The following is a 72,089-nucleotide window of genomic DNA, read 5'->3' as shown; positions in this document are numbered from 1 at the left end:
TTTTGTTTCACTTGAAATCCACCCTCTGCTCTGAGACTCTAGGGTTCTCAGTGATTCAGGGGTGGGAGGTGGCCTAGGTCCTCTTCCAGCTCCAAGGGAAAGTGATTCCAGGATAACGGGGTTTCTTGCATTATTCCTTGACTTCTGGTTGGGCTGCAAGACAGCAAGGCTTTGGGGGCCACCAGAACCATGAGGTGAGAAGAGGATGAATCATTACGAGCTCTTGAGCCCACCTTAAGCATCTGCAGGGAGAAGGAGGCCAATATTTTACCTTCTGAGGATAAAGCAGCTCTTTAGAGCTGCTGAACTACTGCTGATGCATCTGTGGTCCAGGGCAGAGCTGGGAGGCAGCCCTGAAGCCACTGGGTCACTCTCACTACTTTCACATAAGACTGCCCCAAATCCTTGACCACAGAGGGGACTTTCAATCCCTAAACATAAGAAGGGATTTACATCTCCAGCCCCCCATGTATCATGCTGCTGAGTAACCCCTGTGGATACACCCAGTGATTGCATGGTCTTTCTAGCACTAATGCCATAGTGAATATGCTTGTTCACTGGAGAGCTGGTCTTCTCAGACCATTTGCACCCACTATTCCCCAGCTCTCCTTGTGCCCACATGCCACGGCTGATGCCAGGAGACTGATCCTGTGGGCATCTTTTTGATCACTGCTGGTGGTGATGTGGTTATCTAAGTCAGGACCACTCCCTACCAGCCAGACAGGGCCAGTTCCGGACCAGGTAGAATGGGTTACTTGAGTAGCCTTGGCTACGGCTGAGGCCTCAACTGGAACCCTGAATCACCACTGAGCATGTTGAGAACTCTGCCCCACAACCCTCTGCAGGCCTGACTCACAGGGCAGTCTCCCCAAAGAACTCCCACAACCCCAGGTACTGCTCACAGGATGGTGGCCGCCTCCGCATAGATGAGCAAGCAAAGCCAGCCTCTAAGCCTGCCGAGCTCTGCTTAAAGATACAGGACGTCATGCTCAGGGCCACATACACGCTGCTACATGTCTACCTCTCTGCCCTGGGTTTCTGGTTTCTACCCTGACAACATAGTGTGGTGAGCCTACCTGGGGTCCCCTTCATGCTGATAACAGCCAGTCTTAGAAAAGCAGTACCTGATGGAAGAAAAAAAGAGAGGGGGAGGGAGAGAGAATTACACAAAATAGCATCCTTCAGGAAAGACCTTGAGTTCCTGAGCCCAGTCTCAGAGATTCTGTTTCAGGGTGTCTGAAAGGAGCCTATATTACTGTGCTTTTAAAAAGGCATCCCAGATGATTCTGACAGGTTTGGGAAACATTCTTCAGGTGTATACACACACACACACACATAAATAGTTTATTTGTAGGTAGGACTATACAGGAGTAACCATGTTGTCAATAAATACTCTGGGATGAAAAGGGTCATATCTAGGGAGACAGGTAACTGACGTTAGCTAGCAAAATGATCCTGAAAAAATCAGATCTCTCCTCCAAGCCTCATCTAGAAAATAAAGAGTTTAGATTAAATTCTCTCCAGATCCTTCTAGCTCCAAAGACCATCAATATTGTCAATATTACAAATGCCCACTGTCCTCAGATTTTCACTTTCCTTTCAGATATGTAGTTGTAATCTGAAGAGAATCGCACAATCAGGTCAACCCAGAAGGGTATTTTCAATATCTTCCTTCCACATAGGTGACTAATAGTTAGAAGTATAGGAAGTATAAGTGAAGAGACCAGGTAGTGGGAGTATAAGTTAAAGTGAATGAACCAGCTGGGGTGTAATTGAAACCTTCCCCATCAAATAACAATAATGAGACTTGCAGCAAACTGTAAACAGAGAGACACCCAGTCCTGCACTGTGAGAGTTGCCATAGGGAAGGGAGTCAGAGCTGGAGGAGGAGCTGACCAGCAAGAAAAGGCTGGGAAAACATGAGAGCTCAGAGTAGAACCAAGATGGCAGCCACCAGTGAAAGAAGTCATCTGAACCCAGAAGGGAATTCAGGTAGAGATCAAGCCAGAGAAGCAAAAAATCACCTGAAAACTTATGGATTTCAAGAAAGCAGGAAGCAGGAAGCCAGAGGCCATATGAGAAAAAAGAGGAGATATTTTATGTGAGTGAATCTAAGGAAATTTTCTTAGCCTCCATCAGGAGCAGGGCAGGGCTGTATGAGAAGGACTAGCCTTGGGTGAATAATTAAGCATTTGCTCAAGAGCAGATATTTCTAATCTGGAAGCTTAAGGAAGACAGAAATGGTGCATTACCAAGACTCCTAGCAAGGTAAGGCAGAACACAAACCAAGTCCATTTTGAGATCTTAAATAACCTCAGCTGTTGCAGGTTGAGGCACATGGATTTGCAAACAGAAGTCATAATTCTCAGTGACTATACACAGACAAACCAAGTAATATTTAATGACTATGACACTATTTTTTGTAAATCAAATTTCCTCATTTAAATCTAAGCATTTATTTCACATGAGATATTCCAAAGAGCACTGAGAAAAATGAAACAGGCCAAAGGATAATATTCCATCAAAAACATTACCACAGGGACATTTTTTAAAAGAAAGTGCTGCCAGCGAAAGTTCGTGGTCTCGATGCACAGTGAGGCCAAACAAACTGAAACGTCAGAGTTTGGAGGTGAGAAAGGTTTATTGCAAGGCCATGCAAGGAGACAAGCAGCTAATGCCCTAAAGAAACTCTGTGCTCCCTGAAGTGGTTTCAGCAAAGCATTTTTAAAGGGCAAGTGAGGAAGGGTTGCAGGGTATATGGTCAGCTTGTGCACCATTCACTGATGAGCTGATAGTGAAGTCACAGGGGTTAATATCAATCCTTAGGCAGAGGATGAGATGATCAGATAGCATCACCGACTCAATGGACATGGTCTGAGCAAACTCCAGGGGAGAGGGAAGGAGAGGGAAGCCTAGCACGCTGCAGTCCATGGGCTTGCAGAGAGTTAGACATGACTTAGTGACTGAACAGCAATAGGCTCCAGGAGGCCTGGGGCTATGTGCTCATGGTCATCAAGCAGTTAATAGTTTCCATTTCAGGAGGTGGTTCACATCTGCAAAACAACTCAGGAAGTGTGCATCAAATACTGTTATCTGGGTACTTCAGAGAAGAGCTGAAGCAGGGGATATAGGCGAGGGCCTATCCTAGGAAGTCTCCAGAGGCTCCTGCTCAGTTACAGAACTGTTACCAGTTGTGAATTTCAGAGTCCCTCCATCTTGGCAGAAAAACTGAAACATGGACAAAATGCCACAGGAACTTAAAAATCTCAGAGGAGACAGACGATCTCCCTCTAGCTCTGGAAGATGAAAATTCCCCATGACGTCATCAGAATTCTCCATCCCACCTTATTATATCCCATAGATAAATCATCTCCTCTGGGGAAAATATCTTTTTTTTTTCTTTAAGTCACAGGCTTACCTTTCTTTGTTTGAAATTTCCCTAAGTCTCTGAAATTCTGAAGATATTAGCAACAATCACTATTTAACATTTTTTGAAATGGTCACATCTGTCTTCTGCGTTTCATGACTCAGTTCTTTGAATTTCCACTATCCAAACTGACCACCATCAGCTTCCTTGTCCTCTTGCCATCTGGCTTCTGGACTCATGGAGAACTTCAGCGATCCCCTCCTAATCAAATTCAATGGTACTGCTGGGTCCCCGTCCTTAGCGTCACTCCCTAGCATCCTCTCTCTCCACTGTAACCCTTCCTTAATTCTTTCTTGCCTTGGCTTAAGAGATAACCTCTTTTCCTCATCTGTTTGCTCCTTCTTTTTCTGTCTGTGAGTGCGAAGTCCAGTGACAACAAGGATCAGAGAGGCACATAAGTGATGGAGGCAGGCCAGGGGTGGTCGTTACTCAGCATTGATGAATAACCACACTCAGGGAAAGAGGCTCAGTGCTGTCGGGGTTTTGTTCACATTGTTTCAGGAAATCTAGGAATCTAGATTTTTATGGGGAATCTCCTTCTTCAATGTGAGAAATTAATTTTTAAAAATTACAAATCTGTGTGAGCCAAACCAGGCACATGGACATGGACCATCTGGGATCAGCCTGCAAGCTGTGTGACTCACCTTGGCCCCACACTCCTTGCTGTATTCCACCACATTGAGAACATGGGCTCCTGTGGTCAACGAGGTCATGTGTGAGGTTGGGAGTAAATCGAGACCACAGATAGTGTTGTTTGTTGGGAAAAAGAGACATGCTCTTGTTTTGTACTAAGGGATACCCTCTAAAAGTTTCCTCAACAGTGCTGGAGAAACAGGGAATTCAGGAGGGACAAGTGGAAGCATTCTGAATCATGAGCCTTCACTGAGCTTTGTTGGCTGCAAGGCACAAAGATGCACCTGGTCCTCCAATAGAATTGGGAGCAGAGCATGGGCACACTTGGGGTCCAAGGCAGTTCTAGCAATCTGGTGTCCATTTGGCAATCTGGTTATCCATCTAGCAACCAGGTTGTCCATCTAGCAACCAGGTTATCCATCTAGCAACCAGGTTATCCATCTAGCAACCAGGTTATCCATCTAGCAGCCTGGTTATACACCTAGCAAATTAGTTGCCTACCTAGAAATCTGGTTGTCTACCTATCAGCCTGGATGTTCACCTAGCAACCTAATTATCTACCTAGCAACCTGGTTGTCCACCCAGCAACCTGGTTGTCTACCTGGCAATCTGATTGTCCACCTATCAGCTTGGTTGTCTACCTAGCAACCGGGTTGTCCACCTAGCAGCCAGGTTATCCATCTAACAACCTGGTTGTCCATCTGACAGCCTGGTTATCCATCAGGCAACCAGCAACAGGATCTTGGCGATCTCTCTCTGGAGTTCCTTCTTTACCAAGTCTCCATGATGATCAGATTCCAGCTTCCTTGTGCAGTTCCCTTCTTGGGTTCTCCTTCCCAACTAGTGGATACTCGCCCACATCTCCAGTTCAATTCTCCCCGAGAATTCTGTTTGACCTAGTTAATCATTTTCTGACCTTGTTTGAACATTGATTTTTGTGCCAGGCTACTTCAGAGGCTGCAAGCCAGGTAGAATTTGATTCCTTTGAGTCTCCATTCTCAGGTCAAGTGCCCCTAACCTGCAGGTCAGCTCAGCTTCATGAGCAGGGGAAAATGTTGGTCAATTCAGAGTGTGATCTGCCAGACACGGCTCTCCTACTAGAAGTCAGGGTGAGACAGGCAGCTGATATGTGAGATACTCATCTCATCAGTGACTTTGAGATGGCATTACAGATGAACCTAGTTCCAGGGCAGGAATAGAGATGTAGACATAATGGATGCATGGACACAGAGTGGGAAGGGGAGGGTGGGATGAATCAGGAGCTTAGGCTCCACATAAATACACTACCATGTATACCATATACTACCGTAACCGGAGGGAAACTGCAGTATCACACAAGAAGCCCAGCTGAGTGCTCTGTGATGACCCACATGGGTGGGTGGGGGAGTGATTCAAGAGGGAGGGGATATATGTATACATATAGCTGGTTCACTTCCTTGTACAGCAGAAACTAACACAGCATTGCAAGGTAATTAGACTTCAATAAGAAAAATAACAAAGTTAAAAAAAAGTTATTGAAACTTTCAGTACAACTAGTACTTGAATAGGAAAGGAGTTTCTGAGGAAACAGGAAACTTACTAAGACTTATGCCATGATTTGAAGAAAAGAGAAAAAGAGTTCAGACCTAGTCAGCTCAGAGAACAAGAGTATCCGTTATAACAGGGAAAGGGAAAATCTGAGAAGGCTGCCATTTTTGTTAGCGGACAAAATTAACACTCAACTTCATCCAACCTACTGACTCATTAAGAAAATTAAAAGGTCAGAGAGATGGAAGTCAAAAATGTCAGACTGATAAAACTCCCCTGGAGAAGTGGCTCAGACAGTTGACAAATGGGCTTCACCCTGGAAATAGGCAGATCTACCCACCTCGTCATAAGCTAATTGGAATCACCCATGACCACTTGCTCCAACAAACTTGCTGACTGGCAGGCTGTGAGCAGGGCAAGGACCTGGACTAGGTAGGCTGTGTAACAGAGTTGATTTTCTCAAACTTGCCAGACAAATTCAGGCACTCCTCCCTTTGGGGAAGAATGAAACAAAAAGACAGATGTTGAATGCAGAAGAAGGAGGGGGCATGGAGCCCCCTAGGAATTGTCAGGTCAAGGCTCTATGCATTGTTTTACAAATTCAATGAGATAATAAAGTGCTTTATTTAGCCAAAAGTTTTTTGAGAAGACCAGGTCCCTGCCCTTCTGGAGCTTACCGTCTCTGGGAAGGTAAGTATTCATCTGATCACCAGAAATAGATATACATTTAAAAACTTGAATAAGTGCTTTGAAGGAAAAGCACTTGGTCCTGGGAGAATAATAATAAAACCAACTCACCCAGCATGGAGGTGATCAGTGATCAGATGGTCAGAAAAGGCTCCCAGGAAGAGAGGTATTTATGCTGAAATCTGAAGGCAAAGATGGAAAGAGAGCCCTGTAGGTAGAAGAGTGGACTGTGTAAAGACGCCAAGGTGGACAGGAGAAGGGTACCTGGAAGAACTGCAAGGAACCAGTTTGGGTGGAGTTGAGAACAATGGGATGTGCCAGTCATGCAGGTACAGAATAATGCCCCCTTTCTCCTCCACAACCATTTGGAAAATTCACACGAAGGAAACATGGTGACTAACAAGGACTTTAAGACAGGCAGGCTAGCATCCAAGAAACAGCACCATGTTTTTAAATAGTTGCAAAAAAGAGGTGCTTTGATAAAAGAAAGGAAGAGCTTAAAAAGGTGGGGAGTGATCCACAGCTCTACCTACCGTGGAGAAGTAAGTTAAGTCAGCTACTGCTGAGAGAATCACAGACTCCTAGAGAGACAGGGCCACCACAGGTCATCGTGGCTAAAGCCATTTCAATGGACTGATGGGGCTGAAGAAGTAGAAACAGCTGTTCAGCAGAGAAGAGAGATGGGGTGGCAGCTATAGGGAGAAGCAGAGTCACGGGACTTGTATTAATATCTTCAGATTCCTGAAAATAGCGCCTAGCAGTGTGGGGGCCCATGCAAATATTCAGTTAAATAACCTCTTTTTTGTTTAGCTTTGTTTTCCTTTCTTTTTCAGGGAGTAAGCTGTCCTGCAATGTAGGGAGGCAGTGGACTCTCTGTGGAAAAGGATCTTGGTTTCCTGTTCACGAGTGGGGCTAAGAGAAGTCACTCTAGCCTTCAACTGCATCTGGTAAGTTGCCCAGTGGGTTGTCCTGGTGGTTCAGTGGTAAAGAACCCACCTGCCAATGCAGGAGACATGGGTTTGATCCCTGGGTCAGGAAAGACCCCCTGGAGGAGGAAATGTACTCCAGTATTCTTGCCTGGGAAATCCCATGGACAGAGGAGCCTGGGGGCCTGCAATCTACTGGGTCACAAAGAGTCAGCTATGACTAAGCATACACAATGACTGGGTTACCTTGATGAAAGGTAAAATTTTCTGCATGGAAAAACTTAGAGACTGACTCCAAAAGCTGACTTTTGAAAATCCAAGCACCAAACTGTATTCTCCCTAATCACACTTGGGGTTTCCCTGGTGGCTCAGTGGTAAAGAACCCGCCTGTCAATGCAGGTGTCTCGGCAGGATCAGCGATGGTGTTGCCAGCCCCTTGCTTACTGCCAGGAAGCAAATGCATCCTTGAGCTGAAACACGAAGCAGCTGTTAGCACCCAGGGAAGGTAACTGGATCAGAGCTTGCAAGGATCCATTACCCTTTCTGCTCTCGGAGAGCTGATATTTATTGCAGGATGTGAATGGCGTCCTGCCAGGGCAAGGTTCTTAACTCCTCATGCTGCGGTTCTCAAACATTTGGTCATCAGAATCATCTGGAAAGCTTATTAATACCCAGATCATTGGTCCCTCAGCCCCAGAGTTTCTGATCAGTAGGGCCGAAGGATTTTCCTTTTCAACAAGCTCTCAACAATGCTGATGCTGCTGGCCTGGGGACCCCACTTAGGAAGGTCATAGGGGATCCTTGATTCTCCTAAAATTTCATGCACAATCTATGCATAGGTGCCTGTGTGTTTTTGTTCTTGAATGTGCTTCATAGCTTTCCTCAGAATCTGCAAGTGAATCAAACCATAAACCAACAAAACCCAGTAACTTTAAGAACATTTACTGGGACTTCCTTGGCAGTCCAGTGGTTAGAACTTCATCTTCCAATGCAGGGGGTGTGGGTTCAATCCCTGGTCAGGGAACTGAGATCCCGTATACCTCGTGGTCAAAAAACCAAAAACCGTGAAACAGAAGCAATATGGCAACACATTCAATAAAGACTTTAAGAACGGTTTCCTTTTTTTAAAAGAACATTTACTAACCCAAAATTTGAGCAAACTCCAGGAGATAGTGAAGGACAGAGGAGCATGGCTTGCTGCAGTACATGGGGTCGCAAAGAGTCAGACACAAATTAGTGACTGAACAACAACTAACACAAAATACCAGGGGAAATGCTGACCCCAAAGAGAGATGAATATACTGTAGTATAGGAAATATAAACTCACTGGACAGAGCAAAGTCTGTTCCACAAAAAAGTGTTCAGAGTCGTTGAGTAAGAGCTGGGTAATGGTTGATAGGTACAACGGAAATAAAGAGATTTGGGTAGGAATTAATATTCTCACCCTACAGAAATTTATTTTTAATTATAGATAATTATGCTGAAGTACAACAAGATGATTTGAAGCACTGCACTAATTCAGGAGTAATGATGCATGAATTAGTGGTGCAATCTATAAAAATGTAACCTGTCATTCAACACCGGATCAGCCACCGACAGAAGGCTCTGATCTGACATCAGTATGGTACAGTAGTATAGTTAACACTGGCCTTCAACCCAGCCTTTAAGAGCCCCCAGAAAGCCGTTAGGTGCTGAACTTGTGTCTCTCTGTGGAGCCAAGTGAAGTCTTGCATCCCTACTGGCTGTGCTCCCCATCGGCTGACTCTCAGAATCCCTTGTTTTTAGAGATTCAGTAAGTTCTCCACATACAAACAAGCTCTGAGAGCTTATCTGTAAGTCCAATTTGTTTGTAAGTCCAACTAAGTGAGCCTAGGTACCGAATTAACACAATTGGCTATATAGTACTGTAGTGCTGCTGCCGCTGCTGCTGTGTTTCTTTAATCGTGTCTGACTCTGTGCGACCCCAGAGACGGCAGCCCATCAGGCTCCTCTGTCCCTGGGATTCTCCAGGCAAGAACACTGGAGTGGGTTGCCATTTCCTTCTCCAATGCATGAAAGTGAAAAGTGAAAGTGAAGTCGCTCAGAGTACAATAGGTTTATAATACTTTTCACACAACTAATATATAAAAACAAACACAAAAATAAATATGCTTACTCTTATAGTACAGTACCTTGAAAAGTACAGTAGTACAGTACAATAGGGCTTCCCTGGTGGTTCAGTGGTAAAGAACCTGCCTGCCAAAGCTGGTGATGTGACTTCAATCCCTGGGTCAGGAAAGATCCCCTGGAGAAGGAAATGGCAACCCACTCCAGTACTCTTGCCTGGAAAATCCCATGGACAGAGGAGCCTGATGGGCTACAATCCACGGGGTTGCAAAAGAGTTGGACACAGCTGAGCAACAGCAATAGTACGATAGCTGGCACACAGGGGCACACTCACATCTTTGAAAGTTCACACCCTGAAGGTTCATATATAGGGGACTTCCTGTAATGGAACACAGCATCTTGTGTCCAATCAGATTTTGGTTCAAATGCCAGCTTTGGCCTTTACTAGTTATATGATCTTAAGAAAGTTACTTCCACTTCTCGGAGCCTCAGTTGCCTTATCTATAAAATGGGGATGAGAGTCAAACACACAAGGCTCTTCTGATGAGTCAAAGATATAATATGTAAAATGTCTGACAGTGAAAATTTAACATGTGGTCACAGAGAGGTGGTCTTGCCCTGGACTGGTTTTGCTGGCTGTACCACATTTGCCTGTTATGCTTAGAAACTTAACACCTACTCTTCCAATGAAGCCTTCCAGATCCAGTTTTGTTTTAACAGGACAGAGCAGTCTGCCTAATTTTCATATGACTAACATTTTGTGGGGTTTCTCTGGTGGCTCAGCTATAAAGAATTCACCTGTCAGTTCAGGAGACACAGGTCAGGAAGATTCCCCTGGAGAAGGAAATGGCAACCCACTCCAGTATACTTGCCTGGGAAATCCCATGAACAGAGGAGCCTGCCAGGCTATAGTCCATGGGGTCACAAAAGAGTCAGACATGACTTAGCGACTAAACAACATTTCATAGGATTGTTGCTCACAGTCAAAGGATGGTTCCTGGGTATGCAAGTCAAGTAAGATCCTTCAGTCAGTGGGAGAAAGTGCCAGGCTTGCTGACTAAACGTCTGCCCGACACGTATTCTCTCTCCTGAATCTGAGAGACCACAGACAGAAGACAACAAAGGAGAGGGAGGGGAGGGGAAAAGTAGATGATAAATGTCTCCCACACGGTGATGGCTAATTTCTATAGCAAGAAAGCTGACGGCCGACTGCCTTACTCAAAGTGAAAATACCTGAAGAAGAAGGGGGAAAAAACCTGAGTATTAAGCACCATCTGTGAGTCAGTTTTGCTTGCATATGATTACATAATGCCCTTTTCAGAAAGGAACAAAACAGAAAAAATATTGCCCAAGTTCATAGAGCCAGTCATTGGTAGAGTCCGGATTAAAATACAAATCTGTCTTACTCCAAATGTCACATGCTTTCAGTTAAACCATCCTGTCTTTACTCAGATAACTGACTTCTGTGCCAGAGCCCACCAGGCTCCTCTGTCCATGGGATTCTCCAGGTAAGATTACTGGAGTAAGTGGCCATGCTCTCCTCCAGGGGATCTTCCCAAACCAGGGATTGGACCCACATTTCTTATGTCTCCTGCTTTGGCATGTGGATTCTTCGCCACTAGCACCTGGACTTTTACTTCATAGCACTGTTATTTTAAATGGAAGAAAAACACACAAAAAAGATGTTAAGTATAGAAAGAAAAAAACCACCAGAATGTACCTACAATAACTGCAAGTAAGTTAAGAAAGCACCTACCCATGCACAACCAGAACAATAAGTAATGACCAAACACACAGAAGCACTTGGCATAAAACTCATGACCCATCTCAGACTGTAAGACCTTCTTTATCTTACCTGGAAGGCCAAAGTTAACCACGCTAAATGGCAAAGGCAATGAGGTCAAAGGCCTGTTGGGGGCAGCAGAGAGTCAGAGCTTGATGAGCACTGTTGGCCATCAGACTCCAGGCTGAAGGAGAAGCCAACAAAAAGCCTTGACCAGAGAGACATTATTGATAATTGAGAATCAATGGGGCTCTGCACAAAGAGGTCAACAGAGGTTAGGGTAGAACTAGATATGGGTCTTTGCATTTGGGTCCAGACATTTGCATTTAGTTGAGGGTGGCAAGAGGCACTTAACCAGAGAACAAACTGTCCTAGCAATGAGTTCAAAGACCATGGATTGCTGATGGCCTTAGAGCTCCAGCGGAGCTCCTTGGGGCATGAACATGCTCAGCTCTAACAAACAGACTTAGCTTGTATTCCCTCGTGACAAGAATATAGACCTGGGTGGGCACAGTCTATGAGGTTACTTGACTGGCCCCAGAAAGCATTTGTTTGTTGTTGTTTAGTTGCTAAGTCATGTCTGACTCTTTGTGACTCCATGAATTGTAACACACCAGGCTTCCCTATCCTTCACTATCTCCCGGAGTTTGCTTAAACTCATGTCCATTGAGTCGGTGATGCCATCCAACCATCTCATCCTTTGTCGCCCACTTCTCCTCCTGCCCTCAGTCTTTCCCAGCATCAGGGTCTTTTCCAGTGAGTGGGCTCTTCGTATCAGGTGGCCAAAGTATTGGAGCTTCAGTTTCAGCATCAGTCCTTCCAATGGACATTCAGTTGATGTCCTTTAGGAGTGACTAGTTTGATCTCCTTGCTGTCCAAGGAACTCTTGAGTCCTCTCCAGCACCACAGTTCAAAAGCATCAATTTTTCTGTGCTCAACCTTCTCTATGGTCCATCTCTCATATCCATACATGACTACTGGAAAAAACATAATTTTGACTATATGAACCTCCGTAGCAGAGTGGTATCTCTGCTTTTTAATATCCTGTCTAGGTTTGTCATGGCTTTCCTTCCAAGGAGTAAGAGTCTTTTAATTTTGTGGCTGCAGTCACTGCCCACAGTAAATCTGGAGCCCAACAAAATAAAATCTGTCATAAGTCTGAGACTCCTGATTTTAAATGGACCTTACCCCAAAAGATAGCTTTGAACTTAACAAGACCTGTTACTTTTAAAAGTCATAGAACGTGAGTGGAGTTCAGAGCCTACACAAGAGAATGGGTCAACTACAGAGAATATTTGACACACATATACAAAAAGAATAAAGACAATGTCCACATTCGCATTCATATCTTAACTTAAAGGAGTTCCCACCACTGGTCTGATCCTATAATCATTCTAGTGGATACAAGGACACATAAGGCATGGTCACTGCCCTCCAGTGGGCTGTGCACTAGTGTAATTGGAGAAATGGAATCTGTACGTAAGAAGGTTTGTAATGCTGCCTTGGCATCTGTTAAATGCCAGGTTAGTGGCTAAACAATAAGGGCTAGAGGTGTTCTGAAGTTCACCGTGGTCTGAGATGGTTTAGGCTGACTTCACAAAGAAGTAGAACATTAACTGGATCTTGGATAAAGGTTAGACTTAGGTGGTTAGAACAATAGCAAGGAGGGTATTCCAAGAATGGGAAACTGCATGAGCTAAAAAGAGGCAGCAGGAAGGTGTGGGCAACGTTAGGGACCATGAGCAGATCAGTCTGGATGAAACTGTAAATTCATGTGCAAAGAGGAGCATGCATCCAGGGATTTTGAATAAACTCACTTTCAGATTTGTAAGGCCATATATGATTTTACATGGGAAAATATGATTTTCACATCAGGGTTTGTCACTAAACCTGATAAAACCCTGGAAGCCAGGAAAGTAAGTCCTATAAATCTGTAAATAATGCCATCATTGTGTCTACCATTTGGAACATGGTAGACTCAATGAACCATACAATTTGTTCTCTGTTCTTTGAGCATTGTGTTCCTAATAAATATTTTGTTATCAAAAAACATATTATAGCCTTAGGCTAAGTTTTCAGATGTGCAATTCCGAAGCTATATTTTTTTTCCTTTTGGAATTTTAAATATATGTATAAGAGTGTAGCCTAAAAAATTAAACACGATTGTCTAAATGCATCTATCTATCTTGAGTGAGGCATTTCTTTTCCCCTTATCATGTAAGGGCAGGTTTCTCATACTTTCTTATCATTCATGGAGGTGCAATTACATTACACAGCTTCTCCAAGCAGCTATGTGGGGCAGACTCGAGCATTTTTTTTTTTTTTTGTCCTTAAAGATATATGAATCCTAGATGATTTTAAAGACAGTTGTTTATAACTAATAACATAAAATGTCACCCATTCTTCTCATTTCATTGATCTTATCATATGCAATTCTTGATATAAAATCTCTCCTATAACATAGAGAACAGGGTTGTGGTTGCCAAGGAGGAGAGGTGTGGGGGAAAGACGGGTTGGAAGTTTGGAATAACAGATGCAAAAGACTCCATATAGAAGAAATAAGCCACCAAGTCCTACTGAGAGCAGAGGGCATTCTACGCAATATCCTGTGGTAAACCATAATGGCAAAGAGCATGAAAAAGAATGTATATATAGGGGGCTTTCCTGGCGGCTCAGTGGTAAAGCATGCACCTGCCAGTACAGGAGACATGGGTTCTATCCCTACCCTGGGAAGACCCCACATGCTGCAGAGCAACCAAGCCTGTGCACCACGACCACTGAGCCTGTGCTCTAGAACCTGGGATCCACAACTACTAAGCCCGCACACTTTAGAGCCCGTGCTCTGCAACAAGAGAAGCCACCGCAAGGAGAAGCTGGCTGACTGCAGCTGGAGAGTAGCCCCCGCTTGCTGCAACTAGAGAAAAGCCCAGGCAACAGCAAAGACCCAGCACAGCCAAAAACAATTAAATTGTTTAAAATTGTATAAAAGAATGTATATATATATGTGTGTGTGTGTAACTGAATCACTTTGCTTTACAGTAGAAATTAGCACAACATTGTAAATCAACTATACTTCAAGAAAATAAGTTTTTTTTAAAAAGCTCTGCTGTGGAAGAGATACCTGTGTGTGTGACTGAATACATGAATGGATGAAGATGTGCAGAATTGTTGATGCACACAGTTAAGCTATTTCTCAAAGTGAAGGCAGTGAACCTGCTATATCAAAATAAGTCAGAATGCTGATATAAAAATGCAGAGTTCTCTAAGGGAAGGCTCAGAAACATGCATTTTGACAAGTTCCAGGGTGTTTCTCACATATCTGAATGCCAGAATCTTTGCTGTGGAGTAGGGAGGGGGCAGACTTTCAGAGACATGGATGCTAAGCTAAGCGGTATCCCAGGACAGATCATTTTGGATGAAAATAACACAAGCAAAGGAGCAGAAGCCCCAAAGAGCGCTATCTCCATCACGGAGGTAAATTAGGGGTCAAGTCAGGTGCGGCAGTGACAATAAAGGAAAAGCCTGATGCTGAACACCCCCTGTTAATTTCAAGGAGTTGAAATTAACGGACAGACACTAGGGAACCACTGAAGGCTTTGCAGCAGGTGAGCTCATTGACTAGATCTGGGCTTTAGAAAATAAACTTTCTAACAAAGCACAGCATGAACTGGCAGAGGTAGATTCTTGAGACAAGTATACTTGTATCCGTTGGAGTATTACAGCCATAGACCAGGTGAAAGATGATGAAGACCCAAAACAAGGCGCTGATCTGAAGAGACCAACGGGGCCACAGAAGAGATAAGATCGAGAAGACTAGAGGAGGAGCTGAAAACCGTCCCTGCCCCAGTGACAACAAGGACCATGGAATGCCATACATTAAATCTGCCATGAGGAGGAAGAGTCTGCATGAAGCAGGCTGACATGCGCATGAGTGTGTGCTTAGTCATGCCCGACCCTTTCATGACTCCATACACTGCAGCCCACCAGGCTTCTCTGTCCGTGGGATTCTCCAGGCAAGAACACTGCAGCGGGTTGCCATTTCCTTCTCCAGGGGATCTCCTCAACTAAAGGATCAAACCTGGGTCTCCCGCTTGGGCAGGCAGATTCTTTACCACTGAGCCACTTGGGAAGCCAAAGCAGGTTGGCTCACTTGCTTCTAATTCATCCATTATGTTGCAGGTAGAACATCTCATTGAACTCACCGACTTGGCTGTAGCCCTCCGCTGCATGCATTGAGCTCTCCTGTGGGCCAGTCTTACTCAACCTCATCAAATATGAACTCATTACCTCCTAATCCAGCCAACATTTCTCAGATCTGTACTTTGTGGAAGTCAGGGTCATTTCAGGGAAGGGCGGATAAATGATGAATTAAAATGTAGCTCCTGCCTTTCTGAAGCAACACAAGCTAAGAGTCATTGATGTATTCATATTTCCCATGAGCCAGACCTTGTGTGGAACAGCTGATATACCAGGTGAATTAGTTACAGTGCCAGTAAACCCTCATACAGAAAATTACATTGATGATGCACTAAGTCTAAAACTGATTCTTCTAGCTCACAAGTTCAAATGTTCATTTAATCAGACAATTTTATTTTTCCCACTTATTATTTTTAGAGGGGGAAAATTTATAATTTTAAACATAAAAAGTCATCCTTTTCTATTTTATGTGTAGAGATTACACAAAATTATTTTATTTGCAAAAAAAGCAATTCTGCAGTTCAGAAGTGAAACATAGCCTGACAGTTTAATAACCACTAGACTAAAACCTGGCGCTTCCTTGTTACCCTGGACAACAATCAAGGGCTGATAGGTTACTGGCTGCCATGAAAGAGCTACCACACAATTTCCATACAATTCTAGGACCCAACCCCAGCTTTGGATAACTTGGTCTAGACCCAATAGGAGTGTCCACAGGATGCAAACATAGCTGTTTTTATTTCAGTTTGTAAAACTTAATTACCCAATTTTCTTCCTTTTTTTTTTTTTTCCTCCAAGACACGAGCCAAGTATTTGAACTGATTTTTTTCCAGAAAACTTACTGGTTCACATCACTTAGACAAGAACTCTATGTCCAGAGAACTTGGAGTTTCAAAGTGATGTGATGATGCAATGAGACATTTGACCAAATTCCATCCTGGAGCTAATGATTCCACCCAAATGGAGAGGAGTGGCTGCTTCTGGTTTGAACTAGTTCTTGAGGCAGCAGAGCCTGGTACCAACATCCCTGGACCAGAGATGTGGATATTAGGATTTTTGTCCTTGCTCTATTACTGATGGGGCTTCCTGGCTCATTGTAAATGGAGGTCAGTGGTAAAGAATCTGCCTGCCAATGCAGGAGACTCGGATTTGATTCCTGGGTCAGGATGATGCCCTTAGAGGAGGAAATGGCAGCCCACTCCAGTATTCTTGTCTGGGAAATCTCATGGACAGAGGAGCCTGGTGGGCTACAGTCCATTGTGTCGCAGAATTGGATATGACTAAGTACGTGCGTACCAATGCACCAACTGCTAATGAGCTGGGCTAACTCTCACAGGTTTCCTCATCTATCAGTGAACTGCTTGAACTGGTTGATCTCAGAGACTCTACTCAGCTTTTGAAATTTGTCAGTCCCAAGGAACGCCTCTTAAAGAACCGTTCTCCAACATGGCCATTCCGGGTAAACATGATCTGGTCCCGCTGAAATTTCCTGTTCTTGGTCATTGCAATTAATTAGCAGAAATCTATGGCATAAAATAATTAATCATAGTGCAATAAGGATGATAACATTTAGCCAGATGGTGAGGAGATGAACTAAGAGGGGAAACTTCTTTTTCATTTCCAAAGCCCCGTTTCAAGAGTTTGCAGGCTCCTTGAATTTGGGAAGATTACCAACAAATCATTAGTCGTTTCTGCAAGCAGGGCCCAGACTTAGTGGCGTGGCCTGACTTTGAAAGACTCGAAGCTAGTCTGAAGTTTCATTTGGAGCCTGATCAGAAATAGATTGTGGATGGTAGTGAGATCTACCTCTTTCTGGGTTTGAGGGCAAAGAGCCTTCTGACAAGTGGGTAGGAAGAAGAAGGCTTCCCAATCCAGAAGGTGCAAGTCAGGGCCAGAGGATCTGTCCCGTTTGCTGTCAAGCTAAGGAGGATATTTTAGGAGGAAAGAGAAGAAAGAAGGAAGGAAGGAGAGAAAGAAAGAGGCATGGAGGGAGAGAGGAAAGGAGGGAGGGAGGGAAAGCAGGGGGGAGGAGGAGAAGAAAGGAAGGAAAGAAGGAAAGAAAAACTTGCTAAAAAGCCTCCTGCTGTTTGTGGTTCCCTCCCCCTGGCTAGGAAGAGGAGAGTTTTATTAAACTCTTCCCTTTGTGTCTCATATCTTAGGGGGTGACTTTTCAACTCAGCAACTTTGGGTTAGACCGTACTTTGTAAGCAGATCTGGGTTTTTTAAATCCTGGTGGAGTCTGGTCTCTGTCCTTTCTGTGTTTATCCTTAAATCCCCATCATCCTTCCTTCTCTGGTTATTTGTAGTGGATTCAGGTCAGTGGCTCAGGATTGAATTATTTTAAGACTTGACAGTAACTTCAGAGGCAAAAAGAGAACCTTCGAGATTCTCTGAAGTTGGCTCATAGCAAGAAAAACGCATTCTGTTCTCCAACCTAAGGATATTTGTGATTTTGGCTTACAAACCGGATTCATTTCTTCTAGCTTCTCATCCCTTAGTGTGCTGGCCCCTTGGGAACAGGAGAGAAGGCCTTAGATCATTAATAGAGACCCGACTCACATGCATAGTTTCACCAAGGGTTTGGCCCAGATGAAACTGTAGGAAAAGGCCGAATAAAGCACGTGAGTGTTTAACCAAACTCAAACAAATGATTAACTACAATGTGAGGGGAAAAACAATAACAGGAACCAACAATGGTACGAGCTCAAATGAATCATATGTCAGCCCTTGCTGATTGACGTCAGACCGGCTGCAAACGGTGTTTGACAAGTTAAGGACAAGGTAACCTCCAGGGTCAGATGCTCCTGCTGCTTAAGATAATTTTCCTTTTCCAAGGGACCTTCTCTAAAGGTGCACAAATGCATTGTAGAGGGCCTTTCAGCAAGTTGCGACTGTTGCCCTAAAGAGATTGAGATTATCTGAAATTATTCTAAAGAAAAAACAAAACACCTAACAATTTCAAGACTTCAAAACAAAACTTTAGATTTATTCCCCATTGGATCACCTTCACAAAACATTCTTTATTCTTTCTGCTTTGCTTCTGTCGCTGTCACTCTTCCCTGCTTTTTATTTTCTTATGACACTTATTACCAACTGACATGCCATCAATTTGTCTATTGCTTGTCCCCTATTCCACTAGAATGTAAACTTTTTAAGAATAGGAAATTCTCCTCTTTTTGCCTACACCAACCAGCTTGTCAGAATCTTAGTTCCCTCACCAGAGATGGAACCCAGGCCCCTCTGCAGTGGAAGCATGGAGTTCTAACCACTGAACCACCAGGGAAGCCCCCAAGAATAGTGGCTTTTTATCGTCACTGTTGTATCCTCGAATATAGATCATGCCCAGCTCACAGATGCATCAGTGAATGAGTGAATCTAATCAAATACCTATCTAAGGGCATTTGGTAAATGTTAGTTAAGGGTATTAGTAAATGAAGAGATAATTAAGTCTAAAAAGAAGGAAGGAAGCAGATTAATTGACTACCTATAACAAGATTTCAATAAATGTTAGCAAACAAAAATTACCATTGCTTTTATTATTACTTGAATTATCTGTCCATGATTTTTGATGACATATAACCAGGACCTGATTGGTCCAGATAGGGGTCACTGTGATGGCTGGGATGACCAGCCCCCATGCCATGTGGTTTCTTAGTCTCTAGTAGGCTAGCTAGAGATTTTTTTCTCATGATGATAGTCTACAGCAGGGTTCCAAGAAGGCAAGCAGAAGTACTGAAGGCCTCTTGAGGCATCGACTTGGAATCAGCACGCTGTCACTTGGTACTGCTGCATTTGGGTGGTCAGAGCAAGTCACAAGGCCAGCCCACATTCCAAGGGTTAGAAAATCAACTGTATCTCCCGATGGGAGAGGCTATAAAGTCACATTGCAAAGGAAACAGAAACAGAGAAGGATGAAGACTTCCCTGGGGGTCCAGTGGTTAAGACTCCTTGCTTCCAAGGCAGGGGGCATAGGTTCAATCCCTGGTCGTGGAACTAAGATTTTACATGCTGTCCAGCATGCGACTCTCTCCCTGTCCCATCCCACCCCCTAAAGAATTAGAGACAGTTTTGCAGTCTGCCACAAAGGCATATATATTCATTTGATGGATTCCTCTCTACTCATTAAAAATGAAGTCTATGTAGCAAATGCATAGAGTTAAAAAGATAAATGAAAAAGTTGTGTATTCACTTTTTTATTGTTGTTTAGTCAGTAAGTCGTGTCTGACTACTTGCAACCCCATGGACGGTAGCCCACCATCTCCTCTGTGCATGGGATTCTCCAGGCAAGAATACTAGAGTAGGTTGTTATTTCACTCTCCAGGAGATCTTCCCGATCTAGGGATCAAACCTACGTCTCTTGCATTGGCAGGCAGATTCTTTACCACGGAGCCACCTGGGAAATACACATACAAAAGGTCAGAGGACAAGATACAGATATGATGGTTGTCGAAGGATGGCAGAATTTGTATTCTTAACTATTTTATAAAAATATTCTGACAGCTTTACTGGAGAATGCAAACCTCACACCATATCTGCACGCTGTGTAAGGCACACTTCATTCCTTCACTAGGATTTGGCTGAAGTACCCAATGAATGAACAAAAGAATTATGGAGAGAAAAAGCAAATGACCTATTTTTTTTTCCTTTTTAGACAAAATGAATCAGCCCCCAAATTCCATGCCAGACAGTTCAGCTGACAGAAGGAACTGAATGTGACATAGTCTGCTTGCTATTTCTAGGGAAATGGAGTTAGAATTTTTAGAGTACAGAGCAGAGAGCCTTCGCCTGTTAAAGTATTTTGCACGGGAGTGAAACCCTTCATTGTGTGACTAAATCAATGGAGATTATCTTCTCAGTTGGAATTTCCTTTTGTCTGCACGTGTATTCTGCCAGCATCTGCTCCTACATTCACTTCAGTTGATGAGTTCTCAAGTGAAGGACTCGATTCAAGGTAATGCTGAACCCTGAACAGAGGTTACTCTGTAGATATTGATTTCATGGCCTTTGACTCAATCTGAGGTCAGTCATTGACCCGCACATCGCACTCAATGCCATGGGTTGACATGAGCTCCTGGTGGTGTGGTTCTCACTAGCTCGAATTTTGTGAAGCTTAGGTTCTAATACAAACCTGCTCTTGGGTCAGATTTTTTCAGGATTGTTTTCAATAGGACTCACCTGTGGTCTGACTGGCAAACACACTGTGCTGTGTCATGGGAAGTCACATGTGGGTTTACACTAAGGATGAGTCCTCACATGTGGCCCAAAGGCACAGCTCTTGTGGAACAGCAAAGGAAAACAGAATCATAGAAATTCAGAGCTAGAAGATGACTTAGCCTCTGAGGAAAATCATGCCCAGGGACAGTGCGCTTTTTTTTTTTTTTTTGTAACTTTTTATTTTGTATTGGGGTATGCTGCTGCTGCTGCTAAGTCACCTCAGTCGTGTCCAACTCTGTGCCACCCTGTAGACGGCAGCCCACCAGGCTCCCCCATCCCTGGGATTCTCCAGGCAAGAACACTGGAGTGGGTTGCCATTTCCTTCTCCAATGCATGAAAGTGAAAAGTCAAAGTGAAGTCACTCAGTTGTGTCCGACTCTTCGCAACCCCATGGACTGCAGCCCACCAGGCTCCTCCGTCCATGGGATTTTCCAGGCAAGAGTACTGGAGTGGGGTGCCATTGCCTTCTCCGTATATTGGGATATAGCCGATAACAATGTTGTGATAGTTTCAGGTGAATAGCAAAGGAACTCGGCCATACACGTACATGTATCCCATGGAATTTTCCAGGCAGGAATACTAGAGTGGGTTGCCATTTCCTTCTCCAGGGGATTGTCCCCACCCAGGGATCGAACCTGTGTATCCTGCATTGGCAGGAGGATTCTTTACCACTAGTCCCAGCTGGGAAGGATTCTTCACCACTGAGCCACCAGGGAAGCCCTGTGAGTATTGAATCTTATGGAACTGGAACTCTGAGAGGTTAGACTTCATGTATGAACCCACAGGAGGGGCACACACACGTGCTTAGGAGGTCTGGTGGGCAGCTTGAAGGAGTGAAGCCAGCCAGCGGGCAGGAGTGAGGTTACCTCCACAGGCTCCTTTGCAACAAGGGCCTTCGGGTGACTGACTGGTCAACATGATGATCTTCTGCCAGTTCAAAGTTCAAGAGGACAGAGTCTGGGTGTTGCCCGTTTCATGTCTTGGCCAGATTCTTCACCCACTGATGTAAGAACCAGGCCATCCTTCTGGGGGACGTTCTGGTGATAGTTTCTTCTTTGTTATTTTTCAAAAGAAGCCAGAAATCTGAGTTTTACATGAAATCTTCCAATTTTTAAATGCTAGTAGTTAACTCCAGTGGTGGAATTTCTTTGGGGAGAGGGGGTGGAATCATGGGCTGAATGTGGCCCTCAGGTTGCTCTTTTGAGACCTCTCTTCATTTGAAGAAGGGTAAGACAGGGAAAGCAGAGCAGGCACCCCCTAAAATCATAAAGTGGATGAGACTTATTGGAATTGAGGAAGTGGAGAATTTTTGTTTTATGTTTCTCAAAAGGAGACGTGAGGTTTAAAGGCTGTGTGACCTTTCCTTAGTGAATGGCCACCCACATGCGGCCACCCATGTGGGACCCTCTGTGCCACGAGCAGGGGCGTCAGGAGGTTGAAAGCATAGTGGTCACTGCATTCTCCAGACTGCACTGTCCATGCCCACCCTCCAGTCATTTTCTGGGTGGGGAGCAGGAAATGGTCTTACAGAAACAACCAGCAGCATAAGACCATGGAATCTCAGTGCACTAAGCAACCTTAACAGACATCTGGTCAACCCTGTCATTTTATACAAATAAATTGAGCTCAAAGAAGGAGGGACCCCAACTCAGCCTCACACAGCTGGTTCACGGCTGAACTGAGATGACAGCTCAGACCCCTGCTCCCAGAACAGATTGTCTTGAAAATCCTTCCTCTCCCCTACCTCTCATCCTCATTCTGGAAAGAGTCATTGTAAAGGATATCTCTGAAATTAAAAATCAAAGACGGCTTCCTTTCGGTAATTTGATGAGACTTTTCACATCAAAAATTTCACCAGCCAGGAAAAACCATCTTTCTCAAATCCTGTATCTCTGATTAGCACTTAGAAAAGAGAGACACCAAAGTCTTTGTATGCTTTGCTTAGTTATGAGGAAGAGTTTGCTAAGTGTACACATGTGACAGTCTACTGGGCATTTTATCCATTCTACTGCCGTTCATCTTGGATGATTATCTCCATTTTACAGTTGGGAAAACCGAGCCTTCAAGAAGCTAAGAAGTCTGCCCAAAGGCTCACAACTATTGAAGGACAGAACTAGGATCTGGCAAAGAGCCCTAATGTAATAAATATGGCCCTTATAGCTGAACTTCACCCCTGCCTCAAATCCTAGGAGGTGTTAGCTTTCAAAGGCCCAGTTCCCAGACAATCTTCCACCATCCTGGCATCTAGGAAGCTGCCTCAGTCTCTTATACAAAACACTACTGTGCCCACCTGATCCCACGTTTTTTTTTCAGTCTCCAAAAACGTGATCTTCTCTCATGATGCCAATTACGCAGAAACAATGGACTTCTGCTCAATAGTTAACTATTCACATGTATGAAAGAAAATCCTGGAATGTTTACTTCAAATATGAAAGTGTCAGCTCAAAGGAAAACTTTTAATAATTCTCTGGAGTAGGGGAAGAGTTCTAGAGGAAGCCTTCTTGCAACTTTAACCAAAATGCTGTGGATTGTGTATATGATAAGAGCAGAAAGTCTTGATCCCAGGAGAATACACATAAACAGAGGAGGTAATTAGATTAATCATTTTGACATCTGAAAGGATGACAAGAAACTTTTAACCTACTGATAATCAGCGGAGGGCGCTGTCATTATAGATGGCTCAGCCAGACTATGGGGTATCACATTAGCTAACTGCCTGGCCAATTAGAGGCATGTAATTCTTTCATATACTTAGCATAGAAGTGAAGATGATTCAAAACAGTTTCATTGTCTCTGACACATATCCAAATTTTTAATAACAGCTAAGCCCTTTACTAAGTAATTGAATAAAATAATGCATTCAAGCCCCAGAACACCTTCTCAGACCTCTTTTTATCTCTATGTTGTATTGATGGAAAAATGGATTGCAATCCACATTTCTAGACTGGGCACATGCCATGTGATAGATTTTTTTTCTTTGTAAAACTTAAGCATTCCAAACTTATTGGAGGAGTTAAACAATTTTGATCATTTTGAAACTAGCTGTCAGATTTAATCTATGCTAAAAAGACAGAGGGCAAATGTATTCTGAAGCTTGTTATATAATTTACAGATTATTCTTGCAATTTATATTCCATCAAATAGGGTATATTAGGCTCTCAGAAAGCACGTAATGATCAATTAATTTCAGCAGAGCCATCGTGGTGGCACTTATGGGACAGACATGATTAGACCCTTTTCAAGAAGAGTCCCAAGGTCAAGTCATCAAATATGACTGATTACGTTTTCTAATGGTTTCTCCATGCCCATTAAGGAGCACTCAGCTATTCAGCTTCTCTTCTGATCGTGACATTCAAAATTTGCTCGGATGGCTCCTGACAAGCAAAAATGTATTCTCTAATCTTTAACCACATAAACAATAGCTAACCACTTGTAATTGAGTTTAAATTGATTTCAGGTGGCTTCAGAGAAAAGCAATTTCTACAACAGATTAACCTCTTAATTAAAGTATATTAAGAGTACTGTCAGGTGGTGAAATTCTGCTACAGCAGAAAATTATACCTCTTGACATTCATTTATGAAAGAATTGTTGCTCCATTCCCAGGTAACAGGTTACTTATTGATGGTTCTTGCTTCACTGGGTCAACGCAAGTCCGCCTCAGTCTGTAGACTCTTGGTCTGCCGTGAGGGATAGGTGTGGAGAGGGAGGAGGGTGATGTCAAGCAGACTTTGTTTACGGCATGATGCTGTCCTTTCACTGTTTGTGATGCTCTCCTCGTACTTACATCAGCAGAAAGTCACTTTCCTCAAGAAAGTGGATCCTGGGAAAACCACAGACTCTCTCGAGAGATCTGAGGAACGGGAAAATCCGATGTCAGCCTCCACAGGCAGGATAACCAAACTGCACACTGCCGAATGTTCTTTAATGCATTTGAGCAGACATCCCTGTCCTCCAGGCTTGTGCTGTCCAAGGGTGGTCTTCAGATCAGCATCACTTGGGAACTGTTAGCAATGTAGAGTCTTAGCCCCCACCCCAACCCCTACCCCAGACCTACTGAATTCAGTCAGTTCAGTCGCTCAGTCGTGTTCAACTCTTTGCGACCCCATGGACTGCAGCATGTCAGGCTACCCTGTCCATCACCAATTCCTGGAGCTTGTTCAAATTCATGTCCATTAAGTCAGTGATGCCATCCAACCATCTCACCGTCTGTCATCCCCTTTTTCTCCTGCCTTCAGTCTTTCTCAGCACCAGGGTCTTTTCCAATGAGTCAGTTCTTTGCATCAGGTGGCCAAAGGATTGGAGCATCTTCAGCATCAGTCCTTCCAATGAATATGCAGGACTTATTTCCTTTAGGATGGACTGGTTTGATCTCCTTATAGTCCAAGGGACTCTCAAGAGTCTTCTCCAACCCCACAGTTCAAAACATCAATTCTTTGGTGCTCAGCTTTCCTTATGGTCCAACTCTCACATCCATACATGACTACTGGAAAAACCATAGCTTTTTCATTTCATAGCTTCAGTAGGCCTACTGAATTAGAGTCACTGTTTTAACAAGATTCCCCAGAGAATTCATTTGTGCTTTTATAATTTAAAAGTTTAGGGAGTACCATTAGCCTTCCATATCTGCAGGTTCTGTACTTATGAATTCTATCAACTGCAGATGGCAGATATTTGGAAAAGGAAATTCCAGAAAGTTCCAAAACACACACACACACACACAAAATTGACATGTTCCAGCAGCTATTTATATAGCATTTACATTGTATTAGGTATCATAAGCAATCTAGAGATGATTTAAAGTATACGGGGGAGGGGGGACATGCATATGTTATTTGCACGAGGGGCTTGAGCCACAGGGAATATAGCCATTATCCTATAATAACTTTAAATTGAGTATAATCTTTAAAGACATTGAAGCACTATGTGGTACACCTGAAACTAATATTGTAGATCAACTATAATTTAAAAACTAAAAGGCAGGAAAAAAAAAAACAGAAAAAGAAAAAAATAAGGAACTTTTGCATCCATGGATTTTGGTATCCCCAGCCATCCTGCGAGGAATCTCCCAAGGATACTAGGGGAGGAATGCAGTGTTCTCAGTGAGTGTTATGATGGATCCCATCATCTAGGCTGTACTTATGCATCAGAAATACCTGGTCAGGCTTCCCTGGTGCTACAGTGGCTAAGACTCTGCCTTGCAATGCGGGAGATACAGGTTCAGTCCCTGGTTGAGGGAAGATCTCACACGCCACGGGGTAACTAAACCCACATACTGCAACTACTGAAGCCCACAAGCACTAGAGCCTGTGCTCGACAAGAGAAGCCCCTGCAATGAGAAGCCCCCACTCTGCAAGTAGAGAAAGCCCGAGTGCAGCAATGGAGACCCAGGGCAACCAAAAAATTTAGTTAACTTAAAAAAAAAAAAAAAACTTGGCCAGAGATTTCCCCGCTGGTCCAATGGTTAAGAATCCACCTTGCAATGCAAGGGATGTGGTCGGAGAACTAAGATTCCAGAGGCTGAGGGGGAACCAAGCCCATGCACCGAAATGAAGATCCTGCATGCTGCAACCAAGACCCAATGCAGTCACATCAATAAATATTTTTTTAAAAAAGAAAAACTCAGTCAGTTTGATGAAAAGAGTAACAGAACTGGCATTGAGCATCATGGAAGCCAGACAATCTCCTCTGGGCACTTTACTTTCCTCTCCCTCCTTTCAAGAGTGTCCTGGCTTCTCGGAGTAACCTGGCCATGAACAGCCCAGGTGAGTTCACACCCACTGACTTGGTTCCAGCCCAGGACATGGGACGTTCAGAGTTTCTGACTTGGGCAGAATCTAGCTTTAACTCTGTGCTGTCTCCCTGGGCTGGGGATAAGCTGACCCTGCCAGTCTCCTCTCTTGGTATTAACGGAACATTTAGCTCACATTCCTGCATTGGGCCCAGCCTCTGCCATCTTTAGCCTGGGGATTTTTGGTTGCTTTCTGAACTTGCCTTTTTGATCTTGCCCACCTGGTCTCAAGATACATACACTTACCTGTCTAAACTTGGGTTGGGGCATTGACTTCTAAGCCATCCCATAGGCGGCAGCCTCCAGGCCACTTCACTGTGGCTTGTGGTTGTTCAAAGGAAGTCCCATGATAATGCAACTGTGCTCAGCACCCCAGATGTTTTTTAGGAAAATTGGTTTAGAGCAGCAAGTCTCTTGCTTGACCACACACTAAAATCACCTGAAGAAACTGAAATTTTCCAACATCAAGGGTCCCATCCCAGGTGAATTTAAATCAGAATCTCACATCCTGAATATAAATGTTTATACAAGCTACAAGGTGATTCTTAGATGGGGCCAGAGTTAGGAAGCACCAGATAAGAGAATATCAAACCAGTCAATCCTAAAGAAAACCAACCCTGAATATTCAATGGAAGGACTGATGCTGATACTCAAATATGTTGGCCACTTGAGGCAAAGAGCCGACTTGTTGGAAAAGACCCTGATCCTGGGAAAGATTGAAGGCAGGAGGAGGAGAGAATGACAGGGGATAAGATGGTTAGATAACATCACTGACTCAGTGGACATGAGTTTGAGCAAGCTCCGGGAGATGGCGAAGGACAGGGAGGTCTGGCGCGCTGCAGTCCAGGGTTGCAAAGAGTTAGACACGAATGAGCAACTGAACAACAAGACAAGAGAAACTTCCCCACCCCAGCCACGCTCACCCCCTCTTCACACTGTATGCTTGAGTAACACTTTACTTCTCATATTCAACTTAATCTCTCTCCCCACCACCAGAGCATTTAGAAAATAATGAATGAACAGTGTAGCTTAATCGGGGGAGGGGAGGAAGGAAGGTGGTGGGGAGGAAGGACCTTCCTGCTTCATCGATCCCATTGCTAAGACTGCAAAGAAGTTTATCCAGGGTGGAAAGTAAACTGACACCACCTCAACTTACCCCAGCTGAAGGTGCATCCCTAGTTCAGAAGGATCCTAGGAAGTAAGAAGATGTCACCCGGTGATCACAACCACTCTCAAGCCTGGAAGAAAGAAGCTGAAGCACCAGGCAAGAGATTTAATATGATCAACACATGTTTTTCCATTGGCACATGTTCCAAAAAAAAGAAAAACTATCCCCACACTGTTGCTGTTTATAAGTGGTCATTCTAACCCGTCCTGTGCATCCTTAATTCTTGGAGGTAAAGTGGAGTGGGGACTGGGTGCTCGTCAAAGGGTCTGTCCACGCCCGAGATTAACAGAGGAGACAGCAGTTGACCCCTCCTCCCCTCCCCATGCCAGGGTTCCAAGCCCTGTGTCCGCCCCTGGGTGGATCCGAGCCCACAGGGGAACCAGGTCAGAACACCTGCTGCGGTGAGGAAGCCAGGGTGCACCTGTCATGCTTCCTCCCCTCACCTTTTCTTTCACGGGTCAAGAATTCATAACAACTGCCACCACGTGGTGATTCTCTAAGAGCCTGCCCCAGCCCCGAGAGGAGCCGCACCTGGGAACCCGAGAGATACGCAAATTCTCCGGGGAGGGCCCACCCAGACCCACTGAATCAGAAACACTAGAAGCAGGGGCAGCAAGTTGTATCTTAAGATGCCCTCCAGCTGACTCGGATTTGAAAAACACAACTTTATTATTTTTTCCGTAGTTAGAGCTTTCTTGATTTTCCTAGTAGCTCAGATAGTAAAGAATCTGCCCTACAGTGCAGGAGACCTGGGCTCAATCCCTGGGGTGGGAAGATCCCCTGGTAAAGGGAATGGCAACCTACTCCAGTATTCTTGCCTGGAGAATCCCATGGACAGGGGAGCCTGGAGGGCTGAAGTCCATGGGGTCGCATAGAGTTGGACAGAACTGAACACACACAAACAGAGCTTTCTTAGGAGTCTCCTCTGTCATCTTTCTGATCTGGTCTGGTAAGGGAAGGGGCTATGAAAACTCTGCCTCTCCAGACTTCCTGAGCCCTGGAGCTTACAGGGTCCCCAGCTGGTTCTCCACAGTCCACCTTCTGCATCTCTGAGCCTCTGTTTGGATCCCATGAGTGGTCTAAGTCCTGTGTTCTTGTGAGAGGACCCCTGCACTTTCCTGAGCAAATGAGAATGAAGAGGATGATGCCAAGAGGATGAGAGAAAGAGAAACACAAGGAAACGAGCAATAGAAAAATTGCTTTTAATAATCACCTACTCTGTGCCAAGCACTGTGCTGGACACTGAGAACGCAGTAACCCTCCAAGTCCTTACTACAATCTCGTATAATAGTAACATCACCCCTTGTGTTCAGGGGATGAAACTGCTGAAGCAAGAATGTGGTTCCAAACTGCACCCTTCACCATCTTCTCCCTCAAACACTGGGTTCTCTGCTCTTAGGCTTAGTTTATCCCTTCTTTTTGGTTTCAAGGAATGGTGGCTTTGTTGGCCAACCCCCACATGTGATGTTTCAAACTCCAATCTTCTTTTGATTAAATTAGAACATCAGTCTAATTCTTTGAAATGTTGAAAAATGAAACTGACCAATGAGGCCAAGAAACTTCAGCTCCAGTGTCTTGAGAAGAAGCCTGAATTAGGATTTCATTCTGTGCCTTGACCGTGTGACCTTGAAAAGCACTGGCCATCTCTGAGTTGTCTCTCTCTCCCATTCTCTGCCTCTGAGGTGCTGCTCAAAAATCAAAAGCGCTATTGATGTAGGAGCACTCTACAAACTGGAAAACACCACCGAAAATAGAAATTATTATTATGTCTAAAAACTAGTTCAGCTCTTTTTATTTTTTCCCCCTCTGGCTGAATTGACTAACTACCTAAGAGTCAGGAAGGGAGACAAGATCTTTTATGGCTGGGTTCATTCCAACAACAATACTTTCCACAAACATCCATTAAGGCCCTAACATGAGCCAGGCACTTTTATAGGTATTTTCTCTTTTCAGAGACAAGACATTTATGACTGAGTTACTTCTGCAACTTCTCATCTGTTGGCGGGTGTTATACCTGCTGCGGACTAAAGTCAGGGAGCTGGACCTAGGCAGCTTGATTAACTGGATTTGGACACCACGGCTTGACTCCACAAGCACCCAACTGTCCCCAACTTGCCTCGGCTCCTCGTCACATGCGCATCTGTGTGGCCCATGGGGCAAGGTCAAGGTCATGCGGCTTTTTCATGGAGGCCATTTGGTCACATGGATTCCCAGCAAGAGAAGGAGGATGAATCACAGCAGCTCCATTGCCCTGTAACAAACAGCTCCGAACCCATGCCCCGCTGAGCATGAGTCAGGTTGAGTGCAGAATCAGAGGCCGTCTCCTTCCCAGCTTTCTACATTTTTCTGTCTTGCTTCTCTTCCTGGGTTTGTTTTGCCTTTAGGTTTTCTTTTCTTCTTTCAACTTTATACCTAGGTTTTGAGACTTTCCTCTCAGTGCCTTGGCTAAGAGGCAGCACATGTTTTTCTTAAGAAATGCATTTGGTATAAATACAGTATGTTATTCCTATGTTTTATATAGCATATTTATATTATATCTTGTATATAAATATATATTAACTATATATAAATGCGCATGCTGTGCTCAGTCACTCAGTTGTGCCTGACTCTTTGTGACCCCATGGACCCTGCCAGGCTCCTCTGTCCATGGGATTCTCCAGGCAAGAATACTGGAGTGGGTTGCCAGGCCCTTCTCCAGGGGAATCTTCCCGACCCAGGGATCGAACCCACGTCTCCTGCTTCTCTTGCCTTGGCAGGTGGATTCTTTACCACTGTGCCACATGGGAAGCCCTATCATGGTGCCTAACACACAGCAAATGCTGGAGAATATTTGCCACTATTGATTATGATCACCACCTTAGACAAAGATGGGATGGCATTTCCTCAGTCATCCAGGAAGCCCACATTCATGGCCTCTGCACACACACACACACACACACACACACACACACAGCAGTATAGTTTGGGAGCTAAGCTCTCCATTGGCCTTCTACTATCATATCTGAAGTACATTTTGTTATAAAGGGAAGGGTTTAGATACAAGAAGCAGCAAAGAAGAGCAAGGTCAACAACACTGGCCAAGAGAACTTCCTAAGGACCTGACCTTGGGATCCCAGAAAAAATAATCTCCAACAGAAGTTCAGGGAAGAGAGGAAGAAAGTCCAGGGGGAGACAGACAGCCATGCTGTCAGGGTTTCCTGAATAAATTACTGATGGAGAGACAGTCTTTATAAAGTTCACCAAATCTTGCAAAAACATGACTACCGTAGTAGGAGAGCTTGCCAAATTATGCAATTTGGAGCAAAATGCTCCTTTCCGCCCCCACTGTGATGTTCAGCTCCTGGCTAAGCCAAAAGCAGTTACTGGCAAGAAAATAATTAAAAAAAAATTTTTTTTTTTTGGCATATGGTGAAAAGCAGGGAAATAGGAAAAGAATCCTAGAGGAGTTTTTCCCCTAACCTTTGATTAAAATGATTTTCTGCATTTGGCAAAACAGCATTAATCAAAACACATAATTCATAATGAAACTCATTTCAAAGCTTTAACCTTCCGTGAAAGTTTTGGATGGAGAATCTATTCTGAAGATACACACTTCTATGCACACAAAGATGTTCAGGCCTGTCTAGGGCAGCACTTTTTAATAATTCTGAGAAACAATTGAAAGGTCTAAAAATAAGAGAATGGCTAATCAGATTCGGTACATGCATCTGACGGGAATCTATAGAACTATCACAACCAATGGACTTGTGTTCATACTGATACTGAATGATGCCAAATACAATAAGCTGAACCCCCAAAAAAAGCAATCCATTAGGTAATATATTGAGTATAGGCATATCTTGGCAATATCGTGGATTTACCATTACAATAAAGTGATTATTGCAATAAAGCAAGTCACACAAATTTTTTGGTTTCCAGAGCACAGGAAATTTATGTCCATTCACTTCCGTATTCCTCCTACCTAAAATAGCATCTGGCACCTTGTAGAGACTCAACTATCTGTCATTTGACTGAATGAGTGAATGTTCATAAAATATTTTGTAATGAACAGTTTTGAGATGGCTGGATGGCATCACCGACTCGATGGACATAAGTTTAGGTAGACTCCGGGAGCTGGTGATGGACAGGGCGGCCTGGTGTGCTGTGATTCATGGGGTCGCAAAGAGTCGGACACGACTGAGTGACTGAACTGAACTGAATGAACAGTTTAATACACATGTATACTTATGTGTTTATGTACACATATATGTGTATATATACCTATACATATATATATGTACAGGTGTATATATATATATATATATGCTGATGGATGTGTATATGTAATAGCTGCTGAAATTGTGACAACTGTCAAGTCAGGCATACAGGTACTGATGCTTTAAGATCAAAGCATGCTGGCATATATGGCACACTCTTCCTGTGACCTCTTTACCCCTGATCTCTCACCTTTCATTGGGGTTACTTTTCCTCCACTTTTTTTTCTATTGATACATTAAGGCAGCACCAGTATATGAAATGTTTAAAGTCAACGAATAAAAGGAATAAGGCTGTTTCTGGTTCCTTGGAAGACCTTCTCCTGCTTTTTATCTATGAAGAAGGAATGGCAACCCACTCCAGTATTCTTGCCTGGAGAATTCCAAAGACAGAAGAGCCTGGCGGGCTACAGTCCATGGGGTCACAAGAGTCGGACACAACAGAAGCATCCTAGCACACACTTTTTATCCGACAAATGCTTGCCACTCTTCAGAACCTCTGCTGTGGGCCCACAGGGCTCTGCTTCCCATGGATACCTAAAATCTAGTCTCTCCACAACATCTCGGTCTGGCCCACAATCCTTGCATGCCCCCTTCTGTCCTGAACAACTGTGGCACCTGCCCCTGAAAGGAGTCCTCACAAGCAAGGGCAGAGGGGAGCATCTGCCCAGGTAGGCAGAGTGAGAAGCCAGAGCCGGCGGCGCCCTGCCATGCAGATGGCACTGGCCTTCGTGGTCACATTGGACGATACTCACTGCCCCCTGTGGGTCTGGGCCAGGCGCCCGACATGTGATGGTCTTATCCATTCTGGGCTCACACCAAGGGCCAGCAGGTCTGTGTCTAGAGTCATCACATATCATTATGCATTGCCCCCTCCCCTGGCTTCAGTAGCACCTTATAACACAGATGTCTCTGTATGTATATGAGTTTCAATATAGTTTCAATATAGGCAGAGCTGCAAGATTTTGTCTCCATCCCAACCAAATGTGTTGGGTTTTGTTTTATTTGTTGGGGTTATAGTTGCTTTACAATGTTGTGTTTGTTTCTGCTGCACACCAAAGTGAATCAACTACATGTATACCTACGCCCCCTCCCTCTTGGGTCTTCCTCCCACCCCTCCATCCCATCCCTCCAAGTCATCAGAGAGTACGGAGCTGAACTCCAGTGTGCAATGTAGCAGGTCCCTACTAGCTATCTATTTTATACACAGTAACATATATATATGTCAGTCCCAGTCTCCCAACTCATCCCCCTGCCTGTGTCCACATGTTCATTCTCTATGTCTGCATCTCTATTCCTGCCCTGAAAATAGGTTCATCTATACCATTTTTCCAGATTCCACATGTATGCGTTACTATATGACATCTGTTTCTTTCTTTCTGACTTACTTCACTCCATATGACAGACACTAGGTCCATCCACATCTCTACGAATGATCCAACTCCGTCCCTTTTTATGGCTAAGCAATATTCACACAATGGGATAATACTCAGTCATAAAAAGAAACAGAACATATTGGTAACTGGAATAGTCTGGGTGCCTTTGCATGACTCTGAAATGCCAACTGTGGTGGTGGTCATCTTTCACCCAGGATGGAAGGCTGCCTCGAGGCAATCCACTTTAGGCGTATTTGGGTGAGTCTAGGTTGCCCTCCGTCCAGACCACGGCCCCCAGGGCCCAGCACAGAGAGGTTTACCAAGGACAGTGGGTGAAAAGGAAAGTGAGGTAAACCATGTGCCCACCAGTCCAGGGAGGAGAGCAGAACTCGTCTTCACATGCAAAGGAAGGAGTTTTCATCCTCTTTTGCTGACTTAAAAAAAAATTATCTTGAGGGTAGGGAGTGGGGAAGAACCCTGAAGGTCTTATGAGATGCGTCCCCACGCCCAGCTCACTGACTGCATCCTGCCTCGCCTCCCCACGGTCAGGACATCCAACCACACTGGCCTTTGCCCTGGACCTCTGACTCCCCAGCTCTCCCCTTGCCTTGGGGCCTTTATGTGCACTTGTCAATTCCTCTTTCTAGAATATTCTTTCCTCACCTCAGCTTAACTGTCACCTCCTCAGAAAGACTTTCCCTGGCCATGTTAAACAAATAACCCTCACTTTCCGGGCTCTCTCTCTCTCTATCCTACCTTGTTTCATCCCTCCAATCTGAAGGTAGCTTGTGTATTTATTTCCTGGTTTATTGTCTGTCCTCCTTGACCACAACATCAGCCCCATGAAAGAAGAAACCTTGTCTGTTTCATAAACCCATGCCTTGCACATAATTCAATAAATATTAAAGGACTGAATGATGTTATCATAGTCTTTTAAGATTCTTAACAGAGAGAGGGGGAAAAAAAAGCCTTCCATGAATTTCAAGCAGAGAGAAGAGCAAATAAAGCAGAAAATGGAAGAACTGTTAACTGCCACATTAGCTCAAGACTGAAGCAACCGGAAAAGCGAAAATCCGAACGCTTAATTATAAAACGTGGGCAAAGGCAGTTTTTAAAGAGGAACAGGATTCTGTCCTCAGGAAGCAGATGGATTATAAAATGCCAAGGATGGCTACTTCACACCCCCTCAAGACCCGTGCCCAGTTCCTTGCTGGAAGGACAGCGTGATTTTTTTCAGCCCCTCCTGAGAACCCTTCAACCAGAAACACTCCAAATGAAAGTACGAAAGAGCCCGAGAAGCTTGCCATGGACAGCATCTGGGCAGAAGTAAGAACATCTGTTCCCAGCATGAACCCTATTAGCTTCATCTTGTGGTTTTCATTTTTAAAAAAAATGTATAATTATGATACATGGATGTAATTGGTGGCAAGGTAGAAAGGGGCACCCTTCAGTGAGCTATGTCTCAGGGAGGACACGGCTGCCTAGAGGGGTGCCCAACCTGTGGCCAGCAATGACAACTGGGTTAGCTGGAATCAACAAGCCGGACTTCTAGAGGCAGGGGACAGAGGGGACTAGAGGGTGGGAGTGAGCAAAGGGGTGGGGGAGGGAGAGGGGAAAGAAGAAGGTGGGTCTGGCAAGTAACAGGACAGGCAGCTAAACCCAGGCAACTAAACCCAGATCACCAGAGTTGGAACCGCAGCATGCCACTTCCTAGACACGTAACCTCAGGCAAGTTGCCAAACCATTTTGTGCCTTGGCTTCCTCCACCCATGAGAGGTGACAATCATGGCCCCTACTGCAGAGGGTCAACATGAGGGTGACAAGAGTCAGTGTTAGCACTTGCCCAGAATAAGCCCTTAGATGCTGTCAGCTGCCCCCAGGGTTATTATGACCACCATCATTAGCCTCAGGATTTCTAAGACTGCATTGACTCCTTCCAGCACAACCAGCTACACACTGGTATTATTCCCAGGGCAGGAAGTCAGTGGGTGGAAATGAAGGGCCTGGCCTCAACCCTCTCTCTCTCTAGAATCCAGGCTCCTTACAATGTTCATGCAGGACTCTGTGCCTCCCCAAAAACAGCCCTTGAACTTAATGCTGCTCCAATGAACACCAGCCAGAAGGCAGAAGCAACGCAGACTGAAGCTCTCTTGATTTGTGAGATGAAAGGCCAGGGGCAGCCTCCTTTCCTAGGCCCAGTTATTACAGATGGTACCACCTGCCTCTAAGCAAACAGGAAATTCGACAGACACAGGTTCAAATCCCAGCTCCACACCTGAGAGCAGCGGGCACGGGCCTGAGGGCTGAGCCCCTGTGCTCCCTGCTGGAAACAGACTAAGATGCCCTCAGGATGTGGCGGAGACAACAGGATCAGGTGAAGACCTCACGGTGTCGGGCACCCAGCACACAGTTGCTCTGCCCATCACTAAATAACTGCAAGCTCCTTGCAATAGCTGGGGAGCAAATGGGAAAATGCGACAGAAAGGTAACAGTGGAGAACCGGGAGGGAAGGTTTTGGCAGATGGCTGACCTGGAAGCAGGGACCAGAGGTCCTGGGGTGAGGACACAGGCTGCCAGCAAGGGCAGAGGGAGGCCGGCTCTGGGGAAGATAACAGCTGGGCTGCCTGGGAGCTAAAGAACTCCATTTCCCTCAGCCCCACAAGAACTTCTCAGAATGACAGTATTGATGTTCCTGATAGCCAGAGCTCCAAGAAAAGTTTCAGAAAAAGGCTGGGCCACAAGGGAAGCCCAAGAATACTGGAGTGGATAGCTTATCCCTTCTCCAGAGGATCTTGCCGACCCGGGAATCAAACCAGAGTTTCCTGCATGGCAGGCAGATTCTTTACCAACTGAGCTATCAGGGAAGCCCAAGAAAAGTTTCAGTGATGTGCAAAAAAAATCTGTATAAGAGATCAGGAATTTGTGGAATATCCTAATTGAACCAGGGTCTCCTGCATTGCAGGTAGATTCTTTACCAACTGAGCTATCAGGGAAGCCCAAGAAAAGGTTCAGTGATGTACAAAAAAATCTGTATAAGAGATCAGGAATTTATGGAATCTCTTGTAAAAGAATTTCTTGCCATACTCCAGTAAAACAAATAAATGAATACTGTGAGAACTCTAGACCACCTCTTGTTGCTGTTTCATTGCTCAGTCATTCCGACTCATTTGTGACCCCAGGGACTGTAGCCCACCAGACTCTTCTCCATGGGATTTCCAGGTAAGAATCCTGGAGTGGGTTGCCATTTCCTCCTCCAGGGCATCTTCCTGACCCAGGGATCAAACTCATGCCTCCTGCATTGCAGGCAGATTCTTCTTCTCAGACCACTGAGCTACCTGGGAAGCCAGACAACTCTTAGCAAACTATAAAATTGTTAGTAAATTGATAAAAGGGGAGAATAACTTAGTTATTACCTGCTATCATTAAGAATACCATATTAGAAATTTCCAGTATAAACTGGAAGTTATACTTATATAACAGCATAAGATATTTTACCAATATATAAAAACTATAAGCTTATATAGGAAAAGATCTGATAAATTTAGTTCTTCCTTCTTTTTTTCCCAAAATAAGGATTATTCTAAATAATAACATGAGATCACACTCTAAAAAAAAAAAAAAGGATTTATTACCAAGTTGCCAAAGTTTTATGAAAGGCATGTGAAAGGAGGTATGTGCCTAATATATATATATATATATATATATATGTTTATATAAAATAACCTATGAAGAAGGGTTCATACTCAATGGACTCTAATAAAACTCAGGTTTTGCTGTTTACATTTATGTAAGCTCCTTCCTCTTAGAAGAAATCCTCTTGATGTTTTAGCCACCTGGGTGTTGGTATATGCAAAGCTCTTATCGTCTTTGTCATCACTGACTCAATGGACATGAGTTTGAGCAAACCCAGGGAGATGGTAAAGGACAGGGAGGCCTGCAGTCCATGGGGTCACAGAGTCAAACTCAACTGAGTGACTGAACAACAAAAATATCATCTTGGGCAGGTGGCCTAAACTCTCTGAGCCTCAGTTTACCCATCTGCATGAGAAGTTTAATAGTTGAACCTACCTTATAGGTGGGTGTAAAAACTAAAAGAGATAAAGCACAGGAGGGGGGTCAGCATGATGTCTGGCACAGAGAGAGAAGCCCATCAGAGTCAGCTAATACTAAATATTAGTGCCATCTGCATTATTATTTGGCCATTGCAGTAGATGGAGCACCACTACACGGCTTAATAGCCATACAAATCTGATTTCTGGAATTGGCCCAAGGAAAGTAATCAAAAATATCAGCCCCTTCCTCTGCATCTCACCCTACAAGTATCAGTTACCAGGAGCTCTCAACTGCACATTAGAAGCACCTCTTGAATTTCCCTGGTGGTCCAGGGGTTGGGACACCACGCTTCTACTGCAGGGGGCACAGGTTTGATCCCCTCATTGGGGAACTAGGATCCCACATGCTGTACAACATGGTCAAAAATTAGAAGAAAAAAAAATGCATCTCTCTCCCTACTGTTTTCTTCATCTCTATGGAATATTTACCAACTAACTGCCAGGGGCTCCTCCGTGTTCCTGCTGCTAATTCATTTCATCCATTCTTCACATAGAAGCTGCATGGCCCATCTTTGAAGTCCTAGCTTGCCTTACAATTTGATTCCTGCATATTTTTTCATTCTCCTACATAGTATAACTACATTTGCTTTCATTTGTGCTGCGCTCAGTCATGTCCGACCCTTTGCGACCCCGTGGACTACAGCCTGCCAGGCTCCTCTGTCCATGGGGATTCTCCAGACAAGAATAATGGAGTGGATTGCCATAACCTCCTCGAGGGGATCTTCCCCACTTAGGGATCGAACTCAGGTCTCATGGAGGATTCTTTACCATCTGAGCCACTAGGAAAGCCCAAGAATACTAGAATGGGTAGCTTATCCTTTCTCCAGGGGATCTTCCAGACCCAGGAATTGAACCAGAGTTTCCTGCACTGCAGGTGGTTTCTTTACCAGCTGAGCTAACAGGGAAGCCCTTTAAATGGCTTACCATTTGGTTAAATTATCCTTCCCAACACTTCCCAGAGCTCCTCCGGCAGCCTCTGTAATTAGAACGTGACAGGGACTCAGCAAATGGCTGTTGACTTGAACCACAGGCGTAAAGAAAGTGCCCAAGTAAGAAGACTAGGGATTAGTATGCACACAGGACAATAAATGGCAAATTAGGAGAGTGGGCTTATAGCTGTATTTTTTCCACAATTTATAAGTATAGGAACAAATATTTTCTCCGATGGTGATTCCTGAAAATGTCTCATTAAGATACACAGGTGCATAGCAGTGCTGTCCAGACTCAACACAGCAGAACATCCCATGAGCACTGTTTGCAAAGCCTGTTGCTGTTTTTGATTAGCATTTCTTCTGGGAAAGAGCAGGTGCCCAAAGTCTGAGAGATCACGTGCTGCCCGAGTAGACAATGTGAAAGAACAATGACCTCTGAAGTCAGAAGGAAACAAACCATGCCTGTCCTGGTCCACAGCTACCCTTCCCTGAGCCAAAGGGAATTCACACCTGAGGCAGGTCCCACTGTGGGCTCTGGCCTCCCCACCCCATCATCTCAGGGTTTACTACCTGCTTATTCAAAGTCGTGGACTGCCTAATCAGGGATCTTCCAGCAGTTTCAAAACTCCCACTGGTCCCAGGACCAAAATGATCTTCCTGGGACCAGGGGCCAAGAAACGGGTTTATCCTGTATCCCATCTCACCCTCAAGTGAGGAGAGAGGCCATCGGGTTTGTGGGGTCCAGGGCTGCAGGCAGTGATTCATTTGCTCTTAGCAACCATCACTTTGGCTTAGCGACATCTGGAAGCTGAACATTCTCATCCGGCCTTTGTTTTATTCAACTGGCTGCCCGTCGGGTGTTGCGGGCTTGGTTGGCCTCCTGCTGGAAGCTGACAGCTCATGCTCAGCCCCCCTCAAGAGGGCCCTCGGTGTCAGCACGAGGCACGCAGGGTACGACCTGTTCTGAGCCCACTTTCATACATAGCTGCTTCTCCCTAAATCTCTTAGTCATCACACCCCTTCCTGCAGACCCGCTGCCTAAAGGAAGATGCTTTCCTTTTTTTGAAAGCATCTTTTCCCTCTCTTTTGCAGTTTGGTTTCCTGTTTGCAGTTTCAGAGCCAACGAGGCAGGCAGAGGCAGCCTGTCACGGGGAGCAAACCGAACTGAGCTTTTTAGAGCCTGTGGTGGGGCCAGGCACAGCGTGGGAGACTGTGGGCACCTGTGACCCCAGCTCAAGAACCTGACACCTCGGCTCCTGCAGGAAAGTCCAGACCTCAGCTACTGGGAGTCATGGCTCTGAACATGAGAGGCATGCAAACCTTCCTGAGTTCTGCTGGACAATCCAGGGCCATAACATGTTTCTGCGAATTTCAACAGTGAACGTGCACATCCAATTTCAAAAATATGATGATGACTGGAGAAGTCACTGGAGTTATAATAAATGGACAGACATGGATTTACAATCCAGTTCTTGCCCTAAATAGCTGAGGGGTCCTGGACAAGTCACTTGATCTCTCTGAGGTTTTGTTTCCTCATCCAAAAAGAGAGTTGGAGAATTGCAGAAATCTCATAGAGTCTATGATAAAGACTAAATGAGATAATGCATGATAATTCATGTAAACTCAATAGCATAACACCTGACACTTAGTCAGTGCTTAGTAAATATTACATGTCTTCAGTGTTTGTTTCAAAATTATCCATCAACAAATGAACTTATCTGTGAAACAGATCTGCAGACATAGAGAACAGACTTGTGATTGTCAAGGGAGAGGGGAGATAGGGGAAGGATGGAGTGGGCGTTTAGGATTAGCAGATGCAAACCATTATATAGAGGATGGATAAACAGCAAGGTCCTATTATACAGCATAGGGAACAATACTCAGTATCCTGTGATAAACCATAATGGAGAAGAATATGAAAAAGAATGTATCTATGTGTATAGCTGAATCACTTTGCTGCACAGCAGAAATGAACACATTATAAATCAACTATACTTCAATAAAAAATAAATTAGAAATAAAATGAAAACAAGAAACCAAAAAACTTTACAGTCAGGAAGTGCACAAGGATGGGACAGATTTCAGACCATTTCGGTGGCCTCCCAACTTTCGGTTTTTGTAAATACCTGCATGAAAACAGCCCCCACCCCTTCCCCAACCTCGCTCCCTGACTCCCAAACCCAGGTGCCTGTTCTCACCCTGCATCCCTGTGGGTCTCTAAACGGATCCTACTGACACATACTCCCTGGCCTTTGACTCTCCCCTGGGCAGCCCCGCAATGGCATGACCCGTGCTTCTCTGAGCTCACGGCCTTTTCAGTGTCTGGGAAGCAGTATCCTTCACACAAGGTCCTTCACACAGTGTGGCTGAGTAGAATTCTTGTCTTAACTCTGGCAACTTGAAAAATGAACTATTGATTTCACAGGCTGAGATCTTTGAAGATTTTCAAAGTCTCAGAACCACTTCCCAGTCCGAGAAGTTCAAAGACTGAATTCATCGACTGGCTTACTCTGCTCTCAAAAGTCATTTACACTTCAGTCAGGAGAGGCTGGGAGAAAGCATGTTCACTGGGGGAGCTTTTGCCTCTTCGCAGACTGTCTGATAGCGGAGGAAAGAAACTTCCTCTGGTCTGCACTTCAAAATGTATGAGCACTAAGCATAAGACTAGCCCTTCCCAGGGACCCAGTCAGTGCGTGCTAAGTTGCTTCAGTCGTGTCAGACTCTTTGCAACCCCATGGACTGTGGCCCACCAGGCTCCTCTGTCCATGGGGATTCTCCAGGCAAGAATACTGGAGTGGGTTGCCATGCGCACCTCCAGGGGATCCTCCCGACCCAGGGATGGAACCTGCATCTCTTATGTCTCTGTACTGGCAGGAAAGTTCTTTTTCACTAGTGCCAAGTGGGAGGCCCTTCCCAGGGGCCCAGAAGGAACTCAATTCTTGCTTGCTACAGCAAGGCATCATGTGGCATCTGAATGGTGAGGATGGCCTGCATCTCTGGGCCATGAGGAGATGCCTGGGGTCGTGTCCTGGTTTGGGATCCTGGTACCAAGAGGCTGAAACGCGCAAAGCTTATGCTAACATCTCCGGGGTGGTCTCATCCTGTGCGCTGATCTGCCTCCTCCCAGACCCTCTCCTTTCCTTCTGAAATGAGTTAGAATTCACCCTCAGGTTTTTCTGGGGGATTTGGTGCAACCTGACTGTCAAGTAACATTATGAGTGCCAATTAATGACTGTGCAAAGTCCTAACACCTGCACACACACACACACAAACCCACTGAACAAATAAAGGTTAAGAAAACTCTATCCACAGCACATTAATTAAGAAAGCCACATTATGTAACGACTTTTTGAAAGAAGCTGTTTTCTACACCGACCTGTGATTGCAGCGCCTGTTATAGGCTTTGTGATAGGATGGTGGTCTGCGGTGATGCCAAGCCAGCCAGCTGGAAGACAGGCATATGAGAGTGCCAGGGGTCAGAACCCACGGAGAGAGAAATGGAAAACTCCTGTGTCGAGACTGTAAAATTCTTAACAAGTTTTCCGGAGATTTACATGAAAAAATGACCAAGTGACACTATAAAAGTAAATGCTTGCAGATCTTACAAATAAACTAGAAGCGGGCCTCAGGACCGCTCAAGAAATGAGGCATTAGTGTGAAGCCAAGAGCTGGGGGCTTGAGCAGGTATGGGTCATGATACTGGAAATAAACAAGTTGCCACAGGAACCCAGCACTAGGAGAGACCCAGATTCCCAGAAAGGGCAGCGTGGCACCCCCACCCCCACCCACTAACAGTCCAAGCAGTTTGCTCTCAATTATCCACCCCATGTGTAATTTCAGGGAAACTCACTCTGTAAATTGCAGATTTTTTGACACTTAACTCAGAAAAAAAGGAGTCGTCCAACAGTGATTTCATGCCCAAGTAAACCTGTCATCTTTACTCTTAGCCTTTTCTTTCCCTTCTTCCAGAGAAAAAAGATTCAGACATTTTTGCAAGAGAAAGTAAACTCCCAACGCTGAAAAGATTGGAGTTTTCAAGTTGGCTTACGATGCTCATCTGAAGAAGGGGGCTTTCGAGTTGGCCAAGCGCCTCCCTCCCACATCCCTGCTAAATCACCACTGGCTCCAAGGGCTCTGACTCAGAGAATGTGTAAGCCCCAGGCTTGTCTCATAAACACCGCCTTCCCATGCCCCATGTTCTAGATTCCTTGCTAGCGCAGTGCAACTCGGGGTCGGGGCAAATAAGGTAAGGAGACCATTCCAGTTCAACATCTGAAGCTGTTTTTTTTTTTTTTTCCCCTCTGCTGAAGTTTAGGTAGAGGCCAAGAGGGCTGTTTTCACTATTGTTTCCAACTAAACTGCTGACAACTAAGAAGTATGAACACTTGGCAGGATCTCAAGCTCCAACAATAAGCCAACTGCGTGAGGAGCTTGTTCTGTGTGGCTTCTCTCTTGCTCCTTTTTCTATGTTATGATATTCCTGCCCACACCCAGGACTTCAGTGGCCACCCTAGTGGGCTCCATCCCTGTTCAGTCAAGGTTATCCCAAGGGGGTACAGTGGTCCTGGCTGTGGGGGAGCCCTGGCAGCCCACGGAGGATGTATACAAACAGTTGCCTCCTGCCTCAAGCATGAGTCCACTGCTAACCCACATACTCTGTGGCTGGGACACATGATCAAGACAGTTCCTTGTCCTGGAAGATCCCACGTTCTTTGGGGCAATGAAGCCCTTGTGCCATAACTGCTGAGTCCACACACGCTAGGGCCCATGTGCCACAAGAGAAGCCATGGCACTGTGAAGCCCATGCACCCCAGCGAAGAGCAGCCCTTCACTCACCACAGCTAGAGAAAGCCCGTGTGCAGCAACAAAGACCCAGCACAGCCAAAATTTATACATATATAAATTTAAATATATGTGTGCTGCTGCTAAGTCGCTTCAGTCCTGTCCGACTCTGTGCAACCCCATAGACGGCAGCCCACCAGGCCCCGCCGTCCCTGGGATTCTCCAGGCAAGAACACTGGAGTGCGTTGCCATTTCCTTCTCCGATGCATGAATGTGAAAAGTGAAAGTGAAGTCGCTTAGTCGTGTCCCACTCTTCGCAACCCCATGGACTGTAGCCTACCAGGCTTTTCCGTCCATGGGATTTTCCAGCCAAGAATACTGGAGTGGGATGCCATCGCCTTCTAGAGAGAGAGACATATTTTTTAAAAATTCCCTAGTTGTATGAACCATTTCCTTTGGGCTCTGTCATTACCCAATGGAAGCTGAGTTATCTGATAAAATAACTTCTGCTAATGTGCCAGGGAATTCCTCCCAGGGAATACATACATTTACCAGTTTCCTTCTGAAGAAACTGGTTGTTTAGTCACCAAATCATGTCTGACTCTTTGCGATCCCATGGACTGTAGCCTGACAGGCTCCTCTGTCTCGTGAAATCTCCCAGGCAAGAATACTGGAGTGGGTTGCCATTTCTGTGAGCCCAAAAAAGTGATCTTGAAGCACGGAAGACCAGGGATGGGTGTTTTGAGGGAGCATGAATTCGTCACAGGTCCTTCAGTGATAAGGAGCAGAAAGCCAGCTGAAATGAATCTGAACAAAAGGAGTTAATTGGATGATGTGACAGGGCAGGGCAGGCATGCAGTTGGCATCAAGCACATCTGGAAAGAAAGCTTGTCAGGACCTGCACTGGCTCACATCACAGCTCTGGCCCATGTGTTGGCCCAGTTCTTGTCAGCTTCTCCAATTGGCAGGGGCCTGGGGCCATACACCCTTATAGGTCCCACCAGGAGAAAAGGCTTCTCTTAGAGTCTCAGGGGAAGAACTCCGATTGGCTCAGCTTGAACCACATGCCTACCTCTGAGCCAATCACTGTTGCTAGAGACTTGGCTATTGTTCTCATTTTTTATTACCCCATTCAGTGGCTTAAAACAGAGCACCGTTTATTATCTGGAGGTCAGAAGTCCAGTGGAGGTCTCCTCTTAAGGGGTAGGATGGGGTAGGAGATGGGAGGGGAGTTCAGGAAGGAGGGGACATATGTACACCTGTGGCTGATTCATGCTGCTATGTGGCAGAGGGCAACACAATGTTGTAGAGCAATTCTCCCAATAAATTGAATTTTGTTCTGAACCTCTCAATAGTGTACAATTATAATCTTTGATACTTAAAAAAAAAAAGCTGCTGTAATGAAAAAAATATGAGTTGGAATGGAAAAAAAAAAAGGATAAGTTCCTTTCTATAGGTTCTGGGGGCGGCGGGGGAGTGGGGTGAGGTGGATAATCCACTTCCTTGTTCACTCAGTTTGCTGGCGAGTTTCATTCTTTGTATTTATAAGATTGAGGGCCTTCTTTTCTATTTCCTTCCCCATCTGTGGGTCATTCCCAGCTTCTAGAGGCCACCCACATACCTTGGCCCATGGCCCCTTTTTCCGTCTCCAAAACCAGCAATGGTGGGTCCAATCTTCCTCAAGTTTCAAATCTCTCCTGCTTTTTTTTTTTTCTTTCTTTCTATTATCACATTCTCAAAGACTTCTGTTTTTCTCTTCCACTTTTAAGAGCCCATGTGATTATATTGGGTCCACCTAGATAATCCAGGATAATCTCCTTATCCTAAAGTTTACAACCCCAATTCCATCTGCAAAGATCCTTTTGCCATGAACAGCAATGTATACTAGATAGCATACTCTCATGTAGATGGCAACAGATTTGTAAAATATATTACAGTTTCTGAGGGTAGAGCATTACTAACTATTGGACTCTCACAGCCAGGTTTTGGCTGTATATCTGCCTACATAGCCAGGGTATGGGCTTGTTGTGTGATTGAGAGCTCTAAGAGAACCATGTGGAACAAGAAGGATGAGAAAGTTCCCTAAAGAAGGACAAGATGCTGTTAGCAGGCAGTGGGTGGAGGTGGGGGGCGGGGAGAGAAAACTGCCCACTGCAAAGCAGGATGGGCCTTATTATGCATTTAAGCCACTGCTCAAAGGTGTTGGTAGGCTTTTCTGGTAGGGATTTTAATAGTCCCAACGTCAAGTGCCAAAAACATTTTTTAATGACTAAATGAATGAATGAGAGGGAAGACAGATCAGAGGCAGAGATTTAATCTGTTACCAAGTTTACCCATCCCACTTTGCTGGACTTAACTATGAGAAACACAGAGGAAACAGAAACTACTCATAGGAATTTGGCCCGCAGACTCAGGCTCACATATGGCAGCAGAAGAGAGCCAAGAAGGAGGGGAGACTGGGATCTGGCTCAAGGCTCATGTGCTTGAGTAGATCAGAAACTGGAACAGTGGGTAGCCAGAGAGGCAAGCTGCAGCATCCATGGGATCGAGGGGTCTGGACTGTTAGTTGGGACATAATTGGCTATGGTTGAAATGGCTGTAACCAGCCACACAAGCTTGGGTAGATTTGATCTTGGACCAGTTTCACCTCCAGCAAAAAAAGAGAGAATAGGATTACCTATGTCCATGAAGTGACAACTCACATCCACTCCCCACACCCATAGCCATCCACCACTCTTTTACGTTGAACCCCAGCTGTCCTCTGAAGCCTTAAGGCAGCCCTCCAACAGCCACTACAAGCTCATCCAAGTTGCAGTATACGTTAAACACGCTTGGTCATTCTAGAGTCAGATGATTTCTTATTTTTTAAAACATTAAAAGAAAAATAGGTTTATTTGGCTGCTTTCGAGTCTTAGTTGTGGCACGCAGGGTCTTCATTACTCTCTAATGGTGGTCGCACACAGGCTCAGTAGTTGTGACGCGTGGGCTTAGTTGGTTGGAGACATGTGAGATCTTAGTTCCCCAACCAGGGGTCGAACTCACATCCCCTGAATTGAAGATTCTTAACTACCAGACCACCAGGGAAGTCCCTAGAGTCAGATCATTTCTAAAGTGCTTTTCTGCTTTAACATTTAACATTCTCATAAAGAACAACTCTTTAGCACCAAAGGAGACCTAGACTCCCTGATTTCAAGCCTCTCCATGCCGGATGAGGACAAAACCACCTGGTGAGAAAGGCAGAGCGAACTGGAGCAACCTTCAAGACTTAACCCCAGGGCCCAAGAGCAGAAATTCCAATCAGAGATAAAGTAAATCTCCCTGCTCGCCAGAAGTCACGAAATGCCACCTGAGTGTTATGCAAAAGGTCAACAACTATAATCCTTGATGTGCAGGTAATTGTCTTGAGATGACATGGATAAGCCATCTGGATTTGGGGCAGGAAGAGATGGAGCAGATAAATTGGGAAATGTCACAGGTCAGTTTCCTAAAAGCTCTGTGCAAACAGGAAATTATTAGGGCATGCTCATACCTCAGTGGGAAGGGAAAGAATCAGAACTGACCGGAGGGTAAAATTGGACTGTGAACTCAGCCAAGGTCTTCGTTGATTGTATGGGGGAACCAGGAGCTGATTGGCTTTTCAGAGATGTCCCTTGTTGGGAGAAGGGGGTCAGACCTTTTTTAGCCTTCCTTGAGCAGTCATTGGAGGGAGGCTGCCCCCAAGAAGGGGCCCATCCTTAGATGAAGAGGCTTCCTTTGTAAGCCTTCATAGAGGACAGAGTACCCAGAGCTCCCAGGGAGGACAGAAAGAGGGGCAGAAGCTGAAGGAAGTAGAAAGAGGGGCAGTCCTGAAGGAAGAGCTGGGTGGAGCCACGTGGGAAGCAAATGGAATTTCCCACCTGGATTGTCTACCTGGATTACTTCTTATAGTAGATAATTCAGGTGGAAAATTCCATTTGCTTCCTGTTTCTGAAAATTAAGAGTCAATCCCCAGTTGTGTGTGGAAATCACTCCACCACCTCCTCCCCGCTTATAGGGGAAGCACTGCAGGGTCCTGTCCTCTGTGTCTTACACAGCCTGTAGCTTCCGCAGGTGTTGATCCAGGGGCAGTGTTCCGGGGTGCCCAGCAAGGTCAATTACCAAGAATGGGTCACATTGATGGTATGGAGGGTTCATTCTGATGGATAAATGTCCTGAATTATTTTAATGTTATAACAAAAATGTTGTCTAGTCACTAACTCATGTCTGACTCTTGCAATCCCATGCACTATAGCCTCACCAGGCTCCTCTGTCCATGGAATTTCCCAGGCAAGAAGACTAAAGTAGGTTGCCATTTCCTACTCCAGGGAATCTTCCTGAACCAGGGATTGAACCTGAGTCTCTTGCATTAGCAGGTGGATTCTTAACCGCTGAGCCCACAGCAAAAAAAAAAAAAAGAGGTGGACAAATTATACTATGCAAGTAATGTGTTATGTGAAGACATTACATTAGTCTGCCAGGGCTGCCAAAACAAAACGCCACAGACAGGGTGGTAAAAGAACAGAAATTTATTCTCGCAGTTCTGCAGGCTGGAGATCCAAGACCAGCTGTTGGCAGTTCTGGTTCCTCTAGAGGCCTCTCTCCTTGGCTTGCAGATGGCCATCTTCTCACTGTGTCCTCACACGGCTCCTCTCTGTGTACACACATCTCTGATGCCTCTTCCTCGTCTGATAAGGGCACCAGTCCTATTGGATTAGGATCCTACCCTTATGACCTCAGTTAACCTTATATTACCTCTTTAAAAGTGTCATCTCCAAATACAGTCATACTGGGGGGTAAGTGCTTCAGCAAATAAATATGGGGTGAAACACAATTCAGCCCATAAATATAATCCTTCTAACACACTCTTCCCAGTGGTCTCTGGATGGATGAATGATAGAGTTTAAAACCTGTATACGTAGGCCGTTAAAAATATACATATTTTTTGGACTTTTCTGTTAGTGTAGTGGATATGAATCTGCCTTGCAATGCAGGGAACACCGGTTTGATCCCTGGTCTAGGATTCCACATGCCTCGGAGTAACAAAAGTTTGTGCACCACAACTACTGAAGTCTGCACACTTGGAACCCATGCTCTGGGGAAGACTCTGCAAGGAGAAACCTACACACCACAAGGAAGGGTAGCCTCCACTAGCTGCAACAGAGGAAGCCCATATACAGCAATGAAGACCCAGAGCAACCAAAAATATATCAATAAATAATAAATAAAAAGATAGTTTCTTAAAAAATATACAAATATTTTGATATGTTTTATCTCCCTTTGTTTTTACTTTATCATAGAGATTTTATTGATTAGATTAGGATTTGGAAAACATAAAGCTCAAAGAAAAAATACAAATCATTCATATTTTTATCTCCCATTTTTTTTAAAAAAAAGTAGTATTACCATTTGATGTATTCCCTTCTAGTCTTTTTTCTCTGCTACATATAAATTTCTTTTACAGATTGGATCACATGTAGCATATCTACATTTTTTTTTTAACTACACATTATCATTCTGTCATTGTTCCATTTTAAAAGGAAGACAATATACCCACTACTGCCTTGTCTGATATTTAATTTTGCAAACTACTGCACTCAATATTTGAAGTAAATGTTATTCTGAGTGTCTGACTTTCCAGTATTTTTCTTTTTTTCATACAGCTTGCTTTCTCCTCTTTCTATCCAAACTTTTCACATCATTTTAGGCCCAGTTCAAGCCCTACCTCCTCAAGTAAAGTCTTCCCCAACATTTCTTGGGCATAGTCACCTAGCCTTCCCTTAGATTCATATAATGTGCTTTCTATATTATTTGCTTGATCTCTTCTTCCTTGTGATAGGTTTTGAACCACTGTCACACTGTATTTTTATTTTAAGCCTTTCGTTCCCAAAGGATCATGAACTCCTTGAGTACAAAGATGGGGCCTTCCACTCTTCACTCTGCTGTGGACAAATGCCCTTCACTTGATTGGTTAATTTTTTTGGTCGATTGATTAGTCTGCTGGTTGGTTTGCTATTTTCTGAAAATTAAAAGTCAATCCCCAGTTGCATGTGGAAATCACTTTTCCCCTTACTTATCCTTTGGAGGGCACTGGTTTGTGACATTCCTGCAGCAGCTCTCAATTGGACACATTGTGTTCTTTGTGTTACTCTGACTTCCCTGCTCTGTGTGTCTTGACAGCAGGGTGGTTCTATTATGTTATATCCTATTGTGTTTTTATAATGGCTTAATTACTGTCTATGGGCTTCTCACTGAGAACTGAAGGGAGGGTAAATTCTATAAATAAAATGTGTGATCAGTGACATTAATATGCTGCCAGATTTAGTGGCGTCTCTGTTACTTGGGTTTACATTAAAATTCAAAGTGTTGTCAAATAAATGTTATAGGTAAGGAATCTATTTTGGATTTCTTTAAAGGGTGAATCAAGCTTCAGTCAAAACATATTCCAGAAGGAGGAACTCAGATGTTCTGATGTGCCCTGTATGGTATGGCACTCTATCTCAACCTGCTTTCTCTTGATACAGTAGATTGGCCAGGGCCTAGTGACAACTTGAAGAAGATATTCTTCTTTGTGCCAAGTCTGACCAAGCAAAACCTTCTATCATCATTGCTAAACCAAATGTATCATTATTTAAAATGGATACAAGGCTTTATCTGGTTCATTAGGATGAGCATAATACATTACTGTAAAGGGCCAAGAGGCCAATCCCAAGTGACATTCAACATTTGTAACTGGAGGGAGGAGGAAAGAGAGGAGGGAGGAAGGGAAGGAAGGAAATAGTCCACATATATGCATATCCATCGGAGAAGGCAGTGGCACCCCACTCCAGTACTCTTGCCTGGAAAATCCCATGGATGGAGGAGCCTGGTGGGCTGCAGTCCATGCGGTCGCTAAGGGTTGGACATGACTGAGCGACTTCCCTTTCACTTTTCACTTTCATGCATTGGAGAAGGAAATGGCGACCCACTCCAGTGTTTTTGCCTGGAGAATCCCAGGGATGGGGGAGCCTGGTGGGCTGCCGTCTATGGAGTCGCACAGAGTCGGACACGACTGAAGTGACTTAGCAGCAGCAGCATGCATATCTGTAGTGCCAGAGATATCTGCCATTTGGTTGCCTTCTCTCTGGAAGGCTTGCTAAATTTCAGTTTCAGGTTAAATTAACAGCCATAATAACAAGTAGAGATCAAGAAGCTACAATCAGCAAAGTAGAGGGCATGATATTTGACATTGCCACTTTGATACAATTATTCTGATGAGAGACTACTTTGTCATGTTAAAAAAAAAGTCAGCTATTAGTTCTTTTTTTAAAGAATGAAGAAGCAGATAATCTCACCCCTTCCAAAATCTCCACCATCCCATACCTCACCCTTAAAATTCAGACCCTAGTCACCACTCCAAGGGATAGCAAAAGTTCCAGAAGGGGAAGAGTGGGATACACATTACTTGCGTTTAAAAAGAAATGATCTTTGTATTTGACCAGACCATTTTGATGCATCAAAATATTAAATGTTATCCTTTAATGCAAGTCCTGGTGCAGTGCCATTTCTGGACACCCAGCATAAAAGGGAATGTTGAAATATGGAACTGTGTTGATAATTAATAGAAAGAAAAAGAAGTCATTTCACGTATCTGTAACTGTCAGCTGACAGGCCCGTGTGCCTGGACTTGTCCAGTCAGCCACCTCAATCCTTCACTTGCTGCTCTGAACCCAGATGTCAGCTAGATGGCTCGGTGTCTGCACTGGACCAGCCCTTCAAGAGTGAGAGGAAGATGATGATGCAGGGAAGCAGGGGTGAGAAAGAAAAAAAGCAGGAGCCCGGGAGAGGTCACTGGGCCTTCTCTCCAAAAACCAGAACTAGAACAAGAGCTAACCCATGGAGACACAGACCCGCAGTCCTGTCCGGGAGGGACAAGTGAGGCTTGTCTCACTGGACCTAAAGAAATTGGCTCTTTCTTGAGCATCATTCCCTCCAAAGGACTTTCTGTGAGTTCCTGTGGGCCACACCCCCATCCCTGGAGCCCTGCCCACTCGGAAATACTCCAGAGTGGGTTGCCATGCCCTCCTCCAGGAGGAGGCCTATTTTCTCCTGAGTCTTTTTATTTATTTTTTATTATTTGTCATTTGGAGCTTCCCAGGTGGCACTAGTGGTAAAGAACCTGCTTGCCAAAGCAGGAGACTCGGGAGATGTGAATTTGATCCCTGGGTCGGGAAGATCCCCTGGAGAAGGAAACGGCAACCCACTCCAGTATTCTTGCCTAGAGAATCCCGTGGACAGAGGAGCCTGGCCGGCTACAGTCCATGGGGTCCAAAGAGTTGAACATGACTTAGTGACTGAGCATACACACACACATTATCATTTTGTGATCCAACTGCATTACACTTTATTACATTAAAATATTTTTAATATATATGAATAAAGTATATTCAGAATTTATGTTTTATAAAATTATAAAATACATTTTATTATCCAAAACATGCTGCCTGCTCCAAATAAAATTTAAATATTCAGATAATTGAGAAGCTATTTATCATTTTTATTAGTGCCTCCAGATGGGTGGCACTGGGTACTCTGGAAATTAAGAGAAATAAATAACTGAGATATGACAGTCTATGTATTTGCTCAAGAGTGCATGGCAAAGATCTAAATTTCATTTTTATAGTATTTCATCAGACATATGGGAAACCACAAGGTATATTTACTCTCTCAGTCATGTCCAACTCTTAGCAACCACATGGACTGGAGCCCTCCAGGTTCCTCTGTGCATGGGATTTTTCAGGTGAGAATACTGGAGTGGTTTGAGATTTCCTTCTCCAGGGGATCTTCCCAACCCCAGGGCTGAACCCGCAAGTCCTGCGTCTCCTGCACTGCAGGCCGATTCTTTACCTGCTAAGCCATCAGGGCAGCCATGCTAGGGGATTTTTATTTAAAAGTCAGCAGTGGCCTATGCAAAACTCACAGACTCTCTCGGACTGTCAGCCATCCTGCTCTCCACGGGAACAAGAGCACCCTCACTCCTGGGGATATCAGGACTGATATTGGAAGAGGAGTGAGGTTTTCAGAGGGATTGCCTGTTTTCGACAGTTGGAGATGGACAGGGAAGCCTGGCATGCTGCAGTCCATGGGGTCGCAAAGAGTCGGACATGACTGAGTGACTGAACTGAACTGCCCATTTCTGATACAAAACTCAAAGGAGCATGGACGAGACCAAGGCTCCAGGTGCCTGTTTAACACCGACCTTTAGAGCTCAGGGCTGCAGGTAGAATGAACCCAAGGGTGAGAGTCCTAAATCGCCCATCCTCTTTCTCTCCTCTCCTCCCTATCACAGTCTGTCTTTACCAGGGAAGCCAAGAGTAGGTATCCCAGGTGGGTAAGGATCATTTCCGACCTCTTCCTTTTTCCTTTTAGTCTCCTGATTAGGTCTCAGATGAGTGTATTTGCCTGTGGGGCTATGGAAGGGGCTTCAGGAGTGTGGGAACCAGGAGGAGCTCAACAGGACCTCCCCTGCACAGCTGGGAGATGACAGCCCCTTCTTCCTCTCTGGAAGCCCTGGGGAGGGACAGGCAGCTGTTTCAGGATGCAGGCACCTCTACGCATCTAACTCATGTGTATCAAGCCGTCTGTGCCAGGAGAGACAGAGGCAGGGAAAGAGGAGGCAGGAAATTGATTTTGTATAAAACCCTTCATCATACAGCCTACATGACTGAATGTATTACAATACCCAGTGTGCATGGCTGTTACTGTTCAGCAAACCTCATATGCCACCATTTGCCTTAGGGTGACATAAAGTACTTTCCATGGGCTCCCCTGCTGGCTCCGATGGTAAGGAATCCGCCTGCAATGTAGGAGACCGGGTTCGATCCCTGGGTAAGAAAGATCCCCTGGAGAAGGGAATGGCAACCCACTCTAGCATTCTTGCCTGGAGAATCCCATGGACAAAGGAGCCTGGTGGGCTACAGTCCATGGAGTTGCAGAGTCAAATATGACTGAGCAACTAATGCTTTCACTTTCAAAGCACTTTCCACAGTAATATTCTTTCTTTTTTTTTTTTCTTTCTTTTTGCCATGCCACGTGGCATGCAAAGTCTTAGTTCCCTGGCTAGGGATCGAAGTCATGCCTCATGCAGTGGAAACACTGAACCCTAACCACTGGACCACCAAGGAATGCCCTCCAGAGTAATTCTGAGTTGTACTTGGTCTTTGCCTTACAGACTGACTTTAGCACCTAATATCCCATAAAGATGCAATTCCACGCTTCTAAATAGAAAAGAGAGTTTCATTATGCTCATTGGTAGAACTCTTAACTCCAAATTGATTAAACTGAAGGAGCCAGGGTTCAGCTGAGTAATGGACATCAGGGACGCAAGGGTCTGAGTCTCCGATATTAAACGAAAAAGAAAGGGAGAAGAGAGAAAAGGTGGCCTGAAACCGGAGCTGAATTTGTAATAGTCACCCAAGGAAACAGGGGGCTTCTGTGTGCGTCTGGTCTCGGTCAAAGGTTAGGTTGGGGCGGTGGTGCACAGTGCAAGAGAACACAGCTGCTTTGGAGAACTCAGATGCTAAAACACACCATCTGTGCGGCCACCCAGCCCTCCTCATCATCAGCACCATCGTCGTCATGATTAGGGATCATGGAAAAAGCAAGAGAGTTCCAGAAAAACATCTATTTCTGCTTTATTGACTATGCCAAAGCCTTTGTGTGGATCACAATAAACTGTGGAAAATTCTGGAAGAGATGCGAATACCAGACCACCTAATCTGCCTCTTGAGAAATCTGTATGCAGGCCAGGAAGCAACAGTTAAAACTGGACATGGAACAATAGACTGCTTCCAAATAGGAAAAGGAGTACATATATTGCCACCCTGCTTATTAAACTTATATGCAGAGTACATCATGAGAAACGCTGAACTGGAAGAAGCACAAGCTGGAATCAAGATTGCCAAGAGAAATATCAATAACCTCAGATATGCAGATGACACCACCCTTATGGCAGAAAGTGAAGAGGAGCTAAAAAGTCTCTTGATGAAAATGAAAGAGGAGAGTGAAAGAGTTGGCTTAAAGCTCAACATTCAGAAAACAAAGATCATGGCATCTGGTCCCATCACTCCATGGGAAATAGATGGGGAAATAGTGGAAACAGTGTCAGACTTTATTTTGGGGGGCTCCAAAATCACTGCAGATGGTGATTGCAGCCATGAAATTAAAAGACGCTTACTCCTTGGAAGAAAAGTTATGGCCAACCTAGATAGCATATTCAAAAGCAGAGACATTACTTTGCCGACTAAGGTCCATCTAGTCAAGGCTATGGTTTTTCCAGTAGTCATGTATGGATGTGAGAGTTGGACTGTGAAGGAGGCTGAGCGCCAAAGAATTTATGTTTTTGAACTATGGTGTTGGAGAAGACTCTTGAGAGTCCCTTGGACTGCAAGGAGATCCAACCAGTCCATTCTGAAGGAGATCAGCCCTGGGATTTCTTTGGAGGGAATGATGCTAAAGCTGAAACTCCAGTACTTTGGCCACCTCCTGCGAAGAGTTGACTCATTGGAAAAGACTTTGATGCTGAGAGGGATTGGGGGCAGGAGGAGAAGGGGACGACAGAAGATGAGATGGCTGAATGGCATCACTGACTCAATGGACATGAGTCTGAGTGAACTCTGGAAGTTGGTGATGGACAGGGAGGCCTGGCATGCTGCGATTCATGGGGTCGCAAAGAGTTGGACACAACTGAGCAACTGAACTGAACTGAACTGAACCAAACCAAGCGGCTTCTCCCGCCAGGCGGAGGGGACAGTGGGCCAGGTGTCCAGGGCAAGGCCATTTGGTTTCAAGGAACTAAGCAGCTCAAATCACCATGAAGCACACCCAGACCATTGATGAACTGGGAGGCCGTCGTCAGGAAGAGGACTCTCTGAGGCCACGTCGCCTCTCCTCTACCACTGATGGCCCCCTCTCACCACCAGTTTCTGCGCCCACTGACCACTCACTAGGGCCCACATGGACAGTCCTGAAAGGGAAGGCTGAACCACCAAATCTTGATGACCTTCCAATGACGGAGACCACCACCGAGTGAGTCCTGGTCACCGGAATCTGTTAGTTGAAATTTCCAAAGAGAGAGTAAGGGGAGGGGGTGAACCGGTTCAGGCCACCTCGAGGGTCAAGTGATGAGGACTGAGTAGGGCACCTCTTACATCAGCAGCCACCCTGCCACCCCCGCCTTTAGATGGGGCTGTAGGTGAGAGGGGCTCCAAGTGAAGCTGGGAGTTTGGGCATGGCAGGGCAGGAGACTAAGCCGAACGCAATGCAGGAGCTTGAGTCCATGAACACAAGCATTCAAGGCTAAGGCATTTCTAAGTACACCTTCATGTGAGCAGATTGAGCCTCTCTTCCTACTCAAAAATAATAGCTAATGTGGGCTGCCTTATTCCTAAGCAGCAATATCCATCCCCATGTTCTAAGCACTAAGTACCAAGAGACGTTACTGATTTAACCCTTACGGTTAATATGACTGCTATTATCACCCCCAATTTACAGACAAGGAAACTGAGGCTCAGAGAGGCTAGTGAACTGGCCCAGATTTACAGTGAGTAAACGACAGAACACGTACATAACCCCAGGGCCCCTACCTGTGCACTCTCTAGCATAGATTTTCTTTTCTTTGGCCTCACTTCTCTGAAGGCTTCAATACAAGGGAACCAACTTGATGGTTTTTCTACAATAGTCACTAAAAAAGTTCCTAAGAGAAGATTCCAGGTTCTGTAATATTTAGTGCCACAAAGTTTTTTTATTTTTAATTGTTCCACCTACATCTCTAGAAGGGATTTAAAATGTACATCACCAATATCAAAATACAGTTTCCTGAACACCTAAAGGGTGCAGACCCCTGACCAGATGCAGGAGATACAGAAGGGTGGAAGGGTCTGATCTGGACCCCAACACACATCCGTCCAGGCCCTGAGATCACTTGGTTCCCTGCCTGCCCTCATTTCTACCAGAGAAACCTCTGCTGCTCCTTTAGTCCTGGCTTCCAGCCTTTTAATCATTGTTATTTGCCTTTTCTGGATTTTCTTCAAAGCCCTCTCCATCACTTCATCTGACTTAAGAAGTGAAGCCAGAAAGAATCCTAAGAGAGGCCTGAGGCCTGGCAGAGTCTTGTCTGGGTGGGAGGATCCTCTCAAAGCTCCCTCCTGCTGGGCACTTGCTTGCGAATTCCAAGACTACGAATGCCTTTTTCTTAATAAGCGCAAAATACGACCGACTGAAGGTTTAGCTGGCGTACCACTATGGCCCCCGGCTCTTTTTCTTCCATACTTGTACATTGCCACTCCATCCTGGCCTGTTTTCACGGTTTTATTTTCTTTCCCACGTAAATTTCCCAACCCTGTCTCCATTATGTGGCATTCTGTTTTATATCATCGGCTTTCGTCAATAGGCCAGAAACATTCTCAATTTTAATTCTTTGTTTCATGTGTTTCTTTTTTTCATACCCTAGGATCTTTATATCTTGAAGGATTTTTAGAAATAATTAGTTCTGTCTAGTCTTTCCCTTACTTGGGCTTCATGGTTGCCTATTTCATCTTTCAAAAGAGGGCAAGGATAGAGTGACAACGATTTCTTTCAATGAGGGTTTATAGACAGTTTTTAGGAGAAGGAAATCTGTAATGTAACAAGCATCAGATTCAGTACTTTAAAAATCTTTTCTCCTTAATGTCTCGAAATGCCCTGCTGATGTGGGCTTTACAACTGTCATACTATAGACGAGGAAGCTAAAGATCAGAGAGATTTATATCACTTGTCTAACAAGAAGTAGACTGGGAATTAAAACCTAATTCTGGCAGCTTCCAAAGTCCATGCTTTCGAATCTTTTCCTACATTTACTTTCTCGCTGTCAAAACATTTCTCTTTGCCAGACTTAGGTTTTTTAATCCTAGCTCTGTCATCAACATGCCGCTAAATGTGTCAGGTAAATCATTCTACCTTCTTGTGTTTATTTTCTCATTGTGAAAGTAGGAACGATAATATTCGTTTTACATGCCTTGCAGGAAAGGATCAACAACCTATATCCTAAACAAGTGCAACTTCTCATTATAGTTATTGCTAATCATGAGTATTGTCCGGGGAGGGGGGGTTCAGAATATCCCCTCCTAAGATTTTAAGGCGCCTTGTACTGTCTAAGAAATGAATTTGTTATAAACCACGTAATTCTTCAAAGAAAGTACTGTATCAAGATGTTTTCAACTGCTGGCAAAAGAACCCTGAATCAACTGCCATAAACAACTGGGGGATTATTTTCATGGTAAGAAGTGCCAAGGAAGAGCAGCTCTAAGGTTAGTTAATTCATGGGATCCTTAATGTCATTGGTGAGCAAAGTTCCTCTCATCTTTCCCATTGCCCTCCTCAAATGGGCTGGCTGGTATTCAGGCTCATTCATCTCACGGAAGCAAAGTGGTGGGCTCTGGCACCACATGCAAACACCAGCATCCAAAAGAAGCTGAAGGTGACCACCTCTTCCTGGTGGTCTCATTTTATAAGCAAACAGACAAAATTCTTTGCCAGGTTCCCCCATCCCCAAGCAAACAGTCCTTCATATCTCACTGGGCAAAATGGTACTGTGAAGATCCCCTGGAGGAGGAAATGGCAACCCACTCCAGTATTCTTGCCTGGAGAATCCCATGGACAGAGGAGCCTGGTGGGTTACAGTCTATGGGGTCACAAGAGCCAGACCCGACTGAGCGACTAAGCATACACACACACAGCTCTTGCCCAAACCAACGCCTGGTAGCACCGTGGGACGACCTTGACTGTCTTTCTGGGACACATGGCCTTAGGAAGGAGAACAGATCATCCAAATAAAACCAGGGTTCTGTTAATAAGGATAAAAGGGAGACTAGCTACCGGTGAGCAACCAACAGTATCTGCTCTAGAAAATGAAGGAAATCAACTCGCTGTGGTGGATTCTAGTGCCTTCGAGTCTCAGAGGCTCTCTACGAGAGAAGGGAATAGAATGCTGTCCCCTCGTCCCCATCCCCTGGTTGTCCTACTCTTTGCGATCCCACGGACTGCAGCATGCCAGGCTTCCCTGTCCCTACCCACTATGCGCATTTCATTTCATCCCAGTTCTAGTTTAAAGGATTCCATTTCATTCCGCATTTACAGACTACAAGATCCTTCTGCCTCCCTGGGTCTCTCCCTTTCTCTTTATTTTGGATACAGCTTGTGCATGTCGGTGCCAGAATGCTGAAGGGCTGATTAGCCTTTTCTTTTCTGGGCTTTCCCAAGTGAAACAGAGGACTCCAGGAAGGAAAGGCTCTTCAAGGGGCTTTAATTAAAATAAGCTGCAAGTTTCTCTGTGATCTCCTTTCCAGATCACATCATTCTCTTTGAGGCAAGTAACTACAGTGCTGCCCGATGTCTCATTCCCTTCCCAACCGATTCAGTCTCCAATGAACAACGTCCATCCTGTATTCCACAAAGAAAAGAGAAGACACATGTTCTGAATGAGCCGCATGGAGTTCCTTAGCATGTGGGCATTTCTGGATTTAGTTCAGTGGTCCGTGAATCACAGTGACTAGTACCTCCCAGGAGAGAAGCCCCAGCATCCAGAGGAACCTCAAGGTTAATTATATAAGCACAGGTAATCACTCCTCAGAAGTAATTATCAGCTTATATCCCCAGAGATGCTGAGTCTCAACTTAGGAATATTTTTAGCTCTGGAGTCCACTGGCTTTTCTTGTCTTTCTCTCTCTCTATTTACCCTAAAATTAACATTAATCAACATTTAGCTCCAAGCACAGTACGCTTCCACCAAGTAATTATAACACGTCTCCTAATTTTTTTTTTAAGTTTGACCTTAAATCCCCAGCTTCTCTCTGAGTCAAGATCAGTATTTGTAACGGTGAGTTCATCAGGCTCTGGGGCCCAAGGATGCTTAAAGAGCACCCCCACCCCCAAAAGATCCAGAGGACGCCAGAGCCCATGTTTGCAGCAACATTCTTACGATAGAGCCAAGGGGAATATAACTTAGCCTTTGTGTTATGGGGAAATTATGTGGCATGAAAGCAACAACATTTCACTTACTGCCACTCAGAGACCACCAAAAGTCATATGCAGAGACAGACAAGCTTATCTAGTCATTTTCTAAACGTTTTAAAGACCTCAAACTGGATGCCATTCCCTGGCTCGCTGATGTTAATTCTTGTGACAATGATTAGGAGAGCCTTAAAACACTGGAGCCATAAAGAGGGACAAAATTGGGTCATTTGTAGTGATGTGGCTGAACCTAGAGTCTGTCATACGGAGTGAAGGAAGTCAGACAAACAAGTATCATACCTGAACACACATATATGGAATCTGGGGGAAATGGTACTGATGAACCTATTTGCAGGGCAGGAAGAGAGATGCAGACATAGAGAGTGGTCATGTGGACGCGGGTGGAAGGGGAGGGTGGGGCAAACTGAGACAGCGGCATTGATACACAGACCCTGCCACGTGTAAAATAGCTAGCTAGTGGGAAGCTGATGTTCAGCACAGGGAGCTCAGCTCAGTGTAGAGGGGTGGGGTGGGGGATGGGGCGGGAGGGGGGCTCAAGAGGGAGGGGATATATGTATATGTGTGGCTGATTCACATTGCTCTAGAGCAGAGACTGAGAGCAATTATACTCCAATAAAAGAAACAGTTAAAACACTGGAAAAAAGTCTGCGTTTCCTCTCGGACCAAGAGAAGAGAATGGAGATGTTATATCGACTGTACCACTGTGACACGTCACTTTTCTTTGCACCAAAAGATAGATCCAGCCATGAAACTGGCTCCGCAGATGCACAGGTTCAGGAAACACAATGAAGCCATTTATTTGTAATCACATATTGGAAATGATGGGGCTTGTTTGCAGGCTTTAGCACTACCAAGAAGTTGCTAAACCTCTGAATGTTATTATGAATATTATTATTCATTAATTTGTAAAAAAAAAAAGATACAGATCAGATCATTAATTATACTATCGGCACACCTATTTCCCTCTCTTGTATGTTTTAACTTTTTCAGCTTTATTAAGATATAATAGACAGGAAACATTGGATTTGTTTTTGGTGTAGAACATAATGATTTCATATTTGTGTATATTGTAAAATGGTCATCACAATATGTTTAGTTAACAACCTTCACTCACAGCAATATTTTTCTTGTGATGAGAATTATAAAGATCTACCGTCTTAGCAAATTTCAAATAGATAATACAGCACTGTTAACTACAGATGCCAGGCCATATGTGACATCCCCAGGACTGACTTTAGAACTGGAAATTTATACCTTTTGACTGTTTCACCCATTTGGGGGCCTTTTTCATCTGGAAATAACTTGTGAATTTGTAAAGTGATTCCTTATTTTCAAAACACTTTCTACATTTATGATCTCATTTGAGCCTCCCATCTCATGAGCTAGGACGGGTATTTTTTAATGTTTTAAAATTGATAAAACTGAGGTTTAAAGAGGGTGAGTGACTCACCCAAGACCAATATGGGGAGTTGGATATACTAGCTTGCCCAGGACACTCGTGTTCCTGAAAGTTGTTCTAGAGCCACTAATATCGGAACTCCTTAAACAATCAAAAGTATCCTGGCTTGAATGCTAAGGTATCTCCCTAGCCATAGTCAAGGTCAGAACCCAGTCTTCCAACTCTTGGTGCATGGTGGTGGGTGTGTGCTCAGTCGTGTCCGACTCTTTGTGATCCCGTGGATGGTAGCCCACCAGGCTCCTCTGTCCATGGAATTCTCCAGGCAAGAATACTGGATTGTGTAGCCATTTCCTCTTCCAGGGGGATCTTCCCGACCCAGGGATCGAACCCGTGTCTCCTGTGTCTCCTTTATCGGCAGACAGATTCTTTACCAGCTTAGCCAGCAGGGAAGCCCCCTTGAGAAAAGGCAGAAAACGCCAACTTCCATTTCCACTGACAACTTTCGCTTTCGAAACCCACAGCTTTCGACAACACACTCGTCCCAGGCCTGTAGCTGCTGTACATGCTCTGCCCTCCCAGCCACCTTGCAGTCAGAACAGTGTTATCCTCACTTAACACATAAGGAGACAGACTCAGGCCACTGTCACCACCCGAAGTCACACAGCACAAAAGAGTTGACACTTGGCTTTGACCCTGGTCTTCCAGGCTTCAGGTCCAGGATCTGTAGCCACGAGAACACATAGCCACTCTCTGAGAGTTGCTGGGCTATTGTTCAGTCACTCAGTCACATCCAACTCTTTGCGACCCCATGGACTGCAGCGTGCCAGGCTTCCCTGTACTTCACCATCTCCTAGACTTTGCTCAGACTCATGTCCATTGAGGCGGTGATGCCATCCAACCATCTTGTCCTCTGTCATCCCGTCTCTTCCTGCCTTCATTCTTTCCCAGCATCAGGGTCTTTTCCAATGAGTTGACTCTTCACATCAGGTGGCCAAAGTATTGGAGCTTCAGCTTCAGCACCAGTCCTTCCAAAGAATATTCTGGGTTGATTTCCTTTAGGTTTAACTGGTTTGATCTCCTTGCAGTCCAGCGGACTCTCAAATGCTTTCTCTAATACCACAGCCCCAAAGCATCAATTCTTCGGCACTCAGCCTTCTTTATGGTAGAAAAGTTGTATTAAAAAGCAGAGACGTTACTTTGCCAACAAAGGTCCATACAGTCAAAGCTATGGTTTTCTAGTAGTCATGTATGGATGTGAGAGTTGGACCATAAAGAAGGCTGAAGGTTGCTGGGAGAATTGATCAAATAATACAGGGCCATGTGTTCAGGACACTGGCTTCGAGGTCAGAGCCTTGGTGATCCACTTCTTTTCTGCTTCTGTCGCCCTTGCCTACATCCCATCTCACTCCCTCCACAGTCCCCAGGCACCCTGACAGCCTGAAGACCAACACAGGACATCACACATGCTTGTTCTGTGTTCTCATACAATGTTGCAATTGGACGCTCTGCAAAGGCAGTGGGGGGAAAACAAAGCCAGAACACTCTGTGCCAGATATTCTTTGAGAATAATTATCTCTGAGGTTGGTCAGAGATGCCGGGAAGACTGCTCCGGTACAGCTGTTGCTGATCCCTGACGATCTGTCTGCCCGTCCGTTGTCCCAGCCGAGCCAGGCAAGCATGCACTAACTCAGTTACTTTCCCTCTTCTTTATTTCATCCCTCATTATCTCAATTACCATCCCCAAACAGGCCCCACCAATGAAGAAGGGCTTGGAACCACACTGGTCAACATCATACTTAATAATAACAATTATATAATTATATATCTCTCATATAATAATATGTAATTACCCAATAATTACTATTAAACAGTGCCGTGGTGACCACTGAGGTTCCCAAACCCTCTAATTACTGTTGTCACTGATAATGAAGTAAAAGATCATTCCCTAACATTGTTTCTGTGTCCCACAGACTCCTCTTTTGAGCTCTCCAGTGTCTATTTATTTATTATGTTTCCATTCTTGAGCAGAGGTCTCACAAGGAGAGGGAGACGTTAGAACTCCAGACATAGAACTCTGGTCCCCCTAAGCATGTTCCATGCAAACTTACTAAGGATTTACATTCTCCTCCATCTCAAAGTGCAGACAGAATCTGAACACGCTCCTTATCTGTAGTGATGGATGGGAAAACCTCACATCAAAATAGGGAGAATGAGGGCTTCCCTGGGGGCTCAGTGGTAAAGAATTCGCCGACCAGTACAGGTGACAAAGGTTTGATCCCCGGTCCGGGAAGATCCCACATGCCCCGTGGGCCACAGTTATTGAACCTGTGCTCCAGAGTCCAGGAGCCGCAACTTCTGAGTCCACGTGGTGCAGCTACTGAAGCTTGGGCACCCTAGAGCCCATGCTCTGCAACAAGAGAAGCCGCAGCAATGAGAAGCCTGCACATCGCCACTGGAGAGCATCCCCCGCTCGCTGCAACTGGAGAAAGCCTGAGGAGCACCAAAGACCCAACACAGCCAAAAGTAAATAAATAAAATTATTTTTTTTACATAGGTAGAATGAGCCCGTGCCCCAACTTCTTCCCAACTTGCTTTGAGATACTCAGGTAAATGCAGATAACACTTGGGTAGAATTAAAACAAAGTCCTCAGTTATGCTGACTTCAGAATCGGAAATTCAGTCTCTCTAATCAGATACATGCCCTCCCGTGGAGGCAAATACTGAATTTTATCTTTTCTTTGCTGGATTCCAACTCTGAGACATTTTGGAGGTGAGGTGGGTAGGCAGAGGGGATACCATAATAGCATGAGAATTTCTTTTTGAAAACGTTTTTTGCTAAGATTGATGTAAGAAGGATTTTCCTGGTGGCCTAATGGTTAGGATTCTGGGCTTTCACTGCTGTGTCCCAGGTTCAATCCCTGGTCCAGAACTGAGATCCCACAAGTTACCCAGTGCAACCAAAAAATAAAAGAAAAGTTTAAATTGGTGCAAGCAAAGTGAATTATTTGGCTAAAAATTGTACAGGACACTTTTGAGCCTCATCTTTCCCTGTTTCCCAGACTGCAAGTAGACCACTAGAAAAGTTATCTAGGAATCTACGAGCTAACAAGAAAGCTTTCCCTTTCCTGGTTTGAGACTGTGTCCCTTCATTGCTTAGGGGTGCCTGATTCATAAGGCAAAATAATGAACTAAAAATCTGCCCGTTCTATAGGCTAAGAGATCAGTTATAGGTAGATGAAACTAGGGAAACTAAGGCAAATGAGAATAATGTAAATTTATTTCCTTCAAACTAAATTTATCATAGACGATTAAACAAAAAGACAAAGCAAGTGATTTTTCTATTCCATCATGGTAAGCTATTAAAAAAAAAATTTTTTTTTTCAGCTTCATCTACCAGCTATCCCTAAGAGGCTAATCCTCTTAGCAGATAATAATCTAAATTATCCCCCACACCTGAGGGAATACTACCTGCAGGTAACAGAATCTGGAAAATAATATAGTTTTTCGAGGTCCTGACAGCACTCTACTTGTTCCTCTTGGAAGAAGACTTTGTCAGCACAACACAAAAGTGATGCCAAGCCCCTGGATGTCCTGTGTGGGTATCACCCCCGCTGCAGGCCAGAGGGTGAAGGATGGAGGTACGTGGCTCTTTTCCTTCACGTGTTGCATGTGTTCATGCCACCCTCGGTCTCTGCCACGGCGCCAACCTGTGCCTTACAGGGTGGACAGTGACAAAGAGCCTTCAGTGTCCATGTGGTGGATGATGGGGGCACCCCCCGCCCTCACCCTCTGCCTACTGGGCAGCTGGGTTGCCAGATCCAAGCTCAAGCCTCAGTATCAAGTCTCAAGGTTGAAGGTTGGAATACCCTGAGCTCTAGAGCAAGGTTGCAACTCTGCTCCAAACCTTTGGACACATTTCCAGGGTCTGTCGAAGGAGATACGAATTTACTGCAGCCCAGATGGACAGAGAAGCCTGGCAGGCTACAGTCCGTGGGGTCACAAAAGAGTCAGACACAACTTAGTGACTAAACAACAACAGGATGCCCTCTATGAACGTCTCTCCAGTGTCAATGGACAGGCCTCTTACTCCATCGGGACATCCCCACCCCGACACTAGCCTGCAAGTTGTCTCCTGCATTCGCATCTTCACATACCCCTCAGAACTTTCTTCTCCTCCCTCTCGGTCCAACTAACTCCTCCCCATCCTCAGCATTTCAACCTGAAAGTCACTTCCTTCTGTAGCCCTCTGTGAACCATCCCTTCTGAACCTATCCCCGGGGCTGTGAAATTGCAAACTCTTCTTAAATAAGTTATGGAAAAGATAACTAAAAGATGCCAAACCTTGCTGTCCATTTTTCCTCCACTTCGTTGTAAGCTTCACAAGAGGAGAGAGTCAGTGTTCCGTTCCTTTTGATTGACTGAGTGCTGGGCATGTCCTCATTTATAAACCGTTGTGGACTAAATGAGTGAGTTCAGTCGACACAATGACTAGAATATTTACAGACACGTACTAAGAGGCACCTTAGGATATCAGCAGAGAGAAGCTCAGGCCAAGGAATAAATAAAAAGGCACAGGTGTATGGCAGGTGAGGTCTTAACCGTCTAGCCCTGATGAACAGAACAAAAGCCCCTGAAGTCTTCGATCCACACACTTGGCTACTGCCAGAAGGACTGGCGAACTTGGCCCAATGTGAGTTTCTAAAAGGAAGTCCATAGACTTGGGATTTCCCAGTATGGTACTCACTTCAAACGTTTAGCACTTTGCTCTCAGAAACCATCAGAAAGTCCTGCAAGTGCTCATGTTCTGGCATCCATACTGTATCTTCCAGTATGTCTTAAACCCAGACGCAGAGGGGAATAAAGGACTTCTTTATGAATCATAAATCTCTATTTTTGGTTTAGAAACTTTGAGCACAGAGCTAACATGTGTGTTAACCTCAAAAGTTAGGGAGGGGCTCCAAAATACCCTTCCTTCCCTCAGTAACCTACTGCAAGTATGTAATTTACTATTTTATTTATAGCATTGCCGTAACCGTATTTCCATCTTCACTAAAGCTGAGGGATAATGAGTTCCATACGTTCAACTACCTGCTGTATGAAGTTGTAATTTTACAAACTGCTCCAAAACTCTTGTTCTTTAAAGCTTCAAGCCACTCTGTGCCTCTTTCTGATAATCTCTTTATCAGATGGAGAAGGTCCTATTTGTCTTTTTATCCCTGTCACCCCACTCCTCATCTGAGCATTATTTCTTTCACTCCCTTGTGTTCTGTAGCTTCTTTATGGCTGGTTCGTTTCTTAATTGACTTGCTTTACAAAGAAATATCACAAAGAACAAGGTTGCCTTCTTTGATACTGCTAGACGGCCACTACTGCATGGGTTGTCTGGACCAGCAGCAACAACATCACTTCAAGGCTTATTGAAATGCAGAATTCTGGGCACCTCCCTCCAGGCTCCAAATACTCCAGAATCTGTGTTTTAATAAGAACAGTAAGTGCCACTTTAGGGCTTCCCAGGTGGCGCTAGCAGTAAAGAACTTGCCTTCCAATGAAGGAGACAAAAGAGACCAGGGTTTGATCCCTGGGTCTGGAAGATCCCCTGGAGGAGGGCATGGTAACCTACTCTAATATTCTTGCCTGGAGAATTCCATGGACAGAGGAGCCTGGCGGGCTACAATCCATGGGGTCACAAAGAGTCAGACAAGACTGAAGTGGCTTAGCAAACATGTAGGTGCCTTTTTGCACATTAAAAGTTAGCTTTTTAATGTTATTTATTTATATATTTATGGTTGCACTGGGTCTTCATTGCTGCATTCAAGCTTCCTCTAGTTGCATCAAGTAGGGGCTACTCTCTAGGTGTGATGCATGAACTTCTCAGTGTGGTGGCTTTTTTCTTGTTGCAGAGCACAGGCTCTAGGGCATGAGGACTTTAGGAGCTGTGGTTCTTGGGCTCAGTTGCTCTGCAGCACGTGGGATCTTCCCAGACCAGGCATCAAACCCATGTCCTCTGCATTGACAGGTGTATTTTTTTTTTTAACCACTGGACCATCAGGGAATTCCCCACATTAAAGTTTAAGAGACTGCCCTAGTCACAGTGGAGATCCAGACATAGAGAACAAACTTATGGACACAAGAATGGGGAGGAAGGAGAGGGTGGGATGAATGGAGAGAGCAGCTTGGAAACATGTGCACTACCACACATAAAATGGACAGCCAATGGGAACTTGCCGTTTGACTCAGGGAACTCAAACCAGGGTTCTGTAACAACCTAGACGGGTGGGAAGGGATGGGAGGTGGGAGGGAGGCTCGGGAGGAGGTTTGAGAGTGAGAGGACCGGGGCATACCTATGACTGAGAGTCCTTTGGACAGCACGGAGACCAAACCACTCCATCTTAAAGGACATCAACCCAGAATATTCATTGGAGGGACCAATGCTGAAACTGAAGCTCCAATACTTTGGCCACCTGATGCAAAGAGCTGACTCATTGGAAAAGACCCTCATGCTGGGAAAGATTCAGGGCAGGAGGAGATGGGGATGACAGAGGATGAGAAGGTTGGATGGCATCATTGACTCAACGGAGATGAGCTTGAGCAAACTCAGGGAGATGGTGAAAGACAGAGAAACCTGGTGTGCTGCAGTCCATGGGGTCACTCAGTTAGACAGGACTGAGCAACTGAATAACAAAATGACTTTCATGTTGACATATGGCAGAAACCAAGGCAATATTGTAAAGCAATTATCCTTCAATTAAAAATAAATAACTTATTTAAAAAAGAAGCTGCCCTAGAGAACCTCTATCTCAGGCTCCGAGAACTCTGGCCCAAGGTCTCCCTCTCAGCACCCTTACCCACATCCCACAAGCAGACACTCCCCTGACCCAGTAGCTGGTGGCTCTTATCACCCACTCTCTTCTCTGCTTGGATTCACAATATCTCAGGAGCCTCTGAAATCTGAACTCCCAGGAAACGAGGGTATCAGAAGTCCCAAGAGTGTAAGCTTCATCTGCCTTACGTGTTCAGTAGAGTTTTACGAGCTACCACCTGATCTCCTACGTAAAGATGGTCTCTGCCTGTACATGTTTATGGTGTGTGTGTGGGGGTATCAAGGACACTGTTACACATGATAGTTATGATCTCATGGTTGGTAGTTTTTGTGTAACACACATCTTACATTCTAATCCCGTGTAATGTGCTGTAGAGACAACAGCACCATCTGTGGAGTCAGACGAAGTTTTAGCCTGCCCCTGCCAAGAACAGTGGCAAGACTCTGGGCAAGAATTCGGGCAAGCTACGGAAAACTGTCTCAGCCTCAGACTCCTTGTGTACAAAATGAGGGCAATGCCTGTCTTCCAGGCCAGTGTGGGGATCACAAATTGGTATAATCTGTATTTGCCACAGCTGCTGACATGTACTAGGTGAAGAATAACTTGGAGGCCTATTGTCAATGTGTTTGCCATGATGGATACACATGTAAGTGTAATTTGTGGGGTTTGTTCACTCTCAGATGTTTAGTTATATCTAATTCAGTTCTCAATGGACCGCTACGTTGCTTTTTGTATAAACTGGTCCTAGCCAGCCTTTTAATCAAGTTGGCTTCTTGGTCCTAAAACCACCTTTACAAGTTTTCCTACACTGGGGTACAAAGTTTATTCTTCAGCTATAAATCAATCTGTGCCCATTTTGATCTTCTTCATGAGTGCCTCGGGATCTTAAGAAGTCGTTCACCCATTTAAAATTATTCCCAACCCTTGGAGTTCCAACCTCCCATTTGGGCAGTGGTTCTCTTGAGGTGAGGGAAGAGAGGATCTCAAGAGGGTATGGTGGCAAGGTTCGATTATCACAGCTGGCAATGGGAAGATGCTACTGGCATCCGGCGGGTAGAGGCCAAGGATGTTGCTAAACCTCCTATGACGCACAGGGGAGGCTGCCACCAGGAAGAATTACCCAGCCTCGATATCTTTTTAAAATTTTTATTTATTTATTCATTCATTCATTCATTGGCTACGCTGGGTCTTCATTGCTGTGCTTGGGCTTTCTTTAGTTTCGAAGAGTGGGGGCTATGCTCTAGTTGCCGTGCACAGACCTCTCATTGTGGGGGCTTCTCTTGTTGTGGAGCACAGGCTTCAGGGTGCTTGGGCTTCAGTAGTTGCAGCTCCCAGGTTTACTTACTTCTCAGGATGTGGGATGTTTCTGGACCAGGGATCGAACCTGTGTCCCTTGCATTGCAAGGCAGATTCTTAACCACTGGACAACCAGGGAAGCTCCCAGTCTCAAATGTTCATAGGACTGAAGCTGAGAAATCCTGCTCTAGACTAAAGCTGTATGGCATTAGTTTCTGCTGTACGACAAAGTGAATTACAAAGGTCCATCTAGTCAAGCCTATGGTTTTTCCAGGAATCATGTATGGATGTGGACTGTAAAGAAAGCTGAGCACCAAAGAATTGATGCTTTTGAACTGTGGTATTGGAGAAGACTCTTGAGAGTCCCTTGGACTGCAAGGAGATCCAACCAGTCCATTCTAAAGGAGATCAGTCCTGGGTGTTCTTTGGTAGGACTGATGCTAAAGCTGAAACTCCAGTACTTTGGCCACTTCATGCGAAGAGTTGACTCATTGGAAAGACTCATTGGAAAAGACTCTGATGATGAGAGGGATTGGGGGCAGGAGGAGAAGGGGACGGCAGAGGATTAGATGGCTGGATGGCATCACCGACTCAATGGACGTGAGTTTGAGTGAACTCTGGGAGTTGGTGATGGACAGGGAGGCCTGGCATGCTGCGATTCATGGGGTTGCAAGGGGTCAGACACAACTGAGCAACTGAACTGAACTGAACTGAACTGATACATACATCTGCCTTGTAAAGCAATTATACTCCAACAACAACAAAACAAAAGTTGTGGTGAGTGTATACCACACCAGTGATACAAATATTGGATTATCTGGAAGGAGGTGGCACTTTCCTCATGTACACTTAACCTTTAGCTAAAAAAGATGACACCAATCTATTATTCCCAAAGGATAAACTGAAGAACACATAGGACGATTGTGAAACATTTCTGTTTAATTGGTAGGAATAAAAGTACACTTGAAATGGTAAGCGTAAAAAAGAGCAAAATGCACAAAGGAGTCTATGACTGCTAGAGCTGGTTTTGCGGGTTTCATCAAAGGAGAAGGCTCTTTACATGGACGATGGATACTGGGACCTGTTCTTTTGATTCCTCATTGATGGTCCCTTTAGTCCTGCGATATAGAGAGCATGCTCCAGTTAAGTCTCCATCAAAAAATTACAAAACACGGCAGAGGGCACAGCCTGACACACCCAGCACACAGAGCCTCCCACACACATGCCCTTTTAATAGCTGAGTTCTCAGTGCTGCTTTCTGGTTTCTGGTTTCATTTCCATTTTTATCTTGTTTTCAGAGCTCATAAGCATTGGAGCAGAAGTGCCCAGTCTCAAATCATTAGGGGAAGGTGATCTAGCCTCGATCTACCTCCAGGGTCAGTAGGCTTCAGCTGAAATTCTTACCTTCTTCATGGTAGGATTGGCAGCTGTGTTTTTCAGATCAGCATAGTGAGTACTGTTACTCTATTCTTTTCTTCTTCATTCCTCGAGACTCCATCCTTTCTCCAAATAGCTGGTGTGTCTCCAGAAAGCTGATTCCATCAGCAGTCCCAAGAGTGGGCACTGATTAGTCTAGCATAATCCGGGTAACCCCTTACCTCTTGACAGTTATGGAACCTGGAGCTTATGTTTCAACCACCAGCTCATGATATTATTCTCATGATAATAGTTATTGGTGTTAGGGCAGGACAAGACCTAAGTTGATCCATTCAGACTGAAATGAAAGATTTTTCTTCCACAAATAAAGAATGTCCCTTCCTCCCTCAACCCCAGAGAGGTGAGCAGGGAAGCACAAGACAGCCCTCATTTTTCCTAGTAGTCCTCATACAACCTCAAGGAGAGCAAGTTTAAGAATGGAATCAATGCTAGCATTAGGCAGAAAGGCACAAACAACTGGGTCCTTGTTGACAGAGAGCCACTGAACAAATCAATCCTGAAGTGCACTCTACCTTCTTGCTGTGAGAGACAGCACACCTCCTGGTTATTTGCCCTGGATTTTCTCTTAGAGCCCAGAGCATTAAAACAGATTGTTTCTCCACCTCAGCAGAACTATGCTCAGCAGAACATCTCAGCAGAGATCTATAGAGGATGCATTAGAAGGCTCGGTAATCCACTGCCATCTTCTCTTTTACCTTAAATACTTCTTAAAACATCTTCCTAGCCCATCATGGCAATCAAGAGACCTGCTTCCTCAAAGGTTAGAAGTCAAGAACCTCCACAAAACCTCCTGTGTCTTTTCCACCCCATTGCCCTCTTTTTTTCTTTCTCCTATATCTTCCTGTGTCCATCAACCAAACCTCGTTCCCTCTCCATTCTCACTGGGGCTTTGTGACCTTACATGTACATTTTCCCCAAGATGGCCTCGGGTCCAAGTGTTTATGATGTCTGTGACAATGACTTGCAAATCTCTCAGAAGCTGTCCAATACATGGAAACCTGAAGTTTACCTGGATGATCAAATGACTTCATTTTATTCTCCCTAGTTGGCATCAGTGCCTTAGAATAGAATCTGGCATCATGCTTTGCCTTAAAAGAAAGAGCTGACAGGGCTCACAACTGGCAATGCATCAGTTCCATCTCAAGGAGATCAACGGGGAGAAGTTAATGAAACGGAACAGTTCTCATATTAACCAGTTAGCTATTCAGGTTAGGACAGATGTGGAAAATCAGCCCATACGAGACAAATTCATTAAAGTGAAATTACCCGTTCAACACCTTGATATCCGAGCAGACTGATGTTTCAAAATTATTATAATTATGATCATGGGGATAAAGAGAGCCAAACTTCCAAAAGAAGACTTGAAAAAATAAAAATAAAAATTCTAGTACTACCCTGCAAGATGAAAATAATGAGCTGGTCACAGATCCCCAGGATACCAGCAATTGCTCTAAATCCTTCTTGATGAGGAATCTGTGACTCTGAACTCAACATTAATTCAAATGCAAATAATCTCTCTTCCCCCTGAGGATCATTATTCCTGATTCGGCAGGCAGTTTAATGGGAAATCTGCAGGTGCACTGCAGACTGAACCACAGACGTGGTTTCAGCTCCAGACGAAAGCTTCCACTCCTAAAGACATGGAATCTGAGACTTGAATTCCCTCACTGCCCTGAAGTCATCTCCCCCAGGACAGCCTATGAGACACGGGATGTGAATGTGCCGTGGACATTATCGTAAAGCTCTTCAGCTTCTCTCAAGCACACATCCCAATCTTCAGTATCTGTTAACCACCTTAGCCCTTTACGTGGAGGTTCTTAAACATAAGCTGCAGAAGACATTCAATCCTCCCTACCGTCACCTCTAAGGAGCCCACAGAGGAGAAAAAAGTTGGAAGCCTCTCAACTTGGATGGCTTGGGTTTGAATGTATGATGCTAGGAAAATGATATGGCCATCTGTGCTTCAATTTCCCCATCAGCAAAATGAGACAGTAAGATCAGCCCTGGGTCTTCTTTGGAAGGAATGATGCTAAAGCTAAACTCCAGTACTTTGGCCACCTCATGCAAAGAGTTGACTCATTGGAAAAGACTCTGATGCTGGGACGGGTTGGGGGCAGGAGGAGAAGGGGATGACAGAGGATGAGATGGCTGGATGGCATCAC

The sequence above is a fragment of the Oryx dammah genome, unplaced genomic scaffold (genome assembly GCF_014754425.2).
Source record: "Oryx dammah isolate SB20612 unplaced genomic scaffold, SCBI_Odam_1.1 HiC_scaffold_24, whole genome shotgun sequence".
Taxonomy (NCBI): Eukaryota; Metazoa; Chordata; class Mammalia; order Artiodactyla; family Bovidae; genus Oryx; species Oryx dammah.
Note: the sequence above shows the minus strand (reverse complement) of the source record.